At 39.2% G+C, this 55,248-nt stretch overlaps 2 protein-coding genes across 6 annotated transcripts; both read left to right on the top strand.

Moving 5' to 3' along the window:
- Window positions 1-259: 259 nt before the first annotated feature.
- On the top strand, window positions 260-30,980 carry LOC121859447 (palmitoyltransferase ZDHHC5-B-like). 2 transcript variants are annotated; one of them, XM_042356256.1, is made up of 9 exons: window positions 260-408; window positions 5,032-5,153; window positions 5,622-5,779; window positions 6,107-6,279; window positions 8,011-8,205; window positions 9,419-9,569; window positions 14,854-14,883; window positions 26,662-26,972; window positions 29,383-30,980. In XM_042356256.1, the coding sequence occupies exons 1-9, from the start codon at window positions 317-319 to the stop codon at window positions 30,524-30,526; spliced, it is 2,376 nt and encodes a 791-aa protein (XP_042212190.1). In that variant the 5' UTR covers window positions 260-316; the 3' UTR covers window positions 30,527-30,980. The 2 variants fall into 2 exon arrangements, with proteins under 2 accessions (XP_042212190.1, XP_042212191.1); XM_042356257.1 differs by lacking the exon at window positions 14,854-14,883.
- Window positions 30,981-42,928: 11,948 nt separating this feature from the next.
- On the top strand, window positions 42,929-51,022 carry LOC121859443 (integrator complex subunit 5-like). 4 transcript variants are annotated; one of them, XM_042356252.1, is made up of 3 exons: window positions 42,929-43,018; window positions 47,117-47,423; window positions 48,118-51,022. In XM_042356252.1, exons 2-3 carry the CDS (start codon window positions 47,151-47,153, stop codon window positions 50,707-50,709), a joined length of 2,865 nt encoding a protein of 954 aa, XP_042212186.1. In that variant the 5' UTR covers window positions 42,929-43,018; window positions 47,117-47,150; the 3' UTR covers window positions 50,710-51,022. The 4 variants fall into 4 exon arrangements, with proteins under 4 accessions (XP_042212186.1, XP_042212185.1, XP_042212188.1 ...); XM_042356251.1 differs by having other exon boundaries at window positions 42,961-43,140; XM_042356254.1 differs by lacking the exon at window positions 42,929-43,018 and adding an exon at window positions 43,188-43,302.
- Window positions 51,023-55,248: the final 4,226 nt, after the last annotated feature.

The following is a 55,248-nucleotide window of genomic DNA, read 5'->3' as shown; positions in this document are numbered from 1 at the left end:
AATTTCACGACCTTTAGAAAGGTATACTTTTGATAAGCAGATGAAATGAAGAAGAACAACAAGTAAAAGCTGTTTGTCAATTATAATCTATAAATGAATCCAAAGTTTAGCTAGTGAAGTAACTAATGTCTTGAGGATTATCGAATGGCTTAAGCGTCAATAAACATCGGGGTTTAGTATATGTAGCGAGGCGGCCGATGCTCACCTGTCCCTCGCCTCCCCCAGTCAAGAACAGCTTCAGTCGTCTATTTATTCTAACTGAGGTGCGGCCATGTTTTGATTGCTGAAATGGGGAGTTTGACAAATATAAGATAAAATGCCAAGTTGTAAGCCCAAGACACGTTTTATACCGGCCACGTGTGCTTGGACGTTACTTCTAGCATGTACAACACTATTTTTCGTCTACCCGTAAGTATTAACGTGGAAAAATCACTCGAAATAGCGAGAAACTGATTTGTCGTTCGTGAAGTAATAGTAAACAGGCGGTTGTTATCGGTTTAACCTCGAGCTATTTTAACCCTATGGCGGATCTTTAAGCTGTCACTTCATCCTGAAATGTCAAGAAACGTGATATACTTGTGATGTGATAGAACAGGACAGTATGAAACGGGAGGGAATATTTTATGGTAGTGGAGGTTAAGTTGTCAGTAGTTAAGAAGCCATATCTACTACTGTGACTGACAGCTTCACAACTCTACCATCAAATTATACTTTCCTCACACCTGTATTATTAGAAAAAACTCCAACAATATAATTAGTAGAGGTTGATATTATATTTATATTTTTAGTTTGTTGTCAGTGGTGGTGGTGAGACATCAGTGGCCACACCCCCTGCAGAGGTGTAGCTAGTGTTTGGGGGTCACCATTAATAATTCATCACAACACAACTAGGAAGTATCACTTCATGATCTAATTATATTTAATGTTCGGTGATGTTTCGTTGGTTCATTTTGTTCAACATTATTAATGGTTCGTTTAGTGTCGCGGTCAAGAATATACGTACATCTTTCCTGTATGACGTGTACTGTGTGGATGTTACTTCAACGTATATAAACTCCATATCTCGCGTCACTGGTGATAGATAGATAGATGGGCAATATAGTGTTATATCTGTATTAGGGTCAGTGATGCAGTACTTGAACATGACATAACGGCACAGTTGCATCGCTGGGTTCTAACATTGTCATTTTTTTTTAGGATCTTTACTTTAATGCATAGAATAGAAATCTAGCCAGAGGGGGCAGGTGAGGGGAAGTGAATGATGTAAACTTATGAATGTGGTGTTTAAAATGTTTATATAAAGCTTCAGGGTCTTGATGTTGTTAACAATATTTGTGAGATAATTTGGAAGGGATGAGCCTTAATGATAATTTATGAACCACTGTAATCCTATCCTAACCTATCCTATCCTATCCAAACCTAACCTATCCTAAATTGATTATATTACCATAATTATTGACTGGGTTAAATTTAGTTCTTATCAATATTGTCTTGTGTCACTCACTATTTAGGTTCGCAATTACCTGAAGGAAATGTATATAGGTGACAGGTCAGTTTATATGGTGATTTTAGATATATGGTATAGTGCTTCTTTAGACACCAATTTCTGTTTTAAGTGCTTGCCGCTGCATTTTATTACTGGTCTTTGCACTGAAACAAACGTGTCGACAAACTTCATTTTGAAAATTAATAAATGATATGTAATGAGAATACTGCTTGACATTTCTAACAGGAACTTTCAGACCATATATTTATAGGACCATTGTATAGATAGGTAGATAGATAGATGTTTTATTTATTCAATAAATGTGTCATACAAATTTAACGTTCATCAGCTTGTAATATACAGTGCAGATATACAGTTCAGCATGTACAGTATATAGACAATGCAAGTATATAATATATCCAGACAGTGTGTGTGTGTGTGTGTGTATGAACAGTGTACACCTGTACCTAGGCAGTGCAGGTATCTGTATACAAAATATAACCTAGACATTGCTGATATACAATGTACGTAAACTGGGTTTACAAACAATGTACCCAAAATGCAGGCGTGCAATGTGCCTAGACCTATGATATTAAGGTTTACTGATAATGTAGCTACAGTACGCAGGAAGTGCAAGTACGTTATACAATGTACCTAGACTATACAGATATACCGGTACAAATAATGTTGTACCCAGACAGTGCAGGAGTACAAACAATGCACCTAGGCAGATCAGGTACAGTATACAAACAATGTACAGTAGCTAAAACAACTATCTGTGCAGGTGGGGGTCGATATGCTCTGAATTTTACGTGTGACTAGTGACAGCCCTCATATACTAAAATTTATCGTCCATGATCTCATATTATTTCCCACAAAGTATGTACAGATAGTTGTTTTAGCTACTGTGCCTAGGCAGGTCAAATACAGTATACAGTGTACCTAGACAGGTCAGGTACAGTATTCAATGTACCTTGACAGGTCAGGTACAGTTTACCATGTACCTTGACAGGTCAAGTATTAAAACAAGTAGTAAACAGTAAGTCAATTCGACGAAGAATAGAAGAAAATTCGAGTAAAGTCGTTATTATTGTGGTTAATCTTCAGGTGAAATAGGCTGGGGCTAAATCCTCAGGTGAAATAACCAGGGGGCCCTAATCTTCAGGTGATCCTTTTAGTATTACCTTTTCAACATTTTATTACCCAAATGTGTAATAAAAAGTGCCTGTACTGTACTGTATATACTTTAAGGGCAGTTGTTGGATAGTCACTTTGAACCATTTATGAAAAACTCCATAAATCCAACTGAATGACCTTCGAGTCTTTTAGTAACTGTTACAGTACTTTGAAGTCTTGAATTCAGTTTCTCGACCATCTTAGTCACTATTCAGCGTCAAGAGTTGTTCTCTGCCGTATCTATTTGAGGGAAATTTCAGCCAGTGTGAGTCTGAGAAATTGACTCTAGTGTACAACATCGTGGATCACCTGACAATTAGACACCACAACTTATTTCACCTGAAGATTAGATACGCAGTTTATTTCACCCGAAGATTAGACTTGCGTTACAATATTCAGGTGTTCTCCTAAGCTCCATCATGAGCAGTTTCTGTTCCCCCAAAAAGCTCTGGAAATCAGTCCCATAAAGTTGAACAGGTCCTGTTTCTCCTGTAAGTGAACCCTGACTGTACAGTGAACTGTACTTTCTTACCAGTGTCTTCGTGTGATGGGGGACTATGATGTTCAGGAGGGTGTTCATACGGCTATTCTGGAGATTAGTTGTTTGTTCAGTCATGGTAGATATTTACATTTTAATATTTACGTACTGTACTGCACATAATTTCAGACGATAATTGTTGGATATAGCTTATGGACGGTGAGTGTCTACTGCTTGTGTGGATTAGGTTAGGTTTCTAAATATCCAGTGAGGTAATGCTTTAGAACCACTTTTTTTATCACATAAGAAGCACATATAATAGCCCGAAGAGTTTTACGTAGAATGAAGACATAGCTAATGCAGATGATTCTATGGATTCCGTAATACAGCTGCTCCTCGACTTACGACGGGGTTAGGTTCCCAAGTCGTAAGTCGAAAATGCTTAAATAATACATAGAATATCTAAAATGGGTATCTCTTTTTCTTCTCAGCACCACAAAGCTCTCACTTGCTAGCCATTTTAAAGTGAATTGCAAACGAAAATTTTGTCAGTACACAGCACAATCACTGAAAAAATTTTGGTACGACTGAGGCGGTCGTAGGGGTCGAGTATGTCGTAGGTAGAGGAGTAGCTGTGTATAATGGAGCAGTGGAAAAGGTCTTTGTGGTCAATTTGGAATGATAATAAGAAGCTTAGTGTGTAAATTATTAGTTTTATATGGTGTTAGTTATAGAGCTAGTTACTCTACTGTATGTGTTGGGTTGTTCACTTCTGTTTGTCTTAAATATTTTATATCGAGTTAAAATGATGAGGAGGAGGACAGGTTATGCAAGGCCAGATGAGGTTTCATTTTTGTGAGAGCTTGTAGTGCTAGCATTACATAACCTAACCCGACCTAACCTCTGGCTGTTCCATCCTCAACACATAAAATACTCTAAAAATTTCTGTCAATGTAGGAGTTTTAATGAAAATTAACATGTGTAACTGTTTTTTATATTTTCTGTAATTTCTAAAGGTGCAGCATTTTTTCTTAGATTACTGTACAGTACTGTACTGTATACTGTGCGCACTTTATTTCCATCTTGATTAAATTAAAGGTATAAAATAAGGAACCCACTAGATTTCAGCTCTGAATTTATTAATGGGATCTTGAGTTAGTTACCATACATTCAAATGTAGATATTTGATTGAGTTAGAGATGATGGGACTAACTTGTTTCTGGTCGTACTGTACATGAAATTGAATTACTGAACCAATTCAACTTAAACTAACATAAGATCATTAAATTTGGCTGGTTTGTCTGCTCTCATATGATTTAGCACCACAGTCAGTGCCCTAAGGGGGGAATAAATCGTGATGGGTGCGGCCACATGAGCGTACATTTTGTCACCAACATTTGATCAACAAGAAGAAATGCCGGTCTAGTGCACGCGGCCACTCCCAACCCTGTGTCTCATTCGTCTTGTCGATTTTTTGTTGGTGACAGACTGTGCCCTAGTGTGGCTGCACCCTTAGGATCAATCCCCTATTATCTCTAGAATATATTATATACTGTACAGTACAGTATGCCAGTGTTGACTTAACCCAAAAAATTATATTGAATGAGGAACATATTTTGGATCACCTGAAGGTTAGACATCCTGGCTATTGTATCCCTTCCAGGTACCATTAAGGTTTTTAATCATCAGGTGAAATAATGAGCTGGGTGCTAATCTTAAGGTGATCCCATTTTTCTTTTCCTGCTTCACTTTATACAGTATAATGTAATTCATAATATATATACAGTGTATGGATGTAGGATATAATTTACAATAACTGTTCATGGATTTAAAGTTTGTATTTAGTGTAATAAAAGAAAGATATTAAAAAAAAAATTCTTCTCTTTTCCAGATGTATTTCTCTCTTCTACAGTTTGGGCATCTATGTCCCCGTGTACCAGGGTGTCGTAACGCTCTTTGTGGTGCTCAATTTTTCTTTAGCAACATTCATGGATCCTGGAGTTATACCAAAAGGTGAGGAAGTACTGTACCCGGTATATTGTAGGGAAATATCCGGTATATTTTAGGGAAGTACCCAGTATATTGTAGGGAAGTACCCAGGGTATATTGTAGGTCTAATGCATGTTATACTCTACAGTACTGTCATGAACAACACTGGAACACAACCTGGCTTTTTCATTAGTACAGTATTGGTCTTGTTTGTTTAGTTTGTGTCTTTGTTAGAGAGAATTCATTTGTAGCGTTTTTGTTACGCATTCACTTTTGGCTGGATGGGTATTATCATCACTCATCACCCCATGATCTCTCTTTCTCTGTATCTGTTAATGTCTGTTTCTGTATCTATCTGTCTGTGTCTGTCTCTCTCTGTTTGTGTGTCTATCGGTGTATGTGTGTGCATGTGCGTGTGTGTGTGTGCGCACACAATTTATGTTTGCTCTTCCCGATGGTGACATAACATGTACAATCCTTCTCATCCTGCAGCCTCAACAGACGAAGACCGGGATGATGACTTCAGAGCCCCACTATACAAGAATGTTGAGATAAATGGCATCACCGTCCGCATGAAATGGTGTGTCACCTGCCATTTTTATCGGCCCCCTCGTTGCTCACATTGTTCCGTATGCAACCATTGCATTGAGGTGAGTCTCGTACAGGGTATTGTGTTATACTGTACTTCTTCCTGTATAAACATTAGGGATTACTTGAGGATTAAATGCCTTAATGCGAACCTAACTTAACCTAGCCTAACCTAATTTAACTTACCCTATTCTAATCTAACCAAACCTACCCTACTCTACCCTACCCTATCTTAACATATCCTAACCTGTCTTAACATGTCCCAACCTAACTTAACCTAACCTAATCTAATCTAATCTAACCTAACCTAACCTTCCTTCGCAGATGCTAAGATGATGATAACAAGTAGGTGGTTGCAAGTTTATTCTAACATCTTTCTGTATTTGCAGACATTTGACCATCATTGCCCATGGGTCAACAATTGCATAGGTCGACGGAACTATCGCTATTTCTTCATGTTCCTGTGTTCTCTCAGCATCCACATGATCTCCATCTTCACATTTTGCCTCATCCATGTACTAGACAGAAAAGAATATCTCACAGAGCCCACTACTATTGTTAGGTAAGTCACCACCGGGCAAGGTTTTTTTAATGTCTTGTTTCTTCATGAGTCAGTCGATGCAGGTGGCCAGATATGCCGAGATTTTCCCAGATAATTTTATATATCTTGGCATTTCCCGAGTTATATTAATACATTCCGACACCATATCCGTGCCGAGTTATATGAAATTCCGAGTTATCAAATGCCGAGTTATCAAGGGTTTACTGTATACTGTACTTACTTCAGTGGTATGTGAACAAGGGCTTGAGCACAGAGAAAACCCAGTCGTCTCCTCCGGCCAGGAAGTAATGCTGATGTACTTGAATGGTTTACCAGTGAGCTACCTGATATTAAGATTTAGTGTGAGAGATGTTTGTATTGAGGATAGCAGACTTACAAAGAACAGTACAGTACAGTGAGTTCTGCTATAACGCGTGTTTTGATAACTCGAATTTGCTCTAACGCGATTTATGAATAGAGGAACGATATTTGTATAACGCGAACGCTTGTTTGCTATAACGCGATTTTTGCTTACTATTTCTCCAATTTTGTGGTATTAACTGTGAATATGGTAAAGAAGAATATCTCCAAGAAGTGTTCTGGTGATAGAATTCCCGGTGATGATCGTAAAAGAAAGGCTATAACCCTTGAAGAGAAGCTCGATGTTATCAACCTCAAAATCACCCTTTTCCCCCATCAAGTTACATTCATATTTTTTCAAGGTAAAGTGTTACATTTACTGTATGATTTCATTATTAGATATGAATGTAACATTTATTTAGACTGTGCTATCCTTTGTGTTAGGCTAACTACTAAATTTTTTCGATTTCGAGTAATCTGCACCTAACCCCATTTTCTCCATAAGCCCTGTTATTTCTATTACGCGATTTTCTATAACACGATATTTTACAAGAACACAATTATCGCGTTATAGCAGAACTACCTGTACCCAAATAATTTCTTGACTGATTTTGAGTGACACTTTTACAGGTTTACTAACAACCCAGGAGAGAGTATATTTGTAAGGTCAGTGATGTGCATTGTTTACCAGGTACTGTACCTTAGTGTTGGGAAGCTGTATAGTTGTGTTGGTGAGTTATCAAGAGTAATGGTTAAAGCTGTACTCTACTCTGTAAGCTTGCTGTACTGTACTGTATTAGAACATTGGTATTAGCTAAAATGTAATACTGTATGCCAACCACAGTTATTATGACTAAAGTATTTGATGCTTAAACAGTAAATGGTTTTAAACTAGCTCACAAAATCTTCTCTCTTTCCCGTTAAATGTATTGGCAATAATACTGTCCAGTGTATTTGAGTACATACAGTACATATGAACATTAATACACACATACTTTCATTAATGCACAAATACAGTACTAATTCATGTTAAATGCATAGAAAAATTCTATAGCTGTTTTACATACAAATATATACCTTTAGTAATATAAAACATTAACCATTAGTAGAAAGTTGAGACTTCAGATTTAGTTTCAAGTTTTCACTGTGTTGGAAGATTTACGTTACAAGAAAGTACAGTAGCTATGTGAGTTATGAGTAACATTTTCACATCAAACATTCATTTCTTCATTCTAAAACAAGACTAATCCTTATGTCTATTTGGGTATCATGCCTTTGTTTATTTATTTTTTCCCCTGTTATAAATCAAACCCACATTTGAATATACAAAACATGCTGCTCCCAGGGAAGTATTTATATTTAAGTCATTAATATTTTGTCTTAACATTACAGCATGGTGGTGATGGCAGTTATCGCACTTCTCTTAATCCCTATTTTGGGCCTCACGGGATTTCACATGGTTTTGGTGAGCCGAGGGAGAACCACCAATGAACAAGTGACGGGCAAGTTCAGAGGTGGCTATAATCCATTCTCTCGAGGATGCTGTCGAAACTGTTGCTTCATCCTCTGTGGCCCGCAGTACCCTAGGTGAGTGTAGACTATGTGATCATAGTGTATGGCCAAGGGGCGAAATAGTTACGGAAAAATAAATAGCTAAAGTTTTATTCTGTGATTGATTTAATGAATTGTAAATGGTGCTCTGTGATTATAGCCGTAGAGTGGAGATAGCATGGAGGGCGGACAGTGCAGGTGTCTTCTGTATGTAATGTGTCACTTGCCTCACTCCAGGTGAGTCTTCCATCACAATTTGTTAAGTGATGCCAGTTATTTCGCCCCCTGATGGCATATGCTAGGAATCTGTTCTTTTTGTAGGTGATATAAATTTTATTTTGTCTTCCTGCTTCTGCCACAGTATTGCCCCACCCACCACCTCTCTATCTCTCTTTTATAAATATAAGGTCTGTTCATTCAAACTTTGCAAGTAAGGCCTATCATTGTGGTACAGTATAATGGAAGGTCAAATACACATTACAGTCTTACCCTTCACTCTCCTTCATCCATTCCTCTGTAACGCCCAACAATGAGTACCCTTTGGTGAGCTGAGAACCTGCTGAGGGTAGTCCAGTTACTGTACTACAGTAGCTGATGAATGCTAAGACTCAGTAGACCAGCACATATCCAGCAAAAGAGACATGTTTGCATGAATCTTTCCCTTCCCTAATAATTCTTATAAGCTTATTCACCCTATACTGTACTGTAGTACAGTATAATGCAGGATGTGATGAGAAAGAAGAGAGCAAACACATGCTTTCCCTTCACTCATTATTGTTCATTGTTTCTACTGCAGTAACAGAATGAGGCCCCAGATATCTTGTTGGTCCTTTGCTGCGTCACATAGTGCAGCACCTATTGACACCATGTTGCTCTCCTGTCATTTTAAGACATTAAATCTTTGTTGATATAATCTTAGAAAATAGATTAATTTTTGTTTAACGTTAGTAAGACTCATTCTGTTCTTATATTGCTGAGACACATCACTATGGTACTCTTCACGTAAACAAAATCTCCCATGTAGTGCTGCTATTTTATCCATAAAAGTATTTTGTTTAAGTTTATTTTTTATATTCATACAGTACATTACAAAATTACTTATTCATTTGGTGTGGATTTGAGGATTAATTTTTGCTTCTTTTTTCAATATTTTTAGTTCTCCAAGAATAGCTTTTCTGTTGTTTTGTTGGATATGTATGTGTTTGTTTAAGAGAGTCCAGTACTGTAGTTAAAGTATTGCTTATTACAGTATCAAACGGCCAGCCAAATATATAGGAAGATATAAGTTCAAACCATCATCAAGTCCGCCAGCGCCCGTCTCCACAATAACAAGTCAAAGTCAAGTTCGTGTCTATATGGATAATGGTGTACAAGCTCCAAACTCTACTGCCTACAGCCAAGTGAGTACTGTTCCACCACCTATCGTCTACCTGACATTTCTTCTTATTCAAAATGGAAAGAATTATTAATATGTTCCTACTACCCGGTATTTACATTGATTTAAACACCAGTGAGAATAAATCAGCTTTCAGTGCACTTATTAATACTGTTGTAGTAATTCTCATCCAAGTCATATACAGGTTTGGTAGACAATATTTTTCTCTTGTCCTGTGAAGTGAAGGCACTTCTTCAGTGCCCTCATCTACAAGACGATCATTTCTTCAGTGGATGGATATGTGACAGTTAACTTTATTATACTGTATATTAGTTGTCAAGTTCAACTATGAGTCTCTACAAGACACTCGTCAGTTCTGATATATGCACTGCTCCTCGACACCAGCCTAACGGTTATTCCTCTAAACTGGCTTATGTGGCCGTCTCCAACAATGACGTATGTGGCACTTCACTGCTATGGTACTGTAGTATAAACATCACCTTCGGCACCAGCAAACGCGTCCTTCTTCGGTGCTGATGTTTCTTGTCATCTTCAACTTCTTCAGTGCCTGTAAGAATCCTTCTTAAAGGTACCCATGTCACTCTTCAACTCTTAGTGTACACGGTACACAGCTGACAGACTACCAGCCACCAATTCTTGGCCTCAAGCCTAAGTTCATGTAATGTTGATGATACTGTGGAGCTTAATTACCATAAACATTGATGAACTGGTCACTTAACACTTATAATCAGTATAGAAGTGACTCAGAGGACCAGTTAAGGGAAATTTTCATCAGTTTAAGTCAGTGAATCAGTGAACTTGTCGATGTTATAATGTTACACTTCATCTTCATCAGTCGCTTGTTAACACTTAGTTCCCTTGTTATTGTTGTCACTCATCACCAACAATATCCGTTATTCATGTCACTCATCAACGCTGATACCCGTTGCTCATCATCACCATCACCCTTGTTATTCATGTCACTCATTACCACTAATACATATAATATATTTCCACCAGTTTTGGTGTGTCTTCATCAGCATACTGTACTGTATTTGTCATTTATCATAAGTGTTGGAAATACCACTAATGTTCCAACACTTGCCTCCCTGTTAGAACCCTTAGGCAGTCTGTGTATATATGCTTCATTAATAACTCTTCAAGTCACTTAGCTGCACATCACCCTGTTGCCACAGCTTACACACTGTATCAGCACCAGTGTATCTGTGTAGTGTGACCAGCATCACTCTTGTATGTGTTGTTCGGAATTGTCTCGTCGATGTGTGTGTGTTATTTGTCGTCCATGTACACTGCACTCATCACCATCTTACGTTATTGAGGAGTGTAGATGATGAATCTTAGTGCCAGTGGTGAAAATATGTCAGGTGTTGTCCTCATATCTATAGGCTTCACTTTATAGAAATCTTGTAAACATAGGAAGTCCTCTGTTTTTTTCAATTCAGCTTTGATAAGATGTTGATAGGACTATTTGAAGTGAGAGCTCAGTTGGGGGTTGTATTGGTGTGATTATTGATATTTTCTTACTTCTCAAATTGATGGGAAGAATACCAAACATGTCATAGTCAGTCATATTGAGATTAAAAATTACTTATTCAGTGTGTATATATATATATATTTTTTTTTTACTTGACGTATTAACTTTTATCCACTTTTTCATGAAAACAACCTTATCAGAAAATGCAAGGAACAAATCTTTTACTTCTCGGTGTTTTCTTTTTCTCTCGTTTGTTTCTCCCGAGGGATCATCTTTTCTAGAGAATGTCAAGATATTAAAGAAGTCAAGTTTGTCTCACAGTAGTAAACAAATAATTCCCTCTGGCTTCCTTCTACCTACTCTGTTGGGAACTAATTTACCTCTCCTGTCAGTGGACATGGGGTGTACCAAGAATAGCTGGTTGGAATGGTCAAATAAAGGCCCTATTGGATTGGTTAGTAACTAAGTATATTATTTCTGATCACATAAACTATAGATGTTAGTCCTATGTTGTAGGTTATGTTGGTATGAGGGATACTGTCTTGAGTTCTTTAAGTCTTTAGAGGTGATACTGGGTGATGAAGGTAATATTGGGAGATGATGGTGGTGGTGATGAGATGATTATTGTTAGCAGTCCATGTGAGGAGACAATATGTTGTTTGAAATCTGGTGTGAGTCAGTATGAACAGTGTAGTCATTTTGCCAATTGACTTGTTATAAAACTATAACTGGCTTACAAATATCCAGGCTGCAGAGGGAAAGATATATCTACTCTTATCTTAAATTATTGTGTGATATGTGAAGCCTAAAGGAGATGTTATGAGCTTTTGGAGAAGTTGAAGGAGAGGAGGGAGGAGTACATGAACCATTTAAAATTTGGGAAAGAGAGACTGTGTAAGCCCTGTGAGGTCCTGACAAGAGCAGTTTGGGGTGTATGAAGAAGGCTTTCTGAGTGTTGAAGCATTAGGAGCAGGAGCACTATTGGAGCTCCTGTAGATAAAGAGAAACTGTATTGGATGTTACTAATAATGTAATACAGTATACTTATTAACCTACCAGTTGAATACAAAGCAGCACTGCTAAGGCTTCTTGATGCTTGCCATGGGCTGCTTGCTGCACCATACAGAAGTGTGTTGGAGGATGGGCATGGCCCTCTGAAGTGTGTTTGAAGAGATTTTTTACCCTTTTCAGATTCCTTTCTCTCATTGAGCAACTGTTAGAGTCCCATTTGGGGGTAATATGAAATTGCCGATATCACTTTTTTTTTTTTTACGTGTGCCACTTTACACAGAACACACAAAATAATTTAATGCTTTGGTGTTTCTCTTAATGTGTCTTCTGCCATGTGTATTGGGTGAAGAATTAGACCTGTAACAGCAGAGACAAGTGGCACAGCTGGGTACAGATGTGAGACTATATGTCATAGCTATTGAGTTTGGTTTTTCTCCAGTACCATCCACCCAAAGTCAATTGTTTCAGTGATAATGTGAAGGATACTGAAAAGTGAGATCATATGAGCATCAAAATACTTCAGTAGTAAATTATTATTATTTTTTCTTCTGATCATATGTTAAATAGATAATGTTTCCTCGGCTGTACAGTTTAAGAAGTGTGTGTTTGAAGTAAATGACTTAACATCTCCTTTTTGGTTGAATTTGGCAGAGCATATCTTTACATCCCTGGAAGTAAGCCCAATAGATTTCACTTACATGTCTGCAATCATTTACTGTATTTAAATTTTAAGGATTACAGTAGATGAAGTTTCAGGATTAATAATTGTTGTGTCCTAACTTTTGAGTGATTGAACAAGTTATAATGTATTGCTATAAATATTTCTATATTTCAGAATTTGATATAATGTACCTTAGTTTTTTATTAAGAAAGATGTATAGAAAGATGTTTGCAATTTTTAGCTGTCTTTAGGGTTTTAAAAAATCTTTAATTAATTTTAGCTTTCAAATGGCCTTCGACTTTGGAACTTGATGTAGTTTTTGATGAACTTGTGTAGATAAGAACATTGAAATGATACTTTAGTAATTTTAAAGAGATTACTGCAGGCATAAGGGGTTGTATGACGGTTGGGGCTCAAAGTTGATGTGAAATTGTATTTGGAATCTATTTTTTTGTGTATATGTGTGACAAAGAAATTCAGTGTATGTCTTCAGACCCAGAAATCATTGTCATACCAGCTTTGAATCTCAGAACTAAAACATGTACAAAAGTTTGGGTGTGACAGGGAGTTGTAGTTCATACCTTCCCAACAGTAAACACATCTCTCCCCAACACACCTAGATTTTTATACCTAAAGATGTCTTTACACACACACACACACACACACACACACACACACACACACACACACACACACACACACACACACATATATTTATAATCACAGGTTCCACAAATAGTTGTGTGCTAACTCAGACCCGTAATATGTCTCCCTACTCACTTGTAAAACCTTTGTTATGAAGACTGATGTATAAAACCCTTCTTACATGGCTGTACAATAACTTGATGTGTCACTGAGTCTCTTTTTTATTGGATGTAATAACTGTATGAAATAAATTATGTGGTTTATAATATAATATCCGGGTTACTAATGATAATAGTTTATTAATGTGAGATGCTATTCATAGTAACTGCCCCGTGTGTCATTTAAAACTTTTGTCAAATGGATTTTATAAATTGTAACTCACTGGTCACTAATTGTAACATGTAAGGATGTTGGATATGAATTCTTGGACCAGACTCTCAAAGGCTTGTGTGTTAATTTTCCCCAGTAAATGGGATTTCAGAAGACATCTGAATAGTTTTACATTAGACGTGACACAGGGATGGCATTCAAAAATGGCTTAGACATTGCCTGTAGATTACCATAACTGGATGGATTCTCTCATCCTTAGTTAAATGGCAAAAAAATTAATGTATGACCCTTTGAGAATCAGAATCTTGGTCTCCTTTAAACATAGCAAGGCTTTACACTTACACTAATTTGGTGTAAATTTTGCTTTGGGAAACATGGAAATACAACGAGAGATTATTAGAAAGCTTAACCCGACTCACCGATATACCTAATAATATAGTATATACATCATGTTACAGCATCTGGTATAGTTTGTTTAGCCCATTAACTACCATAACATTGATGGTGTAGACCCATTAAGGGGCTAATACTTTATAACCTCAGTGTTAGAGAACTATAGTTGTTTGTCCCTCGGAACTACAGTATAAGTACAGTATTGTCATGGGTTTGTTGAACTGAAATGATCATTTTATACATACAGTACAAAGGTACAATATATAACTTTCAAAGATATTGTGAACATTAGTTTTTTTTAGTGTCCCAGAAGGTAACAGCAGAGGGTTAACATTAATAAAGTTTACTTTGGACTTGGAGAAATTTGTAACACTTTGCCAACCTTGTGGGGACAAATGTACCGTTATCATGGTGTAGGTTTTAAAAGTGCTTGACATGTCATTTAATTGTATTTGTTGATATAGTATTGAGGAAAGTAATTAGACAGAAATATAGCTTATAAAGAACTCCATTTGTGGAAAATATGAGATATTTAAATGGAAGACTTAAGTCATCCAAATTTAGATGTTGTTAGCATAATTTTAGTTTATTTCTTCAAGTTGACTGTATGTTATGAATAGATTTTTTTTTGCTTTGTAATACCGTAGTTGTTGCCAAGTTGTGGTTTGACTGATTTATTTGTTTACTCATATGGATGTTCTAAGGGGAGTAATATAATTAAGAGCAGGTTGTGGGTGGGTTTGCATGACCATAAAACTGGTTTTTGTCCCACAGGATACGGCAGGCTTGATTACTCAGGATAATGTAAGTACTTTGCATGCTGTGTCACTGGATGTGCATGATGGGTCATACAGTATGTGCACCCCACAGCATGTTTATATTATTATTATTTGTTATTTTAGCAGTAGTAGCGTGTAGATAAATGGTGCACGGTAATATGCATGAGTAAATAGTGTTGGCTCCACTGACCGTCTTACCCATTCATCCTCACCTGTACCTTCCCATCCCCTGGACTTGAGTCTCTCCCGTCCACCCTCCCAGCCAATCCCTACCTTACTCTCCTGGGCCATGGGCTTGATGGTCTCTCCTGGGCTGTACTGTGGTGCTACACTCCTGGCCGCCGCCGCAGTAACTCCTCACAAGTTTACAGTTCATGGTTTATTCTCTTTTTTGGAAATAGTAAGGGAACTGATAATCAGTCCAGTTATTTAGTGTTGCTCCTCCTCCTCCTCCTCCTCCTCCTCCTCCTTCTTTTGGCCTAGGTCACCATCCTAGAAGTACTGTAGGCGGAATTATCTTCCTCATAACCCGTCGGTACATTTTTTTCTTAAAATACATTAAATGCTCAGAGTTATGTTTGGCTTAGCTTTATATAATAATTCAGTGTTGGTAAATTTGTCCTCTCTTAAGCTTTGTTGGGTAGAGTATGGTGTAGAGGTTTATTTTTGGAGCGCCTTTAACCTTCTCAAGGCTGTTCATTGGTTATTGTCTAGGAGTCCCCTATCTTATTACAAGGCTCAGTTGCCTTCCTCCGATTTTTCCCCCTTTTTTTTTTTTTTTTTTTGTAAGCAGCCACTGGTTGATAAATAATATAACTGGCACTACAGTACAAAGTTAGCTTATCAAAATTTATTGGAGAATCAAAATGATCACTGTCAGCACCCATCAGAGGACCCACTGGCCAGGGGAAAAGATGAGTGGGAAGTAAAGTCAGTGGTGTAAAGGCTTGGTTGTTTGCCTGATGTTGCAGATGATGGCTGTGCCTCACCTTGACCCCAGCAGCAGGTGGCTGCAAACCACCGTATAGCCTTCCTTCCCCAGTTAGTGCTCAACCCCAGTGCTCCCTCCGGGCCAGTCGGGCTGCTCCACAGGTGAGTCTCACACCATGCTCACTCCCTTCCCTGGCTTTCACTCCCATTATCCTCTCCTGCCTCCCCATTTTTGTTTCTGTTGCTGCTCTGCCGTTTACTGTCATGTTTCCCATCTTTATGTTTGGTACAGTTCTTGTTCCTGCATATGACTGTGACTTGTATTTTAGAAGTACTGTATCTGCATTATTACCTTTGGATCCTGGAGTTGATAATTTATAATATTTGTGTAATTTCTGATCTGTGTAAGTGTTACCACTAATATCACACACCTTCAGTACCCCTCTCACCATTGTATTTTCTTCCATTTATAATTACTACTTCATAATGTCTTGACCTGTTTATCTAGTTCTGTACTCCTCTTTGTTAATTCCCTCAGCTCAACATGATGAACCACGATAATATTCATTGCTGTAGTTCAGACCAAGTTTATGAACGCAGTGCAAATACAGTACTACAGTGTTTCTGACCAAAGTTATAATGTTTCAGCTTTATATGATTTTATTTATCCATTGGAAACTCAGACATGGCTGTGAGAGTATTGGGGGGGGGGGGTGTTTGAAGAGTGGATCACCAGATTCGAGTGTGTGTGTGTGTGTGTCGAAGGTCTAGGTCACACATAGAATTTAAACAGTCAGGGATAAGTGTCTTGATGTTGCTTTTATCATTCAAGGTAGAGTAAAACATGTTGTGAGGTAGTCATCCTAGAACTGCTCCTCTGCTTATTGTGAGGCTAGAATGATGATACAGTACTGTACTGTGCTTGTGGTGATTCTGACATGAAGGGATGATAATTGTTACTGAAACTTGAACTACCTTAGTTTGGATAATACTGATTTAAAGTAAAGTACTGTACAGTACAGTACTCCAAGAACCAAGACTTTTGTTATGTATATAAGGCTTAAAGGTTTGATAGTTGTATCTGATAGTAAAAATTATCATCATCATCATCATGCTGTGTATGTATTGATAGTGAAGACCTAGCATGGATGTATTGGATGCACACACAATTCAGGGTAGCATGTTCGCTTCACAGCAAGTAGACCCAGGTTTGATCCCTGGACAGGGTAAAACTGTGGGTAAAGTTTCTTTGTCTACCCAACAGCAACTGGGAACTGAATATTAGTCGATTTATGGATCATATTTTGGGGTAATGGTTAGCCAGTGCATTTGGTGAGGTGTCCAGTCTTGGATTATTCCTTGACACTGGGTCATATAACTCGTTAACTTAAAATGTGACTGTTGTGTTGATGACAGTTTCTACACTTTAAACACAAGGGGCAACCATTATTATTTACATTCCACATGCTAAATTTTTTTTTGGATGCAACTGTAGTCTTATGATATCAGCATTACAGTTGTAGGGTGACTCTTGTATGTGAGACACTTATCACTCTCTCTGAGGTGATGGTAGCATTAGTTTACAGGTTCATCTCTTCTACTTAACTTGGCTCTTGAATTGAATTTGAATCTCACCGGACACAAATTTATGATAATAATTTTTTTATTTTCTGAATTTAGTCATTTAATCAGTAGAAAGAGTACAGTATTAGCTTGGAGAGTTGGAAAAGCGGGGGAAGTAAGTGGTTCACAACTTGAAGAATGGATGCAGTGAAGTTTGTGAGACGTGAAAATTACAGTACTGTCTGCTTGTGAAATTTTCATCTTTCCAGATATGTGCTGGGGTTTTCCATTGTATGTATTTGGTACCTGAAATGTGCATGGGCATAAATGAATGCTTGCATACATGTATATCTGTGAATGTCTTTTTCTATGCATACACATTTGCATCAATATGCATGCATTTGTACTTTTGAGAGTTTGTAAGCCTGTGTGTGTGCATCTGAGTTTAAGATAATATATGGTTTTCATTATTAATAAAGAGCTGTAAGATATGAAAGTTTGAAAGTAACTACAGGTGATATGTTTTATTTAGAAAATGTCTAACTAAATGAAAACACTAATCCTGGTGATTATTCCCTCACTATTGATGATGTGACCTGTAGGGTGGCTGTTCTGTGTTAAGTCTGAACATTGTGTGTGTCAACAAGATCATCAGATGTAACAGATCATTTCCTATTCCTGATAGTGCAGTATTGTGTCACTATATCCATCACATGTACATAAAGTTCATTGTGAATGAAGACTTATTCTGACTAACACCATTGATAGTTTTTTATACAGGTTATTAGTTACGTTAAATTGGCCTTGTGCCTTTTCTTTTAAAATGCCAAACCACATATTTAATCCCTCATTACTGTACTGAAAAGTGAAATTTCTTACTACCCCGTAATGTAATTTGTGCTTGTTGGAATTTCTAGATGTTGTCTTAGACCATTCCTTGCTTTTTCCTTTTTTCTCTTCTTGTCTTATATCACTATCCCCAATCTCTTCCTCCCACACTCGGCCTCAGATGGGTCACTTTGTCGTATTAAATTCCTGGTCTTTTGTTTACTGAGGTTGAACAGGTGATTGTCCTAGCCGTCCTTCACCCCCCAGAGCTCTCCATCTCTCATGCTTACAATATCTGTCATCAGCAATTAGTAAATAATTGTATATTTATCATCAATTAATTGAGTATAATTGTAGTGAACAGTATAATGCATCTACAGATTCCCTGGTTTATTCATTAATCAGTTCTCTAAGTGCACAAGTAGTCATCATGTATCACTTAAAGGTAATAAATAATGAGTTAGGAATGTCTCTCCATATCAAATCCTATACAGTACTGTCATAATGACCCTGTTGCAAGCAAATTTGCTGAAAGCTCTTTCTCAAGGAACACATCCTAAGTGAATACCTTACGATACAACTTATCCTCTTATTTTCAAATCAAATTATAAATTATGTACTGTATTGTATTGTACTGTACTCCATAATCAGCTAACTGTAAATTATCATAATTATATAGAAATGTGATGGTGGTGATTCATGTTGAACTGTTCTCTGCTTATTCCTGGTGTATGATCCAACTTACTGCTGTACTATACTTGCTTCTCATTCTCTCCGTTTATAATAGTGAATGAATACACCATTTATTTTAGTAACTTTATACTTGTGGTCACCAAAGCAGGTTGCCTCTAGTCTTGTATGTATTGGAGGTGTTTGGTTGTCGCTGATCACTGTCTCTTTCATTCCCTCATAAGTGACAAATATTAAGTCAAATTCCCATGAAGTGATCCATATCATCATGAGAGGGAAAGTTACTCACCAATCTGTGTTTTAGATAAGATGGATCACATTGGAGGCTCTCATAGTAAATACTGTAGTGCAGTGGTTCTCAACCTTGTTTGCCCCATGCACCCCTTTCACCATATGTCAGAATGTCATTCCCCCCCCCCCTCCTTTCCAAGATTGTCTGCCTCAAAAAGTACATTCCAAATAATATGCATATAATACTGAAAATCCTTTATTTTTTCCATATTAGTACATATACATTTACAATTTTACATGGATTATTTTTATAGTGGAGTTTTACAAATTAAATGCCAATTGAAAATGTTGATGGATTTATAAAACTTGAATAAAAGTAAAATAGTTTTTTATATTTATAATGAATTACATAACAGACCAAACTGAAGCATAATGCAATAAACAAAAAGTTCAATAGAATACCAGGATATTGTAAATTTGTAACTAATTTTATTCAGATGAAGATTACAGTCAATGAGAAACCTGTGATTGTTTTTTCTTCGCCAATTCTGGGATACGCCGAGGAGTGCTTGAAAGGGCACAACGCAGGTCATTTTCTACCTCTAATCTACTACGTTGCTTCGTTTTAATTTGCAACAGAGTTGAAAAGCCTGACTCACAAAGATATGTCGACACAAACGGAAGCAATGCACGGATAGCTCTTTCTGCCACTTTTGGGTAGGAATCGCACATCAAAGGCCAAAATTCTGTGATTGATTTCTCATCGAACATATCTCTTGCTCCCGAATCAGTTTTTCCCCCCCTGAAAACCTGAATTCCCCCCTGGTTGAGAACCCCTGCTGTAGTGTATTATCATGCTAGAACAAAAATGACTGAATGTCATTGTGCAGATATAACATTGTAACCTGATTAAATTTTACTTCCTGTGTTAGATAGCCAGAGAAAGCTGTTATCCTTATGCCATGCCACACAAGGGAATGTTTGAACTAAGACAGTGACTCAACATACATCCACTCCTGGACTTACGACGGGGTTGGGGACCCAAATCCAGGTCGTAAGTCGAAAATGCGAAGATAATACATAGAAAATCTAAAATGGGTTTTGTCTCTTTTTCTTCTCAGCACCACAAAACTCTCACTTTTAAGCATGCCAGCCATTTTAAAGGGAATTACAAACGAAAATGTTGTCAGTACACAGCGCAATCACTAACGTCAGGACTCGAAAATACGTAATTTGAAAATTTTTGGTACGACTGAGGCGGTCGTATGTCCCGGTGGTCATAAGTCGAGGAGTAGTTGTAGATACATGTTCACAAGTATTCATTATGTTTTAGGTAATTTCTCTGACCGACAAGAATGAAATGATATAGTTTGGATTATTCCAGGCCTTTTAGGGGTGTTTCTCACATGTGAATTACTTTACATATGACCCCTTCCCTTTTCTTCAGTATTTTCTTCTATGACAACCACTCCAGGTGTTTTGTTGGGCTTCTGTAATGCTTTTACTTTCACCTGTATCCCATCACCTCCACTCTCTGCCTTCATATTTCTTGCAGATGTAACCTTAGTAAGTATTTGTTAGTTATGTGTTTTTGTGCATGAGGTGCATTTGAAATATTATACAGTATACAACACATTTAGTTTGCATGCTCACAGTTTTATCATGGGGTTATAATATTCTTAAGATCTGTCATTGGGAGTAAATTAGTTTGTTTTATTATACACAAAATAATTGTGTTTCAGGTTTTAATTTCCTATGATAGTGAATGCAACTAATGTAGTGTAGTGTATGTCTAGCATGCACACACACACACACACACACACACACACACACACACACACACACACACACACATATGAGGTATAGTAATTTATTTATATACAAATTTGGAGTTACAGTTGTTGGAGGAATTATATGTTGAACTTAGAGGGCAGAGGTTCTGTGAGTTTCTTAATCACAAAGCTTACATTACCATGATCAAAGTTTCTCCCTCATACTTTACATAGCTATAACTGTATATTATTGTGATTAGTGGTGTAGCAGCTTTCTTTACTCAAAGTGGTAGGCCATCCTGAGTTTCATTGATTTGTATTGTACAGTATTATTAATAATGTCAGAGACACCATCAAGTCTCTCTGAAATTAGTGGTCAAGAGTGAAAGTTATAGTACTGTATGAGAGTGTTGTTGTGGGTGTTGTAAGGAATAAAGGAAGAATTTAGTTCATTATAAACTCTTGCGATGTGTAGTTGTACAGTTGTGTCCTCTTGTACTGAGTATATGTACTGTATTTATATAAGTTTGTGTGTGTTTGTATGTCTGAGTTTGTGTGTGTGTACATATTTTAAAAACAAGGTCACTGCCCCAAACTTCATGTACTCTACTTGTGATTTTTCATCCGACTTAGTATACATAAGTTGGCTACTGATTAAGAACACAGCAACATTTAGGAATGCAAAGAATTGAACAACTTGCTAATAAGACCTTGTTGTAAGTCATGTGTGTGTCAAGATATAAGAGCAATTTGCCTAACCTTAAATTACTTGGTTTAAAATTGTATACTACAGGATATTTAGATGTACATTACCTGCTGCTATTAACCACCTGTAACCTATGATTGTATTTTAATCTTTGTAGAAACTGATGTATTACCCTTTATGTATATATTGTATTGTATTTGTTTATAGAAGAGTTATTGGCTATTTTCCACATGAAATACACTAAGTCTGGCATTTGTTGGATGAGCCCATTCATATATTAGGCAGTTGTGTGTAAATATAGTTTGTATCACCTTTCAAGCCTTTTCATTTTTAACTTTGGTTCACTTTGATTATCCACGTCTACATCTGGTTCACTTTGATTATCCACGTCTACATCTGGTTCACTTTGTCTGATTATCCACATCTACAGCTGGTTCACTTTGATTATCCACGTCTACATCTGGTTCACTTTGTCTGATTATCCACTTCTACATCTGGTTCACTTTGATTATCCACGTCTACATCTGGTTCACTTTGTCTGATTATCCACGTCTACATCTGGTTCACTTTGTCTGATTATCCACGTCTACATCTGGTTCACTTTGATTATCCACGTCTACATCTGGTTCACTTTGATTATCCACGTTTACATCTGGTTCACTTTGATTATCCACTTCTACATCTGGTTCACTTTGTCTGATTATCCACGTCTACATCTGGTTCACTTTGTCTGATTATCCAGTCTACATCTGGTTCACTTTGATTATCCACGTCTACATCTGGTTCACTCTGTATGATTATCCACATCTACAGCTGGTTCACTTTGATTATCCACGTCTACATCTGGTTCACTTTGATTATCCACGTCTACATCTGGTTCACTTTGTATGATTATCCACATCTACAGCTGGTTCACTTTGATTATCCACGTCTACATCTGGTTCACTTTGATTATCCACGTCTACATCTGGTTCACTTTGTATGATTATCCACATCTACAGCTGGTTCTCTCTTGTTACCTAATGCCTGTGGGATAGGCTAGTGGCTCCACTATGTATAAGACTCAAGTTTGAACAAATAGATTGACCAGCCTAGAGCTTTTGTGGTATTTTTTTAAGCTTTGCCATTTATTTTTCTGGTAATAAAAAAAAATTGTTTGAGGTTTGAAGGGATTGTGACCCACTGAAAAGTCTACACTGTTAATTCTGTCCCTGGGAAGAGTCAATTTCTTGGGCGTTATAAGAATTCAGTTATTATGTTAGTGTCCACCTGCTTGAGAGGGAGCCAGGACCCATCGTATTCTTTGTTAACTTCTTACTGTGAAACAAAATGAAAAAACTGATGTATACAGACAATGGGCTGATGTATAGTGTTTAGTTCATCTCCTTGAGATGTTTACTTTACCTGTTCTTCGTCCTGTGATTAAGAAAGGTCAGGAGAACACTATGCAGTACATTGAAGCTTTTTGGGTTTATTCTAGGAGGCTTTTCTGCCAGTTTGTTTATGCTTAATTATATGTAATGGTATTTATGTAAGTTGCTATTTTATGGATTTTTTCTTATTTTATTTGTAGTAGATAATTTATATGTATTGACTGATATGAAATTGGCAAGGTTATACTTGTGTACTTAAGAAGGTGGGTAGGTTATTGTGAACTATGCTGACCAGAATGTACACACACACACACACACACACACATACACACACACACACACAGACTGTGCATGGTCAAATTTGTACTGTAAACATTATTATGCAGTACAGTACTTACAGATTATTATATTGAAAAAAATAGCCTTCCATATGTCACATTGTTTCAGATGAACTGTTTTTATTTTTAACTATTCAAATAATTTTCCCTGAAGGATTATAAGAGTACCGGGTAGTTGTTGTTATGAGTGTGAGGCAGAGGTTGTGTTGTTACCAAGTGGCACGTTGTTGGCTCTCACAGGGATTACGACCACTGCCAAGCCCCTGCCCCCCAATCCAGCATGGACCCTCATGTAGCAGCCACAAATATCACTATTTTACCATGAAGCCTCGAGACCTGGAATCTTGTCATGGGTTGAACCACCATTGAAATCTTGGCTGCTATCTAGATGCTGCTGCTACCACTGTTGAACACAAGTAGACATTATACTCTACCAGCCTCTTCCAGTCTCCCATCTTTAGGCTCGACTTTTACCGCGTACAGTACAGTAGTCTTGCAAGAATTGTTTATCTTCTTCTCGTACAGTTTGGCGACGCCTTCAGTCCAGTAGAGTGCGTGTATGTGTGTGTGAATGGTTTAGGTAGTGTATGTAATTATTGTTGCCTTACAGTAAAAGTTCCTCAAGAGCCTCTGTTACTGTTACTCTACTTCCCAGTTAGTCTGTAGTGATGAAATAATCCAGGTACAGTAATACTGCATATATACTGGCACTTGTTTCCGTAATACTTAATTGTGTTTAATGATAATGGTCAAGTTTGTGATTAGTGTGTAAAATGGCAGTGGATGTTTAGGTGTTGAGTTCATATCTGTAAAGTAGAGAACTTTATTTGTTTTCCTCAGAGAGTTGGCATGGAAGACATTCAAAGTTGAGAGACCATGCTATAAACTGGAAAAACATGGGAGGTGAAAAAAAGATTTAGGAGAAGAGTATAGAAAAAGTAAAAAATCATGTGATTTACTGTACACACAGCACTGTCAACTACTAAAGTTCGTTCACCTTTCCCTCTGAACCACGAACCCCAAGATTCAGACGTAATAAATCCGAAGCATTTATGGACAAAATAACGTACCAGTTATACTGCTTTGGGTTCACAGATCTGAATCTCGGAGTTTGTGGTTCAGAGGGGGAGGCAAATGGACTTTAGTAGTACGGTATATTATATTCACTGTGTTGTCCACTTGTCCTCAGCTATCATTTACTGTGTCCTTGCTACAACTGAAATTTATCTCTGCCATTTTCTCATTCTATTTGAGAAGACTCCATGTGTGTTTAGTACAGTACCTTATAGTGTTGTTGCCATGGTTACATAATCTGTGAGTTTGAGTCATGATCACTGTGTTACAGTTGTATAAGAATGATTTGTTTTCTGACTGAATGATGATTTAGGGTTTGTTTTAGCCCCCCCTTCCTTGATTTGCTCTGAAGCTTTTACCTCTATTACTCAGCATGGAAGAGTCACTAAACCTTCTGTGATTGTACAAGTCTGAGCATTGAGTTGGTCATTGAGATAGTGCCCAGGCCTGAATGAAACCTTGCTGGATGTTCACTGAAATGGTGTGTTTGTGTGAGGTGAGGTTCACTGAGTGTTTGTGTGAGATGAGGTTCACTGAGAGGTGTTTGTGTGATGCATCATAGATAAAATGGTAATTTTTTTCTTTTCTGGTCTAATGTTCTGCTAAGAAAGTTCAAAGGTATTAAGGGGGATTATTTGAGGAAAGTTGATAGCCTTAAGAGAGAGGAATGATTACAGAAGGAAGATATTTGAAAGAACTTATAAAATTGGGAGAGGATAGGCATGAAGAAAGATTTACTAGCCAGGTGGTTGAGTATGATGAACTCGAATGGATTTAGGAAGATTAAAGATGAAATGGAAAGTTATTACAGTAACTTAAATGGCAGCTGTCATCAGTGGAAGTTTGCTGTGGATGTTTCATGTTCCTGGCATTCTATTTTTACATATAAGGGTATGGAGTAGGGCATCCATAGCCATTGGTTAAGAGAGTACTGTACATGTATGTTAGTGGTACCTGTACTAGAAGGATGTGAGTATGTTCAGGATATAATTTTGGATGTCTTGTGTTATACTACATGCTCACTCTGTGTACATACGATTTTTGGGGGCTAAAATAATGTGGCCATTTTAATGTTTTGATCGATTTATAAAAATGTGCAGATGTTTACACATACCATAATTTGTGGAGATGACTTTAAGCATACAGTATTACCTGTGAAGGTCCTGTGTTGAGATATGATTACAGAAATCAGCTGTGGTTCATATTTCAGTTCTGTGCATGATGCATCAGGACAGAAATGACATTCAACTACATTACTGAATTTGTTAGGATTTCAGTGTGTGTACAGGACAAAGGTGGCATACAGCTGGTGTGTGTAGCAGCTGGAGTGATGTGAAGGCAAACATGATGGTTAAAAGGAAGTAATTAATGTTTCTGCAACAATTTTTCTGCCTTGGAACAGCTGCTTGCTAGGCAGAAATATCTTATTTTGTTCATTTTTGTGACTCTTTGGGAAAGGATAGTGACATTGTGTTATACAATATTAATATTTTTAAAACTAGAATTGAATGCTGGTGTAAACTGCTATACTGTACTTACTCTAAGAAAAAATTGATTTAGAATTTTTGTCACCAGAGATCCTGGGTTAATGTACAACTTCTCTAATCCTGAAATTTTTTATTCATTATAGTGAATAAAATGTGAGGCTTTTTACAGAGTTTAGGATATTAGACATTTTTACCTTAGGGAGGAGTTAATGTGAAGATGGAATGATAATGGTGAAAATAATAGCTGTAGCCTTAAGGTTAAGTTGTGCTTAATTAAGAGAGAGAGAGAGTAGTGCATTGTGTACTAGTGTTATGGCGCATTTGTTTATAACAGTCTACGGGATTATTTTTTTGTGTTATGTAATGGGTAGGGATAGTGATGCCCTCTTGTGTGCCTGTATTAATTTGCTTCTTGGCATTTTTTACCTATGTTTAAGAGCAATATGCAATACTCTGTTAGCTTTTGTTATTGTTGGATTATTTGATTTTGATAATGTTATGTATTTTAGAGAAGAAACTCAGTACAAGCAAGTTTTATGTGATTGTTGCATTTGTAGAATCCATGTCCTGTCTCAGGGGTTTACTTCCAGAACTGCTCTGTCCGGTATCGCGAAACTCCTCTCGCTTTTTTGTGCGAAAACCCATATTATTGTTATTATATGCTTAATCGCTTATTGTTTTGTTATACCCAGTAACCGTGCTTCTCTTCTTCCTTGTTGATCTACCTGTACTGTATTGTTTATCTATCGCTGTATTTAAGAGTATGTAGTGTTGGCTTAGTTGTAATAAAGTATTATCTCCCTGACTGTAGCTGGTGGAGGGGGGAGGGGCCGGAGCTTCATCGTCTGTTGGTGTGGGTGGAAGTGGGGCAGGAGAATGTGTTGAAGATGGCAGCCAACCCCCACCGGGCATGAGCCAGAGTCAGGACTGCGAACCCACGCCCCCCTTGCCACGTCACCCTTCCAAGACTAACTTCTTCCAGCCTGACGCACCACCACCACACCATCACCCTGCTTATCACCATCATCATCACCATCACCCTTACACTGACTCACCACGCAAGGCCAATGCAAGTCAGCAGGTTACCAGACCACCGCGATCGCCACACACATCGAGACCACGGTTAGTGATTCTTCTGTTCATGAGAATATGTGAGCTGCCCCCCTACATGCACACACACATTATATTGGCTTTCTGTCTCATAACACCTCTGTTAACATACTAGGTCATTTTGGAAGGAACTGAGTCAGTCTTAGCTTACAATAATATTTTCTCCCTGTAATTAATGTCAGAAAATCTTCTACCGTATAATGTGAACTTGTGAGTGTAAAATTTGAAAAGGTCTTGGTCACTCCTGGACTTACTGTACTACCATGGGGGTAAAATAAATGAGGTGCTCTTACTACAGTACCTCTGAACATGTGCAGCACTACTCATCATATCTACATTTTTCATTCATTAAATGCTGATGTGATTTTCACTTTTCTTTCATTGTTATACTTGGTTGTGCTTTTGCTGTCTCTACCACCACCACCAACCACCACCAGCAGCCAAAGTCCCCAAAGTATATTGCACGCTCAGGCCACATGCATCCATTCTACATACTCTTGTAGGCACTTGCTGACTAGTGTTTACGACTGTTTTGCAATATCAGAACTGACATAACTGGTTTCGTGAGTACCTGTGCCAGAGGCTGCTAGAGTGTCTTCTAACACATCAAGGTGTTGGAGGAAGACCTTTGTTAGTGGTGACCAAAATTCTCAAGAGTTTGAGAGTGTATATTATTGTGCAGTAAATGTTTCATTCTTCCATATTCTGATGATTTATGCCCGCTTTGTCTAGTCTCATTACCAGGTAGTAGGCAGCCATCAAACAGGGAGGTACTACCACCTTGAAAGATATTGAAGTACTGTTTAATGTGTTGTCTAATGGTAGACCCTGCTGCCATGTAGCATCTCAAAAATTGTGACAAAGCACGATGTTATTAAAGTTAACTTTAATAACAAAGCACGATATTGACTTGAGGGTAAACTCACATTTTTTCTACATTTTGAAACATTTTGTCTTGTTTCTGATTATTTGTGAGAGGATTTTCCCACTATTATTTACTTGTATGCGTTTTATGTGTGTGTGTGTCTACACATACACAATGCAGGTAAAAGAAATTACTGTCTCTAGAACGAATGGCTTCCTGTCCTGGCCGCAAAAATGGCGGCAACTTTAAAACTACCCACAGACATTCTTGGGTACATCCAGGGTGTAATCCACGAATAATTGAGGATCACGAATTAAAAATTTGCAAATTGTCAAAGCGTGCTGTATTATTATTATTATTATTATTATTATTATTATTATATTTTTATTGAATATACTTTTAAAAATTTATGTTAATTTTTATTCATTATCATTATTATATATTATATTATATTATATTGTTTTATTTATTTTATTTTATTTTATTTTTTTTATTGGGCACCCCTCTACATCCTTGTGTAAGGTGAAGCGCAGAAGCGTTTACAGTGCCCAATAGGGAAGCATGCTAAGTTCATGTTTGCCTTTATGTCTCATGAGTTAAGGGCGTAGAAGCCTGAAGAGTCAATGGTTTATGTCGTCAAGTTATTGGAAGCTCCAACAACTCCCTGAATACGAATTCATAACATTCGACTTAACAGGTACCTACTTTACTGCTAGGTGAACAGGGACTAATGGGGGCTAGGAAGTATGTCCAAACAACTTTCACCGGCCCAGGAATCGAACCCGTGACATCTTGCTTGCGAGGCAAGAGCGATACCGCTTCTACCACCGGCCCCATTATATTATATTATATTATATTTTTGCCCCCCAGGCCCAGGTGTGGGTCATTGACCTGTGCTCTGGTGGGCAGTTAATGATGACCTGACCTAACCTAATCTAATCTAACCTAACAGGAAGTAGACGAAGTAGGATGTTACCATTCTGACACCCTCTGACACCAAGCTACTACTATACTGTATATGTGATTCATTACCAGGTTATGGCCCTGTGTTGTACAGTACATGTCCCCAGACCAGAAGTGGATGATAATGGTAATAAAGTTATTTCTTTACCATCCACCTGCATCCCTGACTTAATATGTTCAAAGCTTTCCTTGAATTGCATAATTTGATCTTGATAGGTTAAAAATTGATCAAGTATTTTTGTAATGCTCAACATCATGTTTACAGTTTTATCTGTATTGTTTCTTTTGATGGATTCGTGCAGAAAACATGAGAGAAATACTGGTATTGTTATAACGTAGTTTGAGATTGGAATGTGATTTAGTTAGCATTATATTAGAAGGTGAATTTATGTACTTGGTTAACTTTAAAGTCATATTGTAGCCTTTCTAGTGATGTAAACCCATGACCACAGTAATGGTCACACCACTTCTCCCCTTCATCCTCCCAGCACCCAGAGGTGACCCCCTCCCCCCTCTCTTATTACTACTTCCATAAATTTAAAACTAATCGAAGTAATTTAGAAGTTAAGTATAATGCTGGTTGTGTAATTGCAGGGGATTGGATGGTCGGTCCCGATCTACCACTCCAGACCCACTTTCTCCAGAGCGTCCCATCCAAACATCCCCACCAGCGCCAGGAGGACCCCGCACGGGACCTTCCAGCCCTAGTGGTCAGCAGGTGTACCAGGGTGTTCCGGGCTCTCCAACATTGCATCATCGCATGAAGCAACTCGGTGGAGTTCCAACGCCTCTCGCCATGTCCTCGCCTCTACGTCGGTCAAATCCGAGCACACCCACTCAGCCTCGCCGCCCAGATTTTATTGGTATTGGAAGTGACGGAGGTAGAGGACCACCTCAATATTACCCTCAGTACTCTTATGAACCTCCTCACACTTCACACTCTAATGGTTCACCCCAGCGACGCTACATGTCCGAATCAGAGTTGATGAGACAACCCTCAGATCCGAGTGCTTCATATCCTCGTACTACTACAATGTTTGACAATATTCAGGAGCTCGCTGGATCGCCTCAACACGGCCAGTACACCTGGAGGGACCAGTCACCACCACAATATTGTCAAGGTGGACCAAATGAACCCGGAGCAGCTTATCAGTCCTGTGGATCACAAGAATACCGGTCAAATCCAACCAGTCCAACGCAAACCTGCCCTGCACCTCATTACTATCATCATATCCACCCTACCCAAGTAGCTGGTGTTCATAGTGGACACTACCCACCCACCCATCAACCCCCATATGCTCATCATATGGGACACCAGCCACACCAAGGGTATCCATCCCAACAACAAATGAATGTTGGGCGTCGTAATTCTGGTCCAAGTTACATTGGTCCTCAGTCTCCTCAAATAAGACGAAAGAATTACGGTGGTGGTTTAGCAACTCCTCCCACCCCAACAGAAGGAAGCAGACCAAGTCCCGGTCAGAAGCGACCAGTATCTTTTGTTAGGTCTCTAGACATGATGGATAGCATAGAAATGTCTTCACGAGGGCCTCCTCATCACCCGGGTCCACACGTGGCGCCTCACGACAGCCATCATGCAGTAATGCACAGTCAGCGTGGGCCACACGGTGGAACTCTAAGTCCCACTCATACTCCCAAGCCCGACCATCGACTGGCCACCCCTCAAGATCTTGACCGGCGTTCTGCCTATGACATGAATTACGAGATCAGTGTGTGAAGAACCTAACCTGCTGCACACACCCAGCAAGTGGGGAGCTTGAGTGTTTTTTATGTGTTTGTAAGTGTGCATGTGTGAGTATCTCACTGACCATGACAGTTGGGTCAGCAGCAGGGTGAATGTGTGAAGGTGGTGACATGACATTGTGCCAAGTGAAAGCATCCACCTGGAACAATTTTATAGTAATGGGTGTGATAATTGCCTGTTGATCAGAAAATTGGGCACTCCTTGCCAAGTGTGCACCTATGCTAGTCACAAATATTTGTTTCCTTTTAAAAGCCATGACATTAAAATGGAGCCTGAAGAGTTGAGCTTGGGGCTCCATGGACAGTAGATGATGCCACTGTGGTAATGTGGCATCACAGATAATGGCTGCCTTTATGGTAATGTTGTTAGCCAATGAGTTGCCCTCATCTGTCACCTGCAGTTTCATTGTTTATATATATATATATATATATATATATATATATATATATATATATATATATATATATATATATATATATATATATATATATATATATATATATATATATATATATATATATATATATATATATATATATATATATATATATATATATATATATATTATGAAATTGGGCATTTGTGGAGCATTTTTGTAAAAGAAGAATTGCCATCCCCTAATGTGAAAATATGGATGTAAGAATTTGAGTGTGTGATACAAGTGAAAAATTAAACCATTGCCATGTTCTCTGATACAGTTAGGTGTTGAGGTGAGCTGGTTGGCTCTCCATCATGCACACTCACTGTGGCCCCAGTGGTTCATCCACCATACCTCGTGAGCGAGCCTTCAGGGAGCTCACCGTGCCTCCGTTGACCATAATATTTTATTTGTGTTAGCAACATCAACAAGGCCCTTCTCTTCAAGTAGTGGCCCCACCATCACATTCTTTAGTTATTCCACCAGCCTCTTACATTCCTGTTCTGTGTACATTTCCGGTATTCATAAATGTACTGTCCCTCCTTCCTTCCTTCCTTCCTTCCTGGTATGAACTTAGGGCCTTATTGAAGATTTACTGATGTCCAGTAAAGTACCAGATACAGTACATACTGTACACTTTACCAGCCGGTGTATATCTTACACTGCCTCCTGGGATCATTGTCGCTCCATATTTATTGTCTTGTATTTGTGAACACATTATGTAAGAGACTGTTGTCCACCAGTTCATGGATTATAAATGTGAGTGAAGAGGTTGATACAGTAGTGAAGTATTGTGGGTAAGAAATGGTCACTTCAGTACTTCTTCATTATAAAGCAAAAGCTCTTGTATGTGTGCCAGCTCTTGTTCTTGACTGCCATGTTACACCCAACAATGTCATAATTTTGTTTTAACATATGACCTTGAGAACTTTAGCAGGGTATAGTAAGTGATTATACTTTAATTTGTATCTTGTTTTATAGACATTCATTCTCACTTACCCATCATTAATAGTTGTGTTGATTGTGAGACTTTTAAGACAATCGCCTACATTTAACTCGAGATATAATTGCTCATAAAATTGTATTCAGCTAATAACAATTATAAGAGATGACTATATTAGTAATACAGTATATTTATTTTATTTTAAGTTTTATCATTTATTTTAATTTCTATAATAGGTTTAGTGTAATGTAAAAGAAAAATGCATAGACCCTAATAATATTTAGATGATTTCCCCAGTATGTGTCTTCCCATCACATAACTGGCACTTTGTTGTGGAACGTCAGATGAATGTCGGTAAAGAACTGTAGAAATCTTTTAGTGCAGCTCAAAACTTATAAGAGATTTCTTGAATATCTTGATACTGAATGACTTTCATGGTTGAGATGGCTGACGTTGACAAATCTTAGCTCGGACAATGTGCTGTGTATCCTTTCGGAAATTTAACAGCAATTAAGATTCTGTAAGGGTACTCAAATTTATAAATTTATAAACTAAATATGAATGTAATCCTCATACCAAGTATTAAAAGTTTTGACATTACAGTACATGGGATGCAGAAGGACAATCATGAAATATAAATATTGTGGCCATGGTAAAGTCAGCCAGAGAACAAACAGATGCAATATTTGAGGGTTTGGACACTGGGGGACGAGAAGAGTGAGTTTAATGCATGATGTCTAAAGAGGAAGTTTTGGTGGAGGGACCTGAGGTGGGGCAAGTGTTCAGTTATTGTGAAAACATTTTTTATATTTGAATACTCTTTTTATCATCATACAGTAGTGGGCTGTTATTTAGGTGTTAACAGCACTACTAAATTGTGGTATTACACTTAAGAACAAAAACTTTATCTATGTTTGGACCATATTATTCTTTTACTAAGTATTGATCTTCATATTTTAAGAATGGTAATGTGTTGTTTGTACTTATTCACCACAGTATTTGATTTTAGATTTTATGAATATTTGATATACTAGATCCAATTTGAGGCCTGTGTTCTGTTGTGGGATATTTGTTGTTGTTGTGTGAGCTGTGTTGAGATGTAACAGTGCACACACACACACACACACACACACACACACACACACACTGCACCACACACACACACACACACACTGCACCATACACACACACACACACACACACTGCACCATACACACACACACACACACACACACACACACTGCACCATACACACACACACACACACACACACACACACTGCACCATACACACACACACACACACACACACACACACACACACACACACACACACACACACACACACACACACACACACACACACACACACACACACACACACACACACACACACACACACACACACACACACACACATACACACACACACACACATACACCATACACCACACACCACATACATACACCACACACACACACCTGTTTAATTTATCATGTGTTAGAAATATTTTCACCTCAAATTTGGGTCCATCCTTGTGATAGTCATCTGTAATTGTAGGTGAACACTGATTTTGCATGGAATTGACAAGTTTCTGAGAAGATGCTATATTTTCTGTGATGTCACTAATATGTACAGTAATTGACTACCATAGATCATTTTAAAAGATTTAGAGAACTTCCAGTTTGTGGCATAGCAAAAAAAAACCTGATGTGCTTCGATACATATGTAGATTTTTATCTTGAAATGCATTTAATCGTATTTGTTAAACAAATTTGTATGAAATGTATAATTGACAATTTTGTCTGTTAAAGATGTAGCTTTATTACATCAGTTATTTAAAAAAAAATGTGTTAGATGTATTGATTCCCAAGAGTTACCCGAGACTGTGAGCCAGCGGTCCAGTGATGATGATGTGAGATAATTGTAGCTACAGTTTGAAACGAGGGTACACAAGCTAGATGTCTCTTTCACTTTGAAGTAAATCTCGGAAATTTTATATTATTTTAAAGTTTATGACAACATGGCTGCTTTTTTTCTGCTCTTTTTTTTTATGTGGAAGACTTCAGATATTGCTGCCATTAGTGTTGTGCAGATAACAGAGCAGAGGACTGCATGATTAAAAGTGTCAAGTAAAATGTGGTGAAGTTTGCCGGACAGTAAAGTACAGTAATCAGGGACAACAGGTCAAGGGTCGAGTTATGGCCTGGACGTGATATTTTTGACGTGTTTAAATGGAAAAAAAAAACATGTATTTTTTAGCAGATGTAATTGGAGCAAATAGGAGATATACAGTGTTTCAGATGGGCACTAGAAGGGGAAGATCATATTATTTTACACTCATGTTGCAGAAAATAGTTTTCTCAGTTCAGCATCATAATTCAACAGTTTTTGGAAGTGAAACATTTTGGAATGATCCGTTTATTGTTTGTAACAAGCAGAATCAATTATTGAAATGGAAACAAGTTTTTGGTGATGTTCATTAATGTTTATATTGCCAGATGGGTTTATCCTAGTTTAGCTGGACATCCTTCAACTCTACATTAGTAGCACCAAACACCACCACCAAACCAGGAGTATCCCAGACACTTTGGTCCTTAGCATCCATTTGTACAGCCCATTTCTAAGGTATTTCATACCCCCATGCTTCCATATCAATCACGTGACCCATTTTGTACCTCTTGTCCACCCCACCCCACCCCAAATAACCTAGATACTGTATAGACCTTAACCTTTATTATACGACAACAATACTTTTCAGGCTTTTATTTTAAGTTTATTTCTATCTATTATTTTTTATAATTTAGACCATTTGTCTGTAGGTCTGAGAACAATTTCTACCTTTTCACCTTGATATGTAAAAAAAAAAAGACAAAACTCAAAATTTATAAATTTTTTTCTTTTAAGTTGCTTCATCATGGGTACTGTACAGGATGAATATGAGGATCAGTTTTGTATGAATGAATGCATGTGAATAATATTACCATTTTTTGTACATCCTCTTAAATATATTGATCCCAGTCATAGATGTTTGTGAGTGTGAACAATACAAATGTTTTCTATACAGTGCCATCAAGGTGTCTGGTTATCTTAAGTATGTACTGGAGGTGTGTAGCAGTTGATTTACTTTACTCAAATACTAAATGTGTGTGTGTGTGCGTGCTCGTTCTCTCAAGGTACAGTACAGTAAGGATTTATTCATCATCATCTTCTGTTTTCTTTTAACATAATTATTTGTACTAATTTCCAAGTGGACTTTATTAATACCCAAACTGTACAAACAATAAGATTTTAGATGATACCAACATTTAAATGATTTCAGGAGGAATTTACAGTAGTTTTATTAATTATTCATAGATCATTTGTTCTTAATTCGATATTTCATTTGAAACTGTAATTTCAGTGACAATTGTCATTTGTTTGTTAATATTATTTCCTTTTATCTTGTTTGTATGTGTATGTGTGTGTGTAAGTGTGTCAGCTAACAGGCAATCTATCAGAATATTATAAAACTATTTAAAATTTACGTGAAAATTTATAAAGAGGCATTACTTGGGAGGATTTATTTTGATTTGTAATAAATGTATTGTTAGTGTACTTTGTTGAAGAATTTATATCAGTACAACTTAATTTTGAGATGGCTGAAAGCATCCTTGTACATTATAGTTCATGAAAGTGCTTATGCATAGTTTTTTAATATATTTTTCTTCTGCCTTTAAAAAATCACTCAATTTATATGATAAACATATTCATGTCATGTTTCACCCATTTCTTTATAAACAAAACCATCTTTCATGATTATAATGATCTCTCTCCCCCCCCCCCTCATCTGCCAGTGGTGAGACCTTTATTATCTCATGCTTTTCCATTGTTAATCATAACTTTTAGTATACTGGCTTGACCTCAACATGTTGCATTATCTCATGACCTTGAATTTGTCCCATCATGGTTTCATATTTCCCTACTGCAGCCTCTGATAATTTACCCCTCCACCCCGTGCTGACTCACCACCATCGTCATCACTTCATCTCGCCCACATAGCATGATTGACTCATTTTCCATTAATACCCTTAATATAACATCCGCCTGAACCATATATAGCTTATATAGTTCTTGCTCATCTGCCAGAATGTGTCATTCTACATCCTCACATATTATTGTAATTACTTTTTCTACACTCATTCATAGCCTTACCCTCCCTCTCCCTGACCATGGCAGTACATGTTGTAGGTGCCTATTCGACCTCACATCCTATACTGTTGTACACTACAAATATCCCTCAATAACTTGTGACTGCCAACTACCCTCATTACCCTTTAAAAAAGTATCCCACTTCTATGTCACTTTTGTCTAGAATTCAAACCTGAAGTTTGAACTACAGTCATTTGATGAAACTAGCCCGACATTTTGTAGTTGGTGCACCCTCCTCCCTCACTGTAGCCACTGCAGATCCCTAAAATTCTGTGCGTGCTTCATTTATTGTGCCTAGCAGATAGGGTATTGGCATCGTGGTGCCTAGGTATTAACAGTCCTACGAGTACCTATCCTCTGTATCTCTCTCTTTCTCCTCTTTTTATTTTTATACTTAATGATTTCTTGAAAATCCCATCAATGTCTCATTCATTACATCTCCATTATGAGTACTTTACCTGTATCGGTACTTCCTCCACATTCTCTCTTTCCATCCTCTCACTTATTTCCATCATTTATCGTCCTCCTCACTCCTACACTTTTCTCCCTGCTCTCTTAGCTTTTCTTTCCTCCCCCTTCCTTTTCCTTCTCTTCCCACCTCCAACTCCTGTTCCTCACTTCTCTTTGATTATCATTTCTCATCCTCTTCCTTCTGTCCATTCCTCACTTCTCTATTCTTATTCTCTACTTTCCTTTTACCTTCTTCATCCTATCCTCTTATACCCTCACCCGTTCCTCCTCCACCACCCTTCCTTCTTCGAGTTATCTCTCTCTCTCTCTCTCTCTCTCTCTCTCTCTCTCTCTCTCTCTCCTCACCTACTCCCTCCTCCCATTCCTCCCTCTCACTATACATCGCTCACACACACACACACACACACACAGACACAAGACACACACACACACACACACACACACACACACACACACACACACACACAACAGACACACACACACACACACACACAGGCTCCTCTACAACTCTAGCTTTTTTATTGTCTGCTGTGTACATAAGAGGCTGCTTGTCGATCTCCCCTTAGTCATTTGTATAAAGAATTTACAAATTAAAGAGAAAATATGTACATACTAAGTTTGTTTTCTTAGCTTTCAAAAAAAAAGAGAAAAATCCCAGAATAAAATTATTAACAGGACCACTTGAAGTTGAGATGAAGTATTCCTGTGTCTGAATCATGGCGTGTGTGGTCAGTGCTGTGGGTGACTAGATCAACATAACTGAACAAGAGAAGCTTCAGTGTTCGTGCTTGAGCTTGACCTAGTATATTGTTACAAGGTCACTGGTTAAGGTTAGCTTTGATTGAGTTTACTCAGTGTATGTTGGTAGCCTGCTCAAGTGCCTAAGTTGTATATTTGCTGAGATTGGATTTTTTGTTTTTTTCTTATAATTTGAGGGAATGAATCTAGTTACAACAATATACAGTACATGCAGTTTGGTTATAATTTTGTCTGACATCATTTTTGCTGTAGTTTAAATTAGTTGACCCATACTGAATGACTGAATCACCTGAAGATTAGACACCCTACCTTGTGTATTTCACTTGATGAGCAACCACCTTAATGCAAACCTTACCTAACCCCCTCTGGTAGCCTTAGGGCAGGCATGGGCAACCTGTAGCCTATGCGGCCTGAACCATGTCTTTGTGCGGCCCGCAGAGTGATTGAGAAATTCTATTTAATGTGGCCTGTGGTTCAAGTAGATGTGGCCAGCTATTGGTAATTAAAGCAATACAGTACTGTACTTGTATTTATTAAAAGAATGATCTTCTCATACAATTTGTTACTGTCTCATCACCTGAGATTAAGTAACTACAGTGGGGTATGCTATAACGAATCTAATTGGTTCTAGAACCTTGTTCGTTATAGCATTCGTTTGTTATAGGATTAATCCGTTCCAGGCCCCCAAATACAACCACTTAACACTGAAAAATATAATATAAAATTGTAAAAATTGTAAAAAAGTGCATAAATATGCATCTAAACCCCTGAAATAAAGAATATCATTAATATTTGTAATAATAAAACAATAAATTAGAAAAAAAAAAAAATTAAATTATGTTCGTTGTAGGAGTTTCGTTCGTTATAGCATTCTCAATTTTATAGGTAAAACCGTTCGTTATAGGAATATTCGTAGTAGGATCCGTTCGTTATAGCATACCCCACTGTACGTGTATGAGAATGTAACGGTGAAACAGGTATAATCAATTATATAAACATTTTAACTTTTTTTACTTTTATCCTTTTCACCACTGATCGGCTCGTTAGCCGCTTCGGCGATCGATAACATCTGTTACTTTACTTTTTCTTTTATCCTCTTCACCAATTGATCTGCTCGTTAGCCGCTTGGGTGATCGGTCACGTCTCTGTTACACACTGTTGGCAAGTACTGGGCATGCACTGGCTCCTGAATGTAGCTGAACCTGCTCCAGTGTTGGTCAAGTCTGGTCTTGAAAGAGCTCACACTTGGTGCCATCACAACACTTTCTGGTAGATTGTTCAAAGAGTTCACAACTCTCGCTCCAAAAAAGTTTGCCCTCACAGTTTTCTGGACCTGCGGCTTCTTCAATCTTGAGCTGTGACCCCTTGTGGGGCGAGTGTCAGCCAGCTCCAAGTAAGGACATTCGACTAAATAGTGCCCCTTGAGATGCTTATACACCTCAATTAGGTCGCCCTTTGCCCGTCTGTAGTATAAGCTAGGTAAGTTTAGGCGCTCCAATCTCTCAGGGTAGTTGAGGTGTTGAAGTGCAGGCACGAGTCTGGTAGCCCTCCTTTGAACATTTTCAACTAACTGACAGTCCCTAGCATATCTCGGAGATCAGACTGGGTGACAGTACTCCAGATGGGAAGCACTTCATTCTTGAAGATCGTTAGGAGGGACGAACCGTTTAAATATCTGAACGATTTTCTTATAAGACCCAATCATTTATTTGCCTGATTTACCTTCTCACAATGGCCCGAGAACTTCAGCTCATTGTCAACATACACACCTAGGTCCTCTCACATTCAGTCTCAAATAGTGCAGTTTCTTCACCCCATTGGGACATATGATACGCCTACTTACAGTTGGTACGCCCCAGGTGCATCCTCTTACACTTCGTGACATTGAATCTCAGCAGCCATTTCTTCGACCATTCTTGGAGCCCACAGAGATCCTTTTGCAGCTCTTCACAGTCCACATGGTTCTTGATTTCCCGAAGTAACTTGGCGTCATCGGCAAACATTTATATGGGTGAGTTTGCTGACCAAGTTCGGCGCAGTATGTTTGATGGATTAATTCTGCGTGGCAGTGGGTCACCTGGGAATTACCTAAGGTTGGGTAAGTAAGATATAAATTTTGGTGGGTTGGCCCGCAGAAGAATACTTGAATCGTAATGCGACCCATGACTGAGGAAAGGTTGCCCATTCCTGCCTTTGGGCATTTTAGCCCTTTATCAGGCAGGGGCTCCCCTCAACTGAATAAAATCGTCTGGCGTTAGCTAGAATAAAATACCTAAGGGATATTTAGTCCTCTAAAGGGTTAATCATCAGCTGGGGTGTCTAGTCTTCAGGTGATCCAAATAAATACCCAAATGACCCTCAAGTCGTGAAATGATTAATGAATCTCTCCACCCACCCATACACAATTCACCGAGATGGTTCATTACATTCATTACAGTACTATAGGTATTGCTATTTAAAGCAAAAGGTTATTCTTGCATGTTAGCACATCTGTAGTTTGTCCCGTGTCACTTGCGTGAAGGGAAGTTATGGTGAAACATCTTTTATTATAATTATGTTAGGTTGGGTCTAATTGGACTAATTTGTTAGTTTTAATAGAATTAAATGATGCAACAGCTATAAGGTTACCAAATGCAAGCCTCTAATTGCATTGTCCTAGGTGCAATCCACGACCCAGGGCAGATGTGAGAAGGAAAAAAAAAGGGGGGGGGCGTTCTACATAATGCAGGAAATGTACCGTAATGTACCACGAAGAGGTGTCCATAAGATTGAAACCAAATTACAGTATCATTCGAGGTCATAGTGTTAAGTTATTCATAAAAGTATTCACGCGTCTCTAAACACATCGGCTTTCAAGACTACTGGACAAGCATTGGGCAGAATAAGATGCCAACATTTGTGGAGTATGGGATGTTTGTGTTCACACTCGGGATGGGATGGAGAAAGGAAACTCACAATGTGCTCTCTGTATACATGTTGTATTGGATGTACTGTAGTGGATCCCTCCCCTACAAACGCTTTTGTCGCTGAGTAGACGACCCCGCGAATTCCCCAGTGTATGCCTCGTGGTCTGGGTCAACCGGCGCTGCCTTATATGACGGAGGTCAACTACTAAGCCATGCCTACCTCCGCTATTTTAAGACCTGACCTCGTGGTGACCGCTCTCTTCTTCTAGCTACAACAGCAAGCAAGCAACACCACCTCCTCCGCCGCTGACTGGCTGCCCTCATTCCCGCCGGCGAGCATGGCGACCCACAAGCTGTCCTCCTCTGAGCATCCTCACCAACCAGTTCTCTCTACACCACGCTTGTAACCACGCTGCCACTTCCCAGCACCAAGGTGCATTGTACATCCAATACAACATATATACAGAGAGCACATTGTGAGTTTCCTTTCTCCATCCCATCCTGAGTGTCAACCAACATCTCTCATCCCACAAATGGTGACCCCGGAGTGACGCACTCACACAGGATGGAGGAGAAACCGATCACTCTCCCAGTCTTCAAGCAACATGGAAGACTGGCTTATCCACACAGAAGCAGCCCTCATCGGCTCTACAGCTACTGTCTCTACACCGCAGGTTAGACACCCTAGAGCAGCTCTGCGACTCTAAGCAGACAGCGGCTCCTCTTCCTGCCCCAAGCACCACGTCCTACCGACCCCAACACACCCGTCCTGCCTCAGACGCCGCCCCGGCCCAGCAGTACCCTCTGCCACTCCTCCTGATGCGGCCTCTGCTCCTGACGCGGACCCACACACCCCTCTTTTCTCCCTCAGGTACCCCCTGCTACTGTCCTGTACCCTGCTGCTGTCACGGACTCTCCTCCGCTCCTGCTGACGCAGCCCCTGCTCCTGACCCAGGCCCACACACCCCAGCAGGCGCATCTGACGACTCTGTACCTGTCGCGAGTGAAGCACAACATTCATCGCCTCCACAACCCTCTTTCTCTCTCTCTTCTCCCACAGATCTTGTGCGTCTAGACAGTTGTCTCCTCTAGCGGCCGGCTCATCCACGCCCTCGCCGTTATGGCTCACATGTGGCATGCACCGCCCGTTCTGGCTCACATGTGGCATGCACCGCCCGTTCTGCCTCACATGTGCCATGCAACCCTGCAGACAACAGGTCTCCTACACCGCCTGGAGGGAAGGATGGAGTATTGTAGTGGATCCCTCCCTTACAAACGCTTTTGTCGCTGAGTAGCCGACCTCGCGAATTCCCCAGTGTATGCCTCGTGGTCTGGGTCAACCGGCGTCGCCTTACATGACGGAGGTCAACTACTAAGCCACGCCTACCTCCGCTATTTTAAGACCTGACCTCGTGGTGACCGCTCTCTTCCAGCTACAACAGCAAGCAAGCAAGCAACAACACCACCTCTGCCGCTGCCTGGCTGCCCTCACTCCCGCCGGCGAGCATGGCGACCCACAAGCTGTCCTCCTCTGAGCACCCTCACCAACCAGCTCTCTCTACATCACGCGTGTAACCAAGCTGCCACTTCCCAGCACCAAGCTGCATTGTACATCCAATACAACATGTATACAGAGAGCACATTGTGAGTTTCCTTTCTCCATCCCATCCTGAGAGAGATCCAAACACCCGTACCCCACAGTACAATGCAGCTTGGTGCTGGGAAGTGGCAGCGTGGTTACAAGCGTGATGTAGAGAGAGCTGGTTGATGAGTGCTCGGAGGAGGACAGGCAGCTTGAAGGGCGGCATAGTCGCCGGCGGGAGCGAGGGCCACCAGGCAGGAGTGGAGGTGTTGCTTGCTGGTGGCTGTAGGTAGAAAGAAGAGGCAGGTCACCACGAAGTCAGGTCTTATATAGCGGAGGTAGGCGTGGCTTAATAGTTGACCTCTGACCTGGAAGGCGGCGCTGGTTGACCTAGACCACGGGGCATACACTGGGGAATTCGCGGGGTAGGCTACTCAGCGACAAACAGCGTTTGTAGGGGAGGAATTCACTACAGTTTCACAAACTGTCCTGTTTTGGAATTAAGTACATAACTACATGGATGCATCACATTGTAATCCATTCAAGGAGTTGGCAGAGTTTGCTTTATCAGTTCTCGTCATACCCGACTCTAATGCTGAAGTAGAAAGGATATTCAGCAAATTAGAGTGAAAAATAAACTTCGAAACAGAATGGGAACAAAAATGGCTAATGCTTTTCTTGCAATATGAGCAGGTTTGAAAATAAATGAAAATCTTGTTTTGAATATGAAATACCGGCTGATATCTTGAATTTGATTGGAACTAGCAATGCATACGTCAGTGAACCAATCTTGAAATCGACACCAAGAGCAAGTACATCTCGAGAGGAAACAGAGGTAGAGGAATTCGATGATTCCTCTCTTCCTGTTTTAAAGGTAGGCCTTTGTTGTTTACCCGATACATTCATATTACTTTTGTGACATGCCCACCGGTGTGTTAATTAGCTATACCTATGTACCATACTTTTTATATTTATCATTCTATCTATTTATATATATTAATCAGTTTAATTGTCTATACATCTATATACGGTATATATAAAGAGGGTAACACATGCTATTATCTATACAGTTACAATCTAGCGGGTTTTGGAGTCTCATATAGCGGGAATGTAATTTGTAGATGGCAACACTGGAACCTGACTCTTATTCTTCACTTTTGCACCAGACTTGACCTGCATCACTGGAGCAACCCGAGTAAGTTACCAGGTTTAGGTACATTCAGGAGCCAGTGCATGCTCAATACTTGCCAACAGAGACGTGACCGATTACCCAAGCGACTATCAAGCCGATCAGTGGTGAAGAGGATTAAAGTAAAGGTAAGTAGTAGTATAGGGGTGACGGACCATCACAACACACTGGAGGTGTTTACTTGTTTCTGTGTTTACTCGTGTTTACAGCACCTGTGACTAATGTGTCTTTAAGGTAAGATTCTTCTACACAACTGCAGCGTTCTAGGTTATGGATATTTGGTTGAAAAGGTTGGTGGTTTGTGTTGGATGATGATTTTTAACGTTTTGATTATTTTAGACTGTGACCATTGTTAATGTGTATTGTGAACTTATGTGACGAGTTTACTCATTAAATACCTGTATAAATTTTGGGGTATTATTTCACTTGTCACTAGACGAATCTCTGGAATTTTATAGTTGCAATAGGTAATTTTTATTTATTTTTTATCTTGTAATTAAAAATTTACAATTTACATATACAGTACACATAAATATTACATAATATATTTGTCCGTGAAATATTTGGATGACATTTCTTTTAGAATACATTAGATCATCCATTTATTACAAAATATCCTGCTTTTAATTAAGGCTATAATATCCTTAACATAATTTTCATTCCTACTTAATCACGTACAGTAAATATAATCTGACATTAGCATGATCATAGTACAGTGTTCTTATCCTTATTATTACTACAGTTATTATTAAACATTAGAAAATTCAGAAATAATTTGCTGTTAACATTGCAGACTGTATTCAGGATATTTTTAAACCATTTTAATATCTCTGTTTTGGAAGCAGAAGTAAAAATACATGTAATGGATATTCTACCTCACCACATCTTACACAACTATCATCTTGTTTTATGTTTAACATTTTTAGTCTCTGATTTGTTGGTAGAGTTTCATGAATATACCTTTAAATGAAGCCTCTCCGGTGAGGATCCATACATTTACATGAAATATTTTCTCAAATAAAAGGCCATTTAAACAACTGATAGTTTTCTTCAACTGCTGGTTCAGTCCATGTCATTAACATATTGTACATATCTTTATTCCTGACATTGGGAAAGTTATCATGCCTTGCTATTCAAAGACATTTATTCAATGGCATTTTGGTAAAATTATTGATTCGGGTATCTAGCGCTTTTATGTTATTTATATTCATTAATTTATTTTTTAATCAGTACTAATTTAGACGTTTCTAAGATACTTTTCGGTCAGTATTTAGAAAATGACGCCAGGCAACTGAATATTGAAAATAGGTTTTTCTAGTGTAAATCATCGTGTTAAATACAAATATAACCTTTATTGCCATCGGAAATGAGCAGTAGTTGAGATATTGGAAACAAAAGTGGAAGGTCACGCAATGCAAAAAGCTAAAAACTCTAACCTAACCTACCTCACCTCACCTAATCTAACCCCCTAGTGTGTAAGAAACTTACCTTAAGTAAGTGATACAGAAGGATAGAGTTGTGTGGCTTGAATGAGGAAATGGTGTCTTCGTCACTGTCCGTCTCTTATCACAGTACCATGCATGATGATTTATATAGTGTTGACACTCTGAATTACATCTTGGACACTTTACAGATGAAACAAAAACACCGTGAGCCCTAAAATTTATAGCGGCTGCTGCTTCATTGTCCAAAATGTGCTGAATAATTCGGCAGCCAGCCGATGTACAGTCAGCCAAAGATCCAGCCACCCCACCCTGGTTCTTGTACTGGCAATACTTGGCAAAGTATGGCTGTATCTAAAAGTGATTGTGATTGGTGTATCTATTTTTAGCAATATTATTGTCAGAATAAATATTAAACAATCAAAAGGTAGAATTTTTTAATAATAAACTATTCAATGTTATTTCAGGTCATGAGAAGTTTCCAAATGTTCGAATATTTGCTTAAATAATGAAAAAAAATTAATGAATTGGCAGCTCAACTACAAAGAGGGCTGCCACAAGATTAGCATTGTGGTTATCCAGCGATTTTTAGGATTTTAAGTTTTGGAATCAATAGTGCTTATTAATTAGACTCGGAAGACTGTGAGTGGGGGTCACAACAGGGTCATCTTCCTTGTCATCCACAGGTCGCACTTGCCGCTGTTTCTCCGACTGGGGGGGAAGGGTAGAGCTTGTGGGCAGTGATGAAGAACTTATGTAAAACCACCTTGTCTTCGCTGAACTGCATGATAAACAAGTAGCGCACCAAGTACTGCTTGAAGTAGGTGGACTTGTTGCCAGGATGCTTCACCCACTCATTGAGATCCCTCCACAGACTATACCGAGCTGTGATTGGTTGATCCAAAATCATACCCACCAATGAACGTGCAAGATTCTTGGGAAGAACAACTGCTCATATGTCAGACTCTAGCGCATGCGTAATTCAGCCTAATTACCAACAGACAAACATACAAGAGCTCTCCAGGACGGTGTTAACATCAACAGTAACTCAAGAAATTGTTTGATTTTCCAGAAAATGTAGTGCGATGTTCTCTGGAAGTATTAATGATCGGGCAAAATGCCATAGAATAAAAGTGTATTGTCTAAACTACTGATTAAAAATAAATAAATAAATAAATAAAGATCGTCGGATACCCAAAACGATAATGGTATTGACATTTCTGGCGCAAATTATGTTTGAGATATTTAAAATTTTATTATGCGTGTTTGTACGCGGTGGTACACACCCAGAACATCGAATGATGGGCGGTACACACCCAGAACATCGAATGATGGGCGGTACACACCCAGAACATCGAATGATGGGCAGTACACGCAAAACATCGAACAACTGTGGAGCTCCCCAGTTAGGTTAGGTTAGGGTTTTGTTTTTCTGATGGTTTTCGATGTGTTTTGAACTCTTTTTTTTACCTTGGATTTTTATAAAAATCTCTAGATTTTGAAATGGGAGGGGGCTAATCTCAAAATCTATTGATTTGCTCCAGAAATGAAAGAAGTTTGCTCATATTACATCAAAAACCACTGGAAAAAACATAGGTTCAACTTCAGATTTGAATAGTGGCAACAAGTGAAATTTTACCATTTTTGGTAATTATCCACAAACAGGACCAAATGATAGAGATGTGAAGAATAACACATTCTGAAGGCAGTTTCTTGTGGTCTACACAGCGGCGATAATAAACGTTCGGGGAAAATGCATAATAATTGAATTATAATTTCCTACCCTGTCAGTCTTGACCCCACACAAGGTGGGCAAGGCGTAAGAGCCTAGGGAAAATTTAGAATTAAAAATATAGCGATAAGAACCTAACGTAACGTAATCTGGTCATTTGTACTCGCCTGCAAGGTAATTATTCCGCCAACACTAGCATATGATTATTTAGGCTTGTAAACTGACATATGGAATAATCTTTTTTTTCCTAAAATTGCACATTCTAACAGGACGCAGTCATAAATTTGTATAAAAATAAAATATGTACTGTAATGAACTAAACAGTATTTAGGTCTGTTATTCTGCAAGTACTTGCTTATGAGGCAACTTTGAAGCCCTGCCAACCTTGTGCATCATCATTGCCATTAGGTTAGGTTCATCTTAAAATTATAAGCCCTCAGCATATTCAACACTTACAATTAAGCACCCTAATACTAACCTAATCTAACCCCCAGGTTACATTAGGGTGTTTAATCATCAGTTGAAATAAGCTGGGGGCTTATTTTTGGGTGATACCCATTTGGTTAGGTTCAACTGAGCTGACTGTGTCATATGCCAGCATTAATGATGTAACCTCAGAGCCTAGATGAGAGATTGTTGTTGACATACTTGTGATTATTTTATAGGGACATTTCCATTATTGTTTTTGTAAGTTTAGACACTAATGTACAAGTACATATCTCCCCCCCCCCCCATGCTGAATACTTTGCATAAATCCCATCAGAAAATCTTAAAATAATGGTAACCATCTTATTCTTTATCGCTGTAACTGTGCTGTTCAGTGGTACTATAGCTACAGTACTTTATTGATGTTGGATTTGTGAAGCAGATGCTGTTTTTTGTACAGTACAGTAAAGCTTATAATATATAGTTTTATCTTGTTTTTCACAGGTAGTGTCATCAAAAGTGTGGTTGGTACACTATCATGGTGGTAACTGGCGCAATGGAGGCAGGTCCTGCTGTAAACATGGATGCTGGTGGGCGGGGCATCTCCACCACCATGCTGTTGACTGAGCTGGACCGCTTCCTCAACTTGGCCTTGACAACTTCTGACAAAAGGAGTCATGGTGGGAGAAGAGACGTGATCAGTGAGGGAGAAGAACAGACAACTGCAGAAACAGCTCTTTTTCTCCTCCGCAACTTACCTCCAGGAAGACCAGCAGCTCTGGCATTCTTGGCCCACACACTGTCCAGGCAGGTATGTCAGCTGCATTACTATACTGTACAAGTGCTTGAAAGGAAGAATGTATGCTCAGTTTATCCATCCCAACAGTCATGAAGAAAAGAAGTACCACTCCACATTCATCAGCATTTTTGGCTAGACTTTAGAAATGGAATCCAAGGTCTTTATAAGTAGACTATTAATATTGTATACAGTTAAAATGAATTGTGTGGCAATGGTGAATTACCAAGTGTGGTGAGGAGTACGAGGAATGATAAAGTATTTATCATGGCAAACATTTGTGTTTGTAAGAATAGAATATCTTTATGAGTGCATGAGTGTACTGTACTGTACATTAGTTAAGATAGATAATGACTTAGGAAAGTGGATGGTGAGGAATGCAGAAACAAGATAGTGTACTGTTTATTATTGAAGGAATTGGCAAGATGTCCTTACAGCTAACTTCCACCCATCGATAATTGCTGCCATTGAAGGGTTAACATACTTTTCGTTCTAATAACTCACTGACTTCAGTAATTATATTTTAGATATTTTTATAATAAAATTTTTACCTGTTTTTCTTTTAGAAACATTTATTCACCTTGATACAAGTCTATAGTAACCATGTACAGTACAAGTGTTTTGTTTATAAGTGATTTTATTGCATTAAAACCTGAAGTCAGTGAGTGACATCAATGTGAAAAAGTTAATAAATTTTTGTTGTTTTCAGGTATCATCTCACATGCGAGGATACACTGCCGGAGATGGTTCCCGAAAGACTGAGAATACAGACGAGGGACTCTCTGGACAAATTGAAAGCCTGTTAGGAGATCTGTTAGAATCTACTCCTGGGGTATGGGGGCCTCTTGTTAGTCAGTGGGCTGTAGAACAACTGGGGCGCTGGTCTGTAGAATGGGCCAATACAGTAGTAGGTCGTGGAGATGCTACACTGGAGGAGGTAGTTGCTGGTTGGCTCTCATGTAGCCCTGCACGTGCCTTGGCATCTCTTACTGTGGTGTGTGTGGCTCATGACCCAGACACTGCTGTAGCTGCTCTTCTTGATGCTAGTGCTGCCAGTGGACCAGCCCTTGATTGGCTTGTGGCACACGTTGGCTGTTCCTTCCCGGCGACTGTTATAAGTCGAGTGTTGGCTCTAGGATTGCGAAGTTTTGCCTCTTGTCACGGTCGACCACCGGAACATCAGTTGGCCAGTGTGAATAAGATCCTGAGTCACTTAGCAGATCGTCATTTACCAGATATTCGTCGTAGTCTACATGCCATTTTACTACGTACCTTTACTGGTGCATCAGACGCAGAGGCTCAAGCTTCTGTTCCATTCTTGCTGTGTCTTGCTGTCACCAGTAGGTCAAGGGCAGTATTGGCTGCTCTTACCTCTGGTCTGGATACCCTCTTAATGCCAAGTGACCGTCTGGCTGCCCTGGCTAACCAAGTTGGATGGTGGGTTCCGAGATACTTTACAACACATTGTCAATTACAAGAAATGGTGGTTCACTTGGTATTGGACACAGGGGGAGCTGCTGCACCTTCCCTTCTGCGTCTTCTGCTTCAAGGTGCGGCCCCTGCTCCTAAACTACCTCCTTCTGTTGCTGCTGCTGTCAATAATATTCTGCAAGGTGTGGTAGGAGAAATCTGTATGGTCACTTACATGAGAAAGAATGCTGGATCCAGTCGTATTCACATCCCTTTCCTTGTGGGTCTTCGTGGTGGTGGGCTAGATGGAAGTGACGTAGGAATGGCAGTTGGCGGAAGAGCAATATCTCCTGTTGCCAGCCTCGTAGAGGAGACATTAGCCACTCCAGGTAGTCAAGCATCAATTGGTCATCTAAAGCAGTTGATCACCTTAGTTGTGGTACAGCAAGGGCCGGCAACTGCAACTACCACTCTCGGTCACTTGCTTCACTGTCGTACTCAAGATGGCAAAAGCGGTCATCAACAAATTCTCTCTGCTGTCATCACAGCCTTGATGATATATCAAGCTGTCCAACACACACCAGATTCACCATTGTCCACAGCTCTTGCTGGGGCATTGCAACCTCAGACAGGTTCTGCCACAATTCATGCATCACTTAACAGTTTGGAAACATTACTTTCACGGAGTCGGAAGGAAAGACTGCACATACACCCAACACTGACCGAGGCTATCTTAATAAATATTCCCCTCTTGGCTGAGCTCGTAAATGACCCTGCCCTGGGAACTGCTGCTGTACAGGTGTTATGTCAGTTACCTTTGAAGAAACCGATCCCAGTAGGTCATGTTTTATGTTTGAGTCATGCCATAATTTTCTTTCTTTTTAGTAGCTTACATGAATCAAGTATAATCAAGAAGATCTGTAATGTTGGAATGTGCCAATGTGTGTTGAGCCAACTGGCTCACTCTTCTCTTGCCCTGAACCTTATAATACGCCTCTTGGTGGAAGGAGTATTTCGCCCTGAGTGTTCTCGCCTTTTTGGTGCACAGAAAGACGCTCGCTTTGATTCAAAAGAAGTTCCGGGAGAGATGTTAATTCAAGCCAACAGGCAATTCAACTCCTGGGTGAAGGTTCCACAGTCTCACACAAGCATCTTTCACATGGGTATTATTGGAAATGGGAGACTTTTACAACGACACCAAAACATATCTTTCCCTTCTGATATAATCAAGCTTCACACACAGCTCCTTCTGAACACACTCAGAGTTTGCTGTGCTTCTCAAGCTAATGGAGAAGGAGCTTCTACTGTTGCCCTTCTTTTAGTGGAGCTCATTTCTCCAGATATAATGTTCAATGGATTTCCTTGGCCTGAAGAATATATTAAGTTTACTTTTGAGAGAGATTTGGCTATTAAGAAGACTTTTGAAGAATTTCCAATTGCTTGGTCCCTTCTTGAGTTTGTGGCCACTCACCGTGCTGCTCTTAGCTACTGCTCTGTGTTGGTTCGAGCTCTCACAGCTGCTCTCACTGCCTACTGGAATACCTGTCCCCTTGCTACAGCCAAACAAGCCCCAGAAGCTCTTCAAGCTACCAGATACCTGCTAGAAGTGATGGTTACAGCCCAGTTCTTGCCAGGCCCCCTGGGAGTGTTGCCTCAGATGGTGAATGCCTTGGCACCATTTGAATTAGTGTGTATACTTCAGGATGTGTGGATGTTCATGCGTGATAACACTCCTTCTCCCGACCGTTGGTTGGAGCTGCCGTCAGGTCATCACCAGCGTATATCTGACCCTCCTATCACTCCTTGCTATACAGAGCGTATCCAGCGCATCATCCAGTCTAATGTGGCAACGCTGGGGCACCTTATGTCTTTTATGGTGAATGCTGAATAGTGATTAATATTAACTATTAATGTGGCTCTAGATGATTTTGTATGTTTTATAATGTAAAAACTTTGGAACTCCTGTATAGTGCCAGTCTTGGTACTGTACTCACCTGCAAGACTTTCTTTTACAATAAATAGTAAACCTTCATAGATATATATGATTTAGGTCACTACATTAGTAAATTATAGTGAAATGCTTTCCTGGCACCTTCCTGTAGTAACTGTTGTATCTTGTAGGTTTAAGTGATTTTACAAGATCATCAATACACTAGATAGCTACTTTTTCTGTAACTTGGAATTACACATTACCATTATTTTGATACTTCTCATTTCTCTATGCTATTTTATGATTATTCCTATGAAAAATTAGGAGTAGTTATTACTCTTGCTAGGTACAATTAATCACTGTTAGCTGGAATCCCTCAAACCCTAACTCTCTAATAGCCGGAATTGAAATTTGTTCGGAAAATCGTTCTCAAAGCCGGAATTTTTTTTAAATTCTGGCTTTGGGAAAAAATTTCCGAGGTTGAAAATTGAGAGCATTTTCTGAAAATGTCTTGAATAAAGGTGAAAGCTGAATTTTTTTTTTTTGTGGGGTGGAACCTGACCTGACCTAACTCGTTAGGTGGAGGTAGGTTGGGGGATTAGTGGTCTCATATTACTGACCTTCTGATGGAATGCCAGGTCACCCTTTCTTGAGTGAGGGATTAGTGGGTCTCATGACCTGAAGATGTATTGAATAAACACAAGAGCTCAAGTATTTTAGAGAGACTGTAATAAGTACAGTGTAAGTATAAATGAGTGAAGTTGTATCTCTTCAACATTATATTACATAACATTTAAATATGGAGTGAGAAAGCAGAAATGTGTGGATGATTAGAAAGATGGAGTGAAAAGGAGTGTAACATGCACCAGTGTTGCCAAGTGATAAACTCAACAGCTGATCTCTTAATTTGCCTCCATGCAGTTACATAACAAGACCCTCACTGTATGCTTCTTGTCTTAAGTGTGTGTGTGTGTGCGTGCGTGCGTGCGTGCATGCCAAACATTCAAAGAAATATTGTTGAATTTGCCAAGCACATTGGAGGATTTGAAGAAGTTGATGAATGTTCAGGTTCAGGAGTCAGGTGGTGAGGTGACATGCCAAGACACTTACACAGCACACATTAACAGCACTACTAAACCATTTTATTATAACATTTTACTTTATAATTTCTATTTTAAAATTAATTGATACATGATGGCTTGACTTGGCTACTTTTGTTCTTAGACAACTGATCAATGAATAAACCAGGGTTTCTGGAGATGCATTATACACTAGTGATGTCACGAAGCTTTGCAACTGCATAAATTATCACCTGTACTCAAATGTATGAAGTTTATTACAAAAAATTTTGTCTTATGTAAACTATGGTCTGTTTATACTCAAATTAATTGTGGTCCTGCAAGAATAACAGCAATTCAAGTTATATTTTCCTAAGTCAAGTCAGTGTCATTTTATAAGTGAAAACTTAAACTCCCTGTCTTATAATCCTTGAGTCCACTTTAATCTCCCCTCCTGGCTGTCAGCACCCCACCTTGTTATGAATTTTGTTTTGGGTTTAAAGTTTTCTCTTATAAAATGTCACATACTTGTCTTCACCAAATATAACTTGCATTGCTGGAATCCTTGCACGATGGCGATTAATTTGATAAAAACTTTCCATAGTTTGCACAAGAGATAAAATTTTTACTTATTTACCATAGTACATTGAATTGAATTGAAACATTTTATTTAGCCAGAAAAACACAGATACAGAGTGGATAGTAATAACAATATTAACATGGCTGAGCCAGTTGAGAACCTGAGCTCTCTTTTAGGCACCTGATATATACTATACATTTCTTTCAAGGAAGTATTATGGAACATTTAGTATAATCTGGAATAGTACAATAGCATGGAACATTGAGTACAAAATGAGGTAGTCTCTGGAAGGTTATATCAGCCTGTGGTAGTCTCTGGCGGGTTATATCAGCATGGGGTAGTCTCTGGCAGATTATATCAGCCTGGGGTTGTCTCTGGCAGGTTATACCAGCCTGTGGTAGTCTCTGGCAGGTTATATCAGCATGGGGTAGTCTCTGGAAGGTTATATCAGCCTGTGATAGTCTCTGGCAGGTTATATCATCCTGTGGTAGTCTCTGGCAGATTATATCAGCCTGGGGTAGTCTGGCAGGTTATATCAGCCTGTGGTAGTCTCTGGCAGATTATATCAGCCTGGGGTTGTCTCTGGCAGGTTATATCAGCCTGTGGTAGTCTCTGGCAGGTTATATCAGCCTGTGATAGTCTCTGGCAGGTTATATCATCCTGTGGTAGTCTCTGGCAGATTATATCAGCCTGGGGTAGTCTGGCAGGTTATATTCCCCCTGGGTGATCTCTGGCAGGTTGTATCAGCCTGGGGTTGTCTGGCAGGTTATATCATCCTGGGGTAGTCCCTGGGAGGTTATATCAGTGTGTGGTAGTCTCTGGCAGGTTATATCAACCTGAGGTAGTCTCAAACAGGTTATATCAACCTGAGGTAGTCTCAAGCAGGTTATATCAGTCTGGGGTATTCTCTGGCAGGTCATATTAGCCTGGGGTAGTCTCTGGCAGGTTATATCAACCTGGGGTAGTCTCAAGCAGGTTATATCGGTCTAGGATATCGCATAGTCTCTGGGGTTATATCAGCCTGGGGTAGTCTCTGGCAGGTTATATCAGCCTGGGGTAGTCTGGCAGGTTATATCAGCCTGGGGTAGTCTCTGGCAGGTTATATCAGCCAGGGGTAGTCTCTGGCAGGTTATATCAGCCTGGGGTAGTCTCTGGCAGGTTATATCAGCCTGGGGTAGTCTCTGGCAGGTTATATCAGCCTGGGGTAGTCTCTGGCAGGTTATATCAGCCTGGGGTAGTCTCTGGCAGGTGCCTGGGTAGTCTCTGACCATCCCTGGGACACTGGCACTCCTTGGGATACTGGCACTCCTGGGACACTGGCACTCCTTAGGCACTACACTCTGGCACTGGCACTCCTTGGGACACTGGGACACTGGGCACTCCTTGGGACACTGGCACTCCTTGGGACACTTCACTCAGGGGGACACTCTCTCAACACTCCTTGGGATACTCTGGCACTCACTGGGACACTGGCCATCTCTAGGACTGGCACTCTTGGACACCGGCACTCCCTGGGATGCTGGCATTCCGTGGGACACTCTGACACTCCCTGGGACACTGGTACTACCTGAGACACTCTGGTAATTCTTGGGACACTCTAGGACTCCCTGGGACACTCTAGGACTCCCTGGGACACAGACTCTCTAAGGCACTCTGGGACTCCCTGTGACACTGGGAATCCCTGGGTCACTGGCACTTCCTGGAGCACTCTGGCACTTCATGGGACACTGGTACTCCCTGAGACACTCTAGGACTCCCTGGGACACTGGCACTCCCTGGAACATGCTGGTACTCCTTGGGACACTCTGGAACTCCCCGGGGTACTCTGGGACTCCCTGGGATACTGGCACACTCTGGGACAGTGCCACTCCCTGGGACACTGGCCAAAACCTAACCTAATTTTTTTTAACTATCCTGAGTTAACTACATCATATTCATTCTATATTATTATTCTCGTTATTAACAATTCTCAGTCACTTTTCTTCAATGACGTTTCTCAAGCAAATGTCCTATATTGTTATTATTGTTATTGTTTTTGTTATTATTGTTATTGTTTTTGTTATTATTGCTCATATAATTGATACTACGATAACGGCTTTATTTTCATTCAAAGTAATTTAATTCCCGCTTTTAATCTCATTCAAAATAATTTGATTAAGTCTGGCATTTAATGTTTATTTACACTCATTTTCTTTGATGCTAAAATAAAATAAAACAAGATTTATAGGGGCAACGTCTTTACTTATTTATTATTGTAATATATAGAAATTATTTTTCTTTATCTTCGCCACTGGCCAGCCTGCTAGCCGTTTGGGAGCCCTATCACTTAATTAAGCACTGTGGGCATGTACTGGTTCTCTGTTATGTACTGTTAGCATATACTGGCTCTGTCACGCACTGCTGGCAACTTAGAAAACAGATTAAGGTACTTCCACGCCTGGAGTAGTGGCACCCCGTCTGGAGTACTGTTGAAGTGGATGTGGGGTTTTAGATGTTTGTGTTCACACTCAGGATGGAATGGAGAAAGGAAACTCACGATGTGCTCTCTATATACATGTTGTATTGGATGGACTGTCCGTTGATTGAAAATGTCCAGAGGGCCACCAGACTGGTGCCTGCACTTTCACACCTCAGCTACCCTGCATCTTTCTATCTATCTATTACTATAATCAGCGGTACGGTAACCACCCAGTAAGGTCGGTAATTACCATTGTTGTAGTCGGCGAAGTACTTCGTCTACATTTTCTACGTTAGGTTTTCTTAGTTAAAGGTTTAATTATTTTAAAAAGTATTATATTATTTTTAGATAAAAGCAAATGTGTTAGTAATATTATTAAAGTATTTTTTATGATATAATTGAGT

The sequence above is a fragment of the Homarus americanus genome, unplaced genomic scaffold, assembly GCF_018991925.1.
Source record: "Homarus americanus isolate GMGI-L3 unplaced genomic scaffold, GMGI_Hamer_2.0 scaffold7626, whole genome shotgun sequence".
Taxonomy (NCBI): Eukaryota; Metazoa; Arthropoda; class Malacostraca; order Decapoda; family Nephropidae; genus Homarus; species Homarus americanus.
The sequence above is the reverse complement of the archived record's forward strand: the minus strand, read 5'-3'. Positions and strand labels throughout refer to the sequence as shown.

What these genes read in the sequence shown, in the direction of transcription:
- LOC121859447 (XM_042356256.1), top strand. Translation starts at nt 317, where the DNA reads ATGCCAAGTTGTAAGCCCAAGACACGTTTTATACCGGCCACGTGTGCT. An exon ending in ACACTATTTTTCGTCTACCC is followed by an intron (nt 409 to 5,031) that starts GTAAGTATTAAC and finishes TCTCTTTTCCAG; the next exon opens with ATGTATTTCTCTCTTCTACA. An exon ending in TCCTGGAGTTATACCAAAAG is followed by an intron (nt 5,154 to 5,621) that starts GTGAGGAAGTAC and finishes CTCATCCTGCAG; the next exon opens with CCTCAACAGACGAAGACCGG.
- LOC121859443 (XM_042356252.1), top strand. Translation starts at nt 47,151, where the DNA reads ATGGTGGTAACTGGCGCAATGGAGGCAGGTCCTGCTGTAAACATGGAT. An exon ending in CCCACACACTGTCCAGGCAG is followed by an intron (nt 47,424 to 48,117) that starts GTATGTCAGCTG and finishes TGTTGTTTTCAG; the next exon opens with GTATCATCTCACATGCGAGG.